Source organism: Oncorhynchus gorbuscha, unplaced genomic scaffold (assembly GCF_021184085.1).
Source record: "Oncorhynchus gorbuscha isolate QuinsamMale2020 ecotype Even-year unplaced genomic scaffold, OgorEven_v1.0 Un_scaffold_149:::fragment_2:::debris, whole genome shotgun sequence".
Lineage (NCBI taxonomy): Eukaryota > Metazoa > Chordata > Actinopteri > Salmoniformes > Salmonidae > Oncorhynchus > Oncorhynchus gorbuscha.
This window is the reverse complement of record NW_025744746.1, coordinates 1-72,089: the sequence shown is the minus strand read 5'-3', so window position 1 is coordinate 72,089 and position 72,089 is coordinate 1. Positions and strand designations below refer to the sequence as shown.

The 72,089-nt window shown below is 44.2% G+C and overlaps 1 protein-coding gene across 2 annotated transcripts; it reads right to left on the bottom strand.

Annotated features, from left to right (window-relative positions):
• Positions 1 to 54,245: 54,245 nt before the first annotated feature.
• LOC124017087 (serine/threonine-protein kinase 33-like) lies at positions 54,246 to 68,160 on the bottom strand. Of its 2 annotated transcripts, none has more exons than XM_046332477.1 (13): positions 68,093 to 68,160; positions 65,376 to 65,520; positions 64,740 to 64,853; positions 64,515 to 64,619; positions 64,229 to 64,367; positions 61,533 to 61,615; positions 60,597 to 60,684; positions 60,432 to 60,507; positions 59,549 to 59,661; positions 59,293 to 59,378; positions 58,719 to 59,102; positions 58,231 to 58,332; positions 54,246 to 55,348 (listed from the first exon to the last, which is right to left on the bottom strand). In XM_046332477.1, exons 2-13 carry the CDS (start codon positions 65,496 to 65,498, stop codon positions 55,121 to 55,123), a joined length of 1,641 nt encoding a protein of 546 aa, XP_046188433.1. In that variant the 5' UTR covers positions 65,499 to 65,520; positions 68,093 to 68,160; the 3' UTR covers positions 54,246 to 55,120. The 2 variants fall into 2 exon arrangements, with proteins under 2 accessions (XP_046188433.1, XP_046188432.1); XM_046332476.1 differs by having other exon boundaries at positions 54,246 to 55,338.
• Positions 68,161 to 72,089: the final 3,929 nt, after the last annotated feature.

The window sequence follows — 72,089 nt, the reverse complement described above, 5'->3', positions numbered from 1 at the left end:
AGAAACAGACAGAGCATGGATAAGAAGGGTAACAGTGACAGTCGGATAGCGAATGAGAGGAATATATATGTGAAAGGTGTTATGTATTTGTCATAATGTTTCCAAGTGTAGAGAGCAGGAGGTGGAGTGAGAAAGGATGAGAAGTAAAAAGAGGCACGAGATCAAAGGTCCATCTGAAACCCTCACAATGATGTCAAACCCCTGTGCTTAGATTACACTTGACCACCTCTGTTCACAGTTGGCCACCTCTATTCTATATTACCGGATTGAATCCTGAATACGGCTGACTCACATTAGTTAAATGAATTTCTCCATGTGCCATTTAGGATGGGCATTATGAGACACCAGGCTTCCCCAATCATGTCACTCACATCTGACGGTGATGCATCCCCGAGGTGGTTTTGACACAAGATGTCGGACGGAGGCACACTCAACCTCTACCTTTTCCCCATCCATTAGGCTCTGCACGCCATAGTTGAGAGGGAGCGCCAATCGCCTAGCATCAGCTCAGAGAGCGCTGTAGCAGCAGCTCAGGGTTCTCCTCCCCCGCAGATGCACCTTTGGCCGATGAAGGCCTCCTCCTTCCCTTTGTTCTGTGCATCTGTTCAGCATCAGGTGACAAGGCTTATCAACCTCACTATGGGTCTTATTAAGACAGCCAGGCAGAGTAGAGCAGAGCGCTCACAGTCTCTACCCAGTCTATCTCTGCAGAGACCAGGCCTCCCAGCTCTAACTCCTGTAGATCATACTGCGTGGGCTGAGAACCAGCCCTATTCTCCATCTCTATCTCTTAGGAAAGAGTTTTTTATGTTGCATTGTGAGCAAGTGTACTTGAGGGTGGCTTTGGTGTTTGAATTCAAGAGGCGTTTAATGTTTTGGATGCTTTGTTTGCTGCTCCATTTGTTTCTCTGCTGTAAAAGTGTTCAGAATATTCAAATCCTACTCATTCAAATACCCTCAGGGAAGGAAAGTTTAGAGGTGTCTGTTTTCCACAGGGACTCCTGACTAGAGTCTGAGAATTACCTTTGATCTCTGACCTAAGCTGTTGTTTCCTGTATTGCTATGCTGCAGAGTCCTTCTCCCTTCTCAATACTCACTAATGTATGCCACTGATAACACTGAAGTAATACTAACATGGAATCAATTCTTTATAGACATTATTAAGTCTTGTTTCAAAATCAGTTTTAATTTCACATGGCCTCATACAGTATTACATGCTAAATGAAAACCTATTCTGCTATTAATATTGCTTGTTATTTTTACTCCAATGATCATCCATCGGGACATTTGTTGAATTGCACCAGGTTGTAACGTATGTAAAGCAAAGAAAATGATGTTCAGTTTTCCCAGTCAGTGTGGTGATGAGTGGGAGTGGAGCCTCAGGTCTCTGTGGTGCTCTGTATATCTGCAGGGTGATCTGAACCTCTCCCACTCTGCACCGCCATCTCTTCCACCGCCTCCTGGTGGACGGCATCTAACTCTGTGATGTGTGTGTCCCAGCCCACCTGTTCAGGCCTCATTACTGTCAGACCAGTGTTAATAAATATCCAGGTGCAGTGGGCTCCTCAGCGCCTGCCGTTCATCACCATAGATCTCAGTCTGCAGGGTCCTGTGTACCGCAGGGCTGCAGCCGCCCAGACGGGAACCATGATTACACTGTAAGCACTGTAGTTATTCACCCTCCACCCAAACTCTGGCACAGCTTAGACATCTACATACAAGCGTACGCACGCACGCCCCCCCCACACACACACACACACATAGGCACACACGCACAAAACACACACAAACTCATGCTGACAAATCAACACTTGCAGATATTCGCTCTCTGTCATTCACACTTTGTTTTGTGCACACATACAACACAAGCACCCTGACTGTGACTGTGAGTTAGCAGAGGAGTTGGAAGTTCCCATTTGCCCTGCACTCAAAACCATTACTGTAAAAACAGCCTTTACAGCGCTCTCCTGCGTTGGCTGCCTGGAGGCATATTACGATTTGAATAAAGAGTACACTCACAAGTAACAGATTTGGGGGAAATGATCAATGGGCAGCACTGTGAATGTGTCAATAAACTGTTACTATAATATTTGTTTATGGAAAATTCCAAATAAATGACTAACAAACATGTATGTTGTTCTCCAAACTGTTAGGATAGGATAGGTGGGCTTATTTTCATGTCTGATAAGGGGATAGGTGGGCTTATTTTCATGTCTGATAAGGGGATAGGTGGGCTTATCTTCATGTCTGATAAGGGGATAGGTGGGCTTATTTTGATGTTTGATAAGGGGATAGGTGGGCTTATTTTCATGTCTGATAAGGGGATAGGTGGGCTTATTTTGATGTTTGATAAGGGGATAGGTGGGCTTATTTTCATGTCTGATAAGGGGATAGGTGGGCTTATTTTCATGTCTGATAAGGGGATAGGTGGGCTTATTTTCATGTTTGATAAGGGGATAGGTGGGCTTATTTTGATGTTTGATAAGGGGATAGGTGGGCTTATTTTCATGTCTGATAAGGGGATAGGTGGGCTTATTTTCATGTCTGATAAGGGGATAGGTGGGCTTATCTTCATGTCTGATAAGGGGATAGGTGGGCTTATTTTGATGTTTGATAAGGGGATAGGTGGGCTTATTTTGATGTTTGATAAGGGGATAGGTGGGCTTATTTTCATGTCTGATAAGGGGATAGGTGGGCTTATTTTCATGTCTGATAAGGGGATAGGTGGGCTTATTTTGATGTTTGATAAGGGGATAGGTGGGCTTATTTTCATGTCTGATAAGGGGATAGGTGGGCTTATTTTCATGTCTGATAAGGGGATAGGTGGGCTTATTTTCATGTTTGATAAGGGGATAGGTGGGCTTATTTTGATGTTTGATAAGGGGATAGGTGGGCTTATTTTCATGTCTGATAAGGGGATAGGTGGGCTTATTTTCATGTCTGATAAGGGGATAGGTGGGCTTATCTTCATGTCTGATAAGGGGATAGGTGGGCTTATTTTCATGTTTGATAAGGGGATAGGTGGGCTTATTTTGATGTTTGATAAGGGGATAGGTGGGCTTATTTTCATGTCTGATAAGGGGATAGGTGGGCTTATTTTCATGTCTGATAAGGGGATAGGTGGGCTTATTTTCATGTCTGATAAGGGGATAGGTGGGCTTATTTTCATGTCTGATAAGGGGATAGGTGGGCTTATTTTCATGTCTGATAAGGGGATTGGTGGGCTTATTTTCATGTTTGATAAGGGGATAGGTGGGTTTATTTTGATATTTGATAAGGGGATAGGTGGGCTTATTTTCATGTCTGATAAGGGGATAGGTGGGCTTATTTTGATGTTTGATAAGGGGATAGGTGGGCTTATTTTGATGTTTGATAAGGGGATAAGTGGGCTTATTTTGATGTTTGATAAGGGGATAGGTGGGTTTATTTTGATGTTTGATAAGGGGATAGGTGGGCTTATTTTGATGTTTGATAGGGGGATAGGTGGGCTTATTTTGATGTTTGATAAGGGGATAGGTGGGCTTATTTTGATGTTTGATAAGGGGATAGGTGGGCTTATTTTGATGTTTGTCACAAAAACAATGATGATGTTGTTGTTGGGTCAGTGTGAATGGGGTGGTTGGTCTGCGTCCTAAATTGTAACCTGTTACCTATACAGTGCACTACCTTTGACCAGGGCCATAGGGCTTTGGTCAAAAGTAGTGTACTATGAATGAAATAGGGTGCCATTTGGGATGCAGCGTGGGTCAGCTGGACATTAGTGGATCTCCCCAGCAGTAACAGCAGCAATGGTGGTGTGGCGGCCAGGGGAATGACAAGGAGGACACAGCCACTTGACTCTGGAGAAGCAATCAGACTCTAAGGGGTTTAATGCACTGCCTTGGGTCTGAGCCACAGCAATTGGGTTTGATAGCCGTGTCATTATGAGAGGAGGGCGTCTGGAGGTCTTCAGCAGCCAGGGATTAGAGGGAGAAGGGACGGAGAGGGGGAAAGAGAGGGGGTCTCTGTGTCTCACTGTACTGGACCCTGCCCTAACTTACCTCCTCACCCCTCTCCTTACCCCCTCATCCATACTCATCACACCCACGCAATCTCACTGATTTCACTTCACACAAGTGCCACTGGCTGGAGTGGAATCCTGGATCCTGGAAGACAATAGGTCTCTTCTCTCTGGCTGTATGTGTGGACAGCTCAGTGTTTCTGAGCTTGTTAACCACTCAACATTTTTAATTTGCGGCAGTGGAGGAAATTATTGTTTATCTCCTCCAGATTGGGTAATTAAGAGGATGTCAGTGATAAGATTATCTCTCTCTCTCTCTCTCTCTCTCTCTCTCTCTCTCTCTCTCTCTCTCTCTCTCTCTCTCTCTCTCTCTCTCTCTCTCTCTCTCTCTCTTCCAGGAGAAAAACAACAGAATCAGTAGAAACCAAACTAATGTTTATCTCTGTAGTAGATTGAGTGCATTATATTGTCATTTTATTTTCATATCTCCTACGGCCGCGTAACATATGCGATCGTTTACTCTCTTGCATAGAATTATCAGACTGGGCTTTGCAATAAACAATGACAGCAATGACAAACATATGACAAAATACAACATGTCTGATAATAGGTAGGAGACACATTAGTTGAGCAAGGCTTGATGTTGTTGATGGCTGTAGATGAATAAATTCGTAACAACAAATGTGTATTAGCAGGGAGCTAACACGACCATTACATTTAGAGCATGCAAGCTAACTCACTCCTAGAGCAATAACATACATACAGGAGCACATCGCAGCAAGTACCGTACAGCAACTAACAGGTACCGTACACATACAATACCAGTCAAAAGTTTGGTCACACTTACTCATTCCAGGGTTTTTCTTTATGTTTACTATTTTCTACATTGTAGAATAATAGTTAAGACATCAAAACTATGAAATAACACATATGGAGTCATGTAGTCACAAAAAAAGTGTTAAACAAATCAAAATATATTTTATATTTGAGATTCTTCAAAGTAACCACCCTTTGCCCTGATGACAGCTTTGCACACTCTTGGCATTCTCTCAACCAGCTTCACCTGGAATGCTTTTCCAATAGTCTCAAAGGAGTTCCCACATATGCTGAGCACTTGTTGGCTGCTTTTCCTTCACCATGCGGTCCAACTCATCGCAAACCATCTCAATTGGGTTGAGGTTGGGTGATTGTGGAGGCCAGGTAATCTGATGCAGCACTCCGTCACTCTCCTTCTTGGTCAAATAGCCCTTACACAGTCTGGAGGTGTGTTGGGTCATCGTCCTGTTGAAAAATGATAGTCCCACTAGGCGCAAACCAGATGGGATGGTGTATTGCTGCAGAATGCTGTGGTAGCCATGCTGGTTAATTGTGCCTTGAATTAAAAATAAATCACTGACAATGTCACCAGCAAAGCACCATCACACCACCTCCTCCATGCTTCACGGTGGGAACCACACATACGGAGATCATCCGTTCACCAACTCTGCATCTCACGAAGACATGGCGGTTGGAACCAAAAATCATACATTTGGACTCATCGGACCAAAGGACAGATTTCCACCAGTCTAATGTTCATTGCTTGTGTTTATTGGCCCAAGAAAGTTTATTATTCTTACTGTTGCCCTTTAGTAGTAGTTTCTTTATAGCAAGTCGACCATGAAGGCCTAACTATTACACTCAACTGAACGACTTGATTAGTGTAGTGTTAGCTAGCTACATAGCTGTCTTTGCTGTCTTCGTATCTTCGTATCCAAGATAATTGTGTTGTTTAGGTTTAGAGTGTGTAGTCTTAGAGTGATTATCTTAATTTACCGAGGTTAGCTAGCCAGCTATTTGTCGTCCTTAACGTAGGAGACTCTGCTAGCTAGCCAACGCTAGCCAACGTCTTCTGAATAGAACTCAACAACCCGGTCGCATTCACAGGTAGTATCACATTTTCACTTCATTTCATTACAGTACAACGGTTTGATTTGTTTGATCGTAGCTAGCTACATAGCTAGCTACATAGCCGTCTTTGTATCAAAGATAATTGTGTAGTCTAGAGCGATTTTCTAGGTTCGCTAGCCAGCTATTGTCGTTCTTTTAACGCAACGTAACGTAAACAACACTGCTAGCTAGCCAGCTAGCCCCCGAATAGCAACACTGCAGAAACTATTACACTCAACGGAACGACTTGATTAGTGTAGTGTCAACAACGCACCCACTGCCAGCTAGCCTACTTCAGCAGTACTGTATCATTTTAATCATTTTAGTCAATAAGATTCTTGCTACGTAGCTTAACTTTCTGAACATTCGAGACGTGTAGTCCACTTGTCATTCCAATCTCCTTTGCATTAGCGTAGCCTCTTCTGTAGCCTGTCAACTATGTGTCTGTTTATCCCTGTTCTCTCCTCTCTGCACAGACCATACAAACGCTCCACACCGCGTGGCCGCGGCCACCCTACTCTGGTGGTCCCAGCGCGCACGACCCACGTGGAGTTCCAGGTCTCCGGTAGCCTCTGGAACTGCCAATCTGCGGTCAACAGGGCAGAGTTCATCTCAGCCTATGCCTCCCTCCAGTCCCTCGACTTCTTGGCACTGACGGAAACATGGATCACCACAGACAACACTGCTACTCCTACTGCTCTCTCTTCGTCCGCCCACGTGTTCTCGCACACCCCGAGAGCTTCTGGTCAGCGGGGTGGTGGCACCGGGATCCTCATCTCTCCCAAGTGGTCATTCTCTCTTTCTCCCCTTACCCATCTGTCTATCGCCTCCTTTGAATTCCATGCTGTCACAGTTACCAGCCCTTTCAAGCTTAACATCCTTATCATTTATCGCCCTCCAGGTTCCCTCGGAGAGTTCATCAATGAGCTTGATGCCTTGATAAGCTCCTTTCCTGAGGACGGCTCACCTCTCACAGTTCTGGGCGACTTTAACCTCCCCACGTCTACCTTTGACTCTTTCCTCTCTGCCTCCTTCTTTCCACTCCTCTCCTCTTTTGACCTCACCCTCTCACCTTCCCCCTACTCACAAGGCAGGCAATACGCTCGACCTCATCTTTACTAGATGCTGTTCTTCCACTAACCTCATTGCAACTCCCCTCCAAGTCTCCGACCACTACCTTGTATCCTTTTCCCTCTCGCTCTCATCCAACACCTCCCACACTGCCCCTACTCGGATGGTATCGCGCCGTCCCAACCTTCGCTCTCTCTCCCCCGCTACTCTCTCCTCTTCCATCCTATCATCTCTTCCCTCCGCTCAAACCTTCTCCAACCTACCTCCTGATTCTGCCTCCTCAACCCTCCTCTCCTCCCTCTCTGCATCCTTTGACTCTCTATGTCCCCTATCCTCCAGGCCGGCTCGGTCCTCCCCTCCAGCTCACAGAACAGGGCTCCTGCGGACCTGGCATCCTTTCACTCCCTCCTCTCTACATTTTCCTCCTCTGTCTCTGCTGCTAAAGCCACTTTCTACCACGCTAAATTCCAAGCATCTGCCTCTAACCCTAGGAAGCTCTTTGCCACCTTCTCCTCCCTCCTGAATCCTCCTCCCCCTCCCCCCCCCTCCTCCCTCTCTGCAGATGACTTCGTCAACCATTTTGAAAAGAAGGTCGACGACATCCGATCCTCGTTTGCTAAGTCAAACGACACTGCTGGTTCTGCTCACACTGCCCTACCCTGTGCTCTGACCTCTTTCTCCCCTCTCTCTCCAGATGAAATCTCGCATCTTGTGACGGCCGGCCGCCCAACAACCTGCCCGCTTGACCCTATCCCCTCCTCTCTTCTCCAGACCATTTCCGGAGACCTTCTCCCTTACCTCACCTCGCTCATCAACTCATCCCTGACCGCTGGCTACGTCCCTTCCGTCTTCAAGAGAGCGAGAGTTGCACCCCTTCTGAAAAAACCTACACTCGATCCCTCCGATGTCAACAATTACAGACCAGTATCCCTTCTTTCTTTTCTCTCCAAAACTCTTGAACGTGCCGTCCTTGGCCAGCTCTCCCGCTATCTCTCTCTGAATGACCTTCTTGATCCAAATCAGTCAGGTTTCAAGACTAGTCATTCAACTGAGACTGCTCTCCTCTGTATCACGGAGGCGCTCCGCACTGCTAAAGCTAACTCTCTCTCCTCTGCTCTCATCCTTCTAGATCTATCTGCTGCCTTCGATACTGTGAACCATCAGATCCTCCTCTCCACCCTCTCCGAGTTGGGCATCTCCGGCGCGGCCCACGCTTGGATTGCGTCCTACCTGACAGGTCGCTCCTACCAGGTGGCGTGGCGAGAATCTGTCTCCTCACCACGCGCTCTCACCACTGGTGTCCCCAGGGCTCTGTTCTTGGCCCTCTCCTATTCTCGCTATACACCAAGTCACTTGGCTCTGTCATAACCTCACATGGTCTCTCCTATCATTGCTATGCAGACGACACACAATTAATCTTCTCCTTTCCCCCTTCTGATGACCAGGTGGCGAATCGCATCTCTGCATGTCTGGCAGACATATCAGTGTGGATGACGGATCACCACCTCAAGCTGAACCTCGGCAAGACGGAGCTGCTCTTCCTCCCGGGAAGGACTGCCCGTTCCATGATCTCGCCATCACGGTTGACAACTCCATTGTGTCCTCCTCCCAGAGCGCCAAGAACCTTGGCGTGATCCTGGACAACACCCTGTCGTTCTCAACCAACATCAAGGCGGTGGCCCGTTCCTGTAGGTTCATGCTCTACAACATCCGCAGAGTACGACCCTGCCTCACACAGGAAGCGGCGCAGGTCCTAATCCAGGCACTTGTCATCTCCCGTCTGGATTACTGCAACTCGCTGTTGGCTGGGCTCCCTGCCTGTGCCATTAAACCCTTCAACTCATCCAGAACGCCTCAGCCCGTCTGGTGTTCAACCTTCCCAAGTTCTCTCACGTCACCCCGCTCCTCCGTTCTCTCCACTGGCTTCCAGTTGAAGCTCGCATCCGCTACAAGACCATGGTGCTTGCCTACGGAGCTGTGAGGGGAACGGCACCTCAGTACCTCCAGGCTCTGATCAGGCCCTACACCCAAACAAGGGCACTGCGTTCATCCACCTCTGTCCTGCTCGCCTCCCTACCACTGAGGAAGTACAGCTCCCGCTCAGCCCAGTCAAAACTGTTCGCTGCTCTGGCCCCCCAATGGTGGAACAAACTCCCTCATGACGCCAGGACAGCGGAGTCAATCACCACCTTCCGGAGACACCTGAAACCCCACCTCTTTAAGGAATACCTAGGATAGGATAAGTAATCCCTCCCCCCCTTAAGATTTAGATGCACTATTGTAAAGTGACTGTTCCACTGGATGTCATAAGGTGAATGCACCAATTTGTAAGTCGCTCTGGATAAGAGCGTCTGCTAAATGACTTAAATGTAAATGTAAATGTAATTCAAGCAGTCTCCTCTGAACAGTTGATGTTGAGATGTGTCTGTTTCTTGAACTCTGTGAAGCATTTATTTGGGCTGCAATCTGAGGTGCAGATAACTAATGAGTTATTGCAGCAGAGGTAACTGTGGGTCTTCCTTTCCTGTGGCGGTCCTCATGAGAGCCAGCTTCATCATAGCGCTTAATGGTTTTTGTGACAGCACTTGAAGAAAGTCTCTAAATTTTCCGTATTGACTGACCATGTCTTAAAGTAATGATGCTGTCATTTCTCTTTGCTTATTTGAGCTGTTTTTGCTATAATATAGACTTGGTCTTTTACCAAATAGGGCTATCTTCTGTATACCACCCCTGCCTTGTCACAACACAACTGATTGGCCCAAATGCATTAAGAATTAAATAAATTCCCCAAATGAACTTTTAACAAGGCACACCTGTTAATTGAAATGCATTCCAGGTGACTACCTCATAAAGCTGGTTGAGAGAATGCCAAGAATGTGCAAAGCTGTCATCAAGGCAAACGGTGGCTACTTTGAAGAATCTCAAATATAAAATATATTTTGATTTGTTTAAACTTTTTTGGTTACTACATGATGTGTTATTTCATAGTTTATTCTACAATGTAGAAAATAGTCAAAAATAAAGAAAACCTCTTGAATGAGTAGGTATGTCCAAACTGTTTGCTGGTACTGTATATACATCAGAAGATGTACATAGTGAACTCGTACACATTGTAAATATGTAAATAGAATACGGTATTTCAGAAAGTGACCTGCCACTTGCGTAGAATTATCAGACTTGGAAGAATTGACGTACGCGATCTCCACCTATCTGCAAGCGTACCCAATGAATAACACCTTATTGGCATCTTAATTTAATCGGAATACAGAAACATTGAATGCATATTTCTGCAGTGGCACGTGGAAACATAACCAACCCATTTACAGCTGCACCATAGTAGTTTGGGTAAGGGCGTAACCACTAGCTCACCGATGGTTTCCTGTTCAGTGGGTGCTTCTCTATTGAGTGAGATCCCTGTGAACTGCTGATGAGTGTGTGTGTGAGAAGACAAACTGGCGAGGTTGTGATGGCAGATGCCGGGGTAAGAGTTGTCATCAGCGTTCCTTATGGAAGAGAGCCAGGTCCGTCTCTGATTGGGCTGGCTGCGGCTCCACCATTTGCCACAGCTCAGCTTTGATTAGCGCATCCATGAAAATGTATGCCCCGCGCTCAAAGAAAACCGGGGGAGTAGCTACCTGTCAGAAAATTCACAAACAAGGCTACTTAGTGCACAGAGAACTGTATATTTTAAAGTCTAATGCTCCCAGTCATTTCATTGTAGGGGATTGCCAAATCCCTCATGACTCCACCCTCCTGCTTGCCCCCCTTCCCCCGGGCCCTTGCTGTGGGTCCCCAGATACACACAGGAGTTACACAGCCAGCCCCCAGAACAGGGATGTGAAGAAAGGGCACTCTCTAAAACGCACAACAAAGGCTCCCACCAGATGCTGTGAATACCAGAAAACCCTGCAACACAAACACACAATATATAAATTAATCAGGGTGCAGGTAAATAAATAAATAATGTATATGAGGAGCTAATTAAATGTGTTTATTCCTGTTATCATATGCTGCCCTCATTTCCCCCACTTGAAGCCATGAATCATTAAGTGGCTGCTAAATTGGTCTCTGGGGCCGTCACGATGGCAGGGGGCGGTCAGATCCTGTCTGGCAGAAGGCAGGTGTGCAGCGGACGGACGGCCGTTCTCCTCGGACGGCGGCGCGTGACGGAGGGGAAGGGAAGGGAGCGGGCCTCACGCTGGGAGGTGAGCGGCCAGAGGAGAAGCTGGAGCACAGCGGCTGACAGGCCTTCCCGTCACACAGCCCGCTCTGCTTTGATTAATGAGGGCATTTGAAAGACAATTAGTGGGAGCAGATTTGCCTTCAACCTCCTTATCAATCAGGCCCCTTTAATTCAACGCGTAGCAGCCTCTGCGACGAAAAGGGTGTCTCAGCATTGTGTATCCAGCGAGGGATGGGGGAACAGTTGGTTGGGAGGATGAAGGCTCCACAAACAGAAAACTTTTTAACACACATGACTTCATGTTACTGTATGGTGGCTATTGAGCCCTTGCAGTTATGTATCTAGCAATTTGAGAGCTTTCGACTACAAGGTTCCTAAAAATATGATTCTGAGACAATTTACTTTAAAGTTCCAAACCCACATTGGTTTGAATGGTGTCAGCAATTTTTTGTATTGTATTCTTTTGAACTTAACATGAATTGTGGGTATTTAATGTACTATACAGGTAGAGAACATTGAACAGAACAAGGCTATGACAATGACTATATTTTGACAAAAATGCGGATAGAACCTTATAGTCCCAAGCTCTCGTATTGCGTTATTATAGTTAACCAGCACAGATATAATGTGTCTGTGCACCACTTGCTTCACAGAGGAGTGACCAGTTCATAATTGGGGAGTCATGTTGGTCAACTCTCTCAGACCACTCTGCACATCAGCAAAACGTGGAGTGTGTGTGAGCCTACAGTAAGCTGTCCTCATACTTGCCTACTTGCAAGTTTTAAAACTGCTATATACAGGTCTGAAACGTAACTTTGGTGCGCACCTGTTATCAACATCATGATGACCAACGTCATTAGAGTCCTGTTTCTAATGTGAAATTATACAGTGAGGTTTATTTCAACTTCCTCTTTCCTGCTTTTATCACATATGGTGAAATTGTATTCATGTATGCAATGTCAGTACTGTCTTTTAAAACGGATTCTATTTAATAGCTGGGACAAAATAAGGGCTTTTGTCTACCCTGTGTGGATAGATTTGATAAAGCACCAGTCAATTGACATTTAATAATGTTTTAAGCTGCCTAATTATGAAGTAATGATCCTAAATTGTGGACATAACTCAAATCCTGTGGTGTTATATAGGAGGATTGGTATTCAGGCTAAGTCCCAGAGAGACACAGTTAAGAAAGTCTCCAGGTAGAAACTATGAAGGTCTTCCATTCACATTGAAGTGACTTCTTAACAAACTGAAAGTTAGAAAGGTCGATATCGATATAGTGGAGATATTTTGCCTAGTTCCTGACAGCCCTGAAGACTGCTCCACAAATATACATATGAAGAGTCAGCCTATCTCTCTCTACAGCAGCCCTCACGCACAATTACACTCGTCAATCATTTCAACCACTGGATAAATGATGCAGAGCCGCTGATGTGCTTAAGGGTGTGAAACTTTGTGTTTTCAAAGAGTTGGAAACAAGCAAGTACAGACGCGTCTCTATTGATCCTGTTCCCTGGAAATAAAATGAGTGTGATATACGAGAAGAAACAAACACAACGAGGAAGACAGCAGCCGGGGAGGAAATCGATAGATTCCCTAACTCTGAGGTCAGTCTACTCTCCTGGGTTAGGATGTCTGGAGAGGCAGGCGATGGGTATAGAGGAGGACACGGTCAAGCTCTTGCTCATTTCCCAACATACAGTATCTTAAGCTGGAACGAGGGCCTGTGAACGCAGCTCATATGCGTTTAACCTAGACAGTGTGAGGAGCTGGTGGAACGGGCTCTAGAAGAGCATACACATTAGTGACTCATCTTAGAAATGTCAGATAGTTTCCAGCTAAGGGCTTATTTTTTTCTCAATAGGAGGGATGCAGTACTTAGTAGAAGCAGCGGTCTCAAACGTACACTTTTTAAATGCATTGGTTTAACTGGCGTGCTCCCTGTTATATTACGTGTTTTTGTCCTTGGAAAACATGCACATTAGGGTGAGTGTATTTTCATGTCTGATGCACATGTTGTAAAAGGATATACTGTACGTAAGGACTATAGTAAAAATAGACTTCATACTGCATGTTACAGTCAAGTATGGAATATATTGGACTTCCACTGCACCACTCACTGTGAGTGCTCTGATACAGAGCCTAATGGATAGGTTAAGAATTGTGAGAAATATATATATATATATAGTAGGCCTACGTCTATATTTCATTATAAAGAAATGTAATGTAAGTGAAGAGCCTGACCATGAGTGTGGTGATCAGGTTGTCTCTGAGGGCTGACACATCTACCTCCATCTCATTAGAGATGGTGCATTAGGCCCCACCGCGCTACAGTAGGTTATGTCCAGCTGTGGTCTCTCACTGGTTCTCCCTGCCTGACTCTCCCCCTGGTGCTAGTTAAGCTAGCAGAGAGGAATGCTCCTGACTGCCTGCCTGCCGCACTCTATTTCCCATTAGCTGTTTTATTTCACAGGGAATTTGCTTCCTGCATGCTGTAATTGGTATGTAGGCACCTCCTGACGTGGGGCATTAGGATTTTTAACACAATCTTTTACGTAGGTGAAAGATGCATAAATTACCCTTTCAGTGGCCCGTTATTTGATTGTAATTCTCCATTATTTACCACAACATTGTTGTGAAACACTTGGTTTCAGCAGAGTTAAACATTGTAACTAATGTTATTAGCTGGGTTGTGGGCCTAATGTCTCCCACCAACTTCTCTCATAACACACTGAGATAATAACCTCATCTGAGGCCTGTAAAGACATGTGCATCACTATTTCCTCCAACTGACTTCTGCCCCAGTACAAAACATGGGACACAGATCCATAGTAGCAGCATGGTTGGCATGGTAGCTTTCATTGGTGGTTCTTGTATTTTCTTTATTATACGACTAGACGGTTACAATGTAAGTATAATCACCATATCGTTTCAACCGTCAACACTGTATTGGCCCAGCAAATGCCTTACTGTGAGAGGAACTTTGATCCTTGGTCTGTGACTCCATCAGAAATGTTTTCCCAGAGGCCTGAATCCATGACAGCCGTTTGGAGTTTGGTGATTTGTTTTTCTTTGTTCCTGGTAACCAAGAGACCGGGCCTGTATGTATAGGTATTTAGTTTTAATAATAAATGTATAAAAATAAATATAATATAAAATACATTTAATAAATAATATTTGTTCGTGTTGAAAGGAAAAAGATAGAAGATAATTGTACCTCTCAGTAACGAGGGCAGGGTGATTAAGTCTGTTTCTGCTTCTTCTTTCATGGTTTTGCTGGTGTCCAGTTACTGCAAATTAGTGGTCAATTGTGTGTTTAGAATTCTAGACACGCGGTATTGAATGACAAAATTGCAATAAGACTTTCTCCAGCGAAGGCCAAGTCCGGGGGCCATAATGATATTCATTTTCAAACAGGAGAACATTCTAATGGGCAATTAAGACGATCAATCCTGCCAAGCTACACGGGAAGAACGAAGTCGTGGTGCCAGCGATTCCGTGTCCTCCACCCTCTGCCTCCTTCCTCCCCTGGCCTGGGCTTTGTCTTACATGTGTGTGCATAAGAAGCAGGCAACAGAAGGGGGGAAAGGCTCCAAAAGCACAATATAATTGAACTTTCCACATTATTTCTCACTAATATGTGCTGCCACTTGGTCTCATTAGTGGAATGATGTGCTCTCCAGTTCTGGAATGAACTCTTTGCCCGAGTAATTAAGGCTCCTAAAGTTTCCAGTCCTTTGTTTAAAGAATTCGTCCTTGTGCTCTCCATGCCCCATCAGCTGCCTAATTAGCAGGCCCTTTGTGTGATTAAAAATTCTCACAGATTCCATTGGATATTTTCCTCTGTTTGTGGACAGCTGGGAACGGGCGCAAGCTCCCTCCTCACAGGACCTCTTGTGCATTGGGCAGACCTCTGTCAGGGCCCAGGAGTGAGAGCTGTCATTTCCGTAATGGGGATGGAAATTGGTCAAAACTTAGCCCGGCCCCCGCAGGAATGGAAATGCCTTGAAATATAAATGAGGATGAATATTCATATTTCTTTCTACTCTCACTAAAAGTGCTGAGTATTAATATACACGTCTGTCAGTTTAAGCAGCTCCCAGAACTTGGTGAGCTAGTGTCTACCCATTAATGCGGCCCCTGGCTTCATTTGCTATTATCCTCAGGTTCTTTTTCTCCCTAATGTTGGGGTCACCCTCTCCACTGAGGATTGTGCACTGGAAGCTTTCCTTTTGTAACGTTTCTCCCACTTAGTGAGGGAGAGAGAGGGCTGTGAAAGAGCCAGAGAGGCATTTAATGAAGCCCACTCGGAAGTAAGGAAAGCAGGGGTCAAACTCAAATGAAAGGAACAAGGCAGGCAATGTGTGCAGTTGGAGGAGCAAGAATCCAGAGGGAGAAGGAGGCTGTTAGGAGGAAGGGCCCCTGGAAGCTATGGTCTACATTGGTTTGGCTGCCTGGATAGGAGGCCAGCAGCCCCTACTGCAGCTGTTACATCGCCTCCACTCTGACATCATTTGTCTTTTTTCACAAAGTGATGAGAGAGCACAAATATTAATGCTCTTGTTCCTATAATACATATCTATTTCAATGATAAAAGTCCATAAGTGTTAGTACAGAATGTCTATTAAGGTCCTGTTTAAAACCGATACTGCTAAAACAAACTTTCTTCCCCCCTGAGAGGAGAGGATAGCCTTCAAAGCTGGATGTGCTGTGCTGGAGGCACAGAGAAAATTAAAGCAACGATAAGGAGTTGGCCTGTATGAGGAGAAACTGTTGAACCCAGCAATTCTGGAGAAGTTTAAATACAAAGTGGAGCGATGGATAGATTTCTGGAAACATCATTATAAACAGAAAGGGGCATAATGAGCTGCCTGGCTGATTCTAGTTCTATTTAAAGATCTAGCATCTCCAGAGAACACATCAACCATGATAGAACATCTCACACAACCATTTACACCTGAAAGGACACGTGTAGCCTTGAAAATAAAGATCCATTGAAATTCGCATGAACAAAAGGAAAGGCAAATGATTTCTTGCCCCGTCTCAATATGATTTTCAAAAGCAATCTGATGTGCTCATGATAAGTGCCCTGCAGTGAAGGTTAAAGAGATTAGGTTGATTATCAAATCATACATCAGAGCAGGTGGTATAGTCTTAATGGCCGGGTTTGTGGAACGTGTTTGTTGATGTAGAGGCTGCGTTCTCTTTGATTGACTCTAAACTTCTCATTCTCATTCTCTTTCTCCTGGCTGCCTTCTGATATCCAGTGTAGAATATAGAATACTACAGTACAGTACTTACTATAGAATTCTGAAGTAAACTGTAGTATACATGTCACGAATATTACCGAAGGTGACTCCGCTTCTTGTTCGGGTGGCGCTCGGCGGTCGTCGTCGCCGGTCTACTAGCTATCGCCGATCCGTTGTTCTGTGTTCGTTTAGTTCTGTCTAATTGGTAGCACCTGTTTCTTGTTTGGTTGTTAGGATAGGGTTATATATAGTCTGTTCAGCCCGCTTCTGTTTCGTGCGGGCTTGTTCGCCTGTTTTCTTGTTTGAGTGTATTTTTGTTGGCATTTGGGTTTCACGCTGTCCGTTTATATTTCTGTTCATTTGTGTTTTCACTTTTGTTCATGTTATGTTTCCGGGACATTAAAGCGTGTTGTTTTTCTCACATCTTTTGCTCTCTGCGCCTGACTCCACACCTCTTCACTCATTTACTCTTAACAATACAGTGGAATACTACACACTGTAGTATACCACAATCATGTGTAGTACTTACTATAGAATATTGTAGTATACTGTAGAATACTATGGTAAATACTACAGTATACAACAGACCACAAAAACGCTACAGTAAATACTACAGTAATGTTTGCAAAAACACTACTGTAATTACTATAGTAATGTCCTCAAAAATACTACATAAATTACTAAAGTATATACTAAAGTACAGATTTGCATATACACTGCCCATTCCCCTCCCCCATATCCCACCCATAAGTGAGAAACGTACATGCCAAGTATAGACCATGTGGGATGTGTTCCTTACATGTTATGAAAAGAGCAGAAGTTCTGAACTGTCTGTTCAGGTCTCTGACCTACCTACATACAGGTTATGGAAAATTTGCTTTTGAGTATTATGGCCAGTAGGTTTTCTCAAGGACAAAGCCCCAACTGCTATGTCCAAGCAAAGATAATAAAACAAAAACACTATAGTAAATACTACAGTAATGTCTGCAAAAACACTACAGTATACTACAGTCCACAAAAACACTACAGTATACTACAGTCCACAAAAACACTACAGTAAATCAAATCACATTTTATTGGTCACATACACATGATTAGCAGATGTTATTGCGAGTGTAGTGAAATGCTTATGCTTCTAGATCCGACAGTGCAGCAGTATCTAACAGGTAATATCTAACAAAACCTAATATCTAACTTAATTTAGTAATTTAATTAGTAATCTAATTTAGTAAAGGAATGGGATAAGAATATATAAATATAAAATATATGGATGAGCAGTGACAGAGCGGATAAGATGCAATAGATAGTGAAGGATACAGTGTACAGTATACCCATATGGGATAAGTCATGCGAGATATGTAAACATTCTTAAAGTGGCGTTATTAAAGTGACTCGTGTTCCATTTATTAAAGTGACCAGTGATATCAAGTCTGTAGGTAGGCAGCTGCCTCTCTGTGCTAGTGATGACTGTTTAACACTCTGATGGCCTTGAGATAGAAGCTGTTTTTCAATCTTTCTGTCCCAGTTTTGATGCACCTCTACTGACCTCACCTTCTGGATGGAAGCGGGGTAAACAGACAGTGGCTCGGGTGGTTATTGTCCTTGATGATCTTTATTGCCTTCCTGTGACATTGGGTGTTGAAGGTGTCCTGCAGGGCATGTAGTTTGCCCCCGGTTATACGTTGTGCAGACCACACCACCCTCTGGAGTGCACTGTGGTTGTGGGCGGAGCAGTTGCCGTACCAGGCAGTGATACAGCCCGACAGGATGCTCTCGATTGTAAAAGATAGTTTTCGGTGACAAGCCACATTTTTTCAGCCTCATTTTAGTTTGTCGGTGATATGTACACAGAGGAACTTAAAACTTTTCACTTTCTCCACTGCTGTCCAGTCAATTTTTCCTGAAGTCCACGATCATCTCTTTTGTTTTTCTGACATTGAGTGAGAGGTTATTTTCCTGACACCACACTCCGAGGGCCCTCACGTCCTGCCTGTAGGCTGTCTCGTCGTCGTTGTTGGTAGTCAAGCTATCACTTGGTAGTCAAGCTATCAAATGCAAATTTGATGATTAAGTTGGAGGGGGTGCATGCATGGCCATGCAATCATGGGTGAGGAGGGGGCTGAGAACGCACCCTTGTGGGGCCCAGGTGTTGAGGATCAGTGGAGTGGAGATGTTGTTTCCTACCTTCACCACCTGGGGGTGGCCGTCAGGAAGTCCAGGACCCAGTTGCACAGGGCGGAGTCAAGACCCAGGGACTCAAGCTTAATGATGAGTTTGGAGGATACTATGGTATTGAATGCTGAGCTGTAGTCAATGAACAGCATTCTTTTTTTTTTTTGTGTGAAATTTACCCCAATTTTCTCCCCAATTTCGGGGTATCCAATTGTTTTAGGAGCTACTATCTTGTCTCATCGCTACAACTCCCGTACGGGCTCGGGAGGGACGAAGGTTGAAAGTCATGCGTCCTCTAATACACAACCCACCAAGTCGCACTGCTTCTCAACACAGCGTGCATCCAACCCGGAAGCCAGCCACACCAATGTGTCGGAGGAAACACAGTGCACCTGGCAACCTTGGTTAGCGCGCACTGCGCCCGGCCCACCACAGGAGTCACTGGTGCGTGATGAGACAAGGACATCCCTACCGGCCAACCCCTCCCTAACAGTCTCTGATGGCACAGCTGGCGCTGCAGTACAGCGCCCTTAACCACTGCGCCACCCGGGAGGCCCTAATGAACAGCATTCTTACATAGCTATTCCTCTTGTATAGATGGGATAGGGCAGTGTGCAGTGTGATGGCGATTGCATCGTCTGTGGACCTACTGGGGCAGTAAGTACATTTAAGTGGGTCTAGGGTGACAGGTAGGGTGGAGGTGATATGATCCTTGACTAGTCTCTCAAAGCACTTCATGATGACAGAAGTGAGTGCTACGGGGCGATAGTCATTTAGTTCAGTTACCTTGGGAACAGGAACAATGGTTGCCTTCGTGAAGCATGTGGGGACAGCGGACTGGGATAGGGATCGATTGACTATGTAATGACTATAGTTAGTATATACTACCATTTTTTTCTTACTACAGTATTTAGACTCTAGTAAACTGTAAATACTACAGTATACTACAGGCATGTCTACAAAACTACAGTGAATACTACAGTAAAATTCGCAAACACATTACAGTGAATACTATAGTATTTAACCATAGAATACTATAGTATTTTTTCATGTGGGTGTGTAGGCTACCCTGTCATCTCCTCAACCATGTTAACTCAGATGGTGCCACAGTTCATTGTGGATTTGTAAAAGTGACCTGAAGAGTTCAAAGTTCACTCTGCTTGGATGGAGAGTTACATTTCCTTCCACTTTCTTTTGGTAATTTGTTTGTTTGTTTTTAATTAAAATCTAATGTCGACTTCTCAGCCCTGGCAGCTCTGATGCTCTGCCCAGTGTCTGGGGAATATTTAGTAAGCTGCAGTGCTATAAGTTGTTTCATTAAGTGTGAAAACGGCCGATAACTCAATAGCCACCAGCCAAACATCCTCACGGTGCCGGCTGCCTGCTTCCTTAATCTGTTTTTCATTCCATCTGGCATTGCTGTAGCAGTACAAGGGGCTCCACACAACGGAAAAGACATTCATCACCATCGGGCCCCTAACAAACTTGGGGAGAGGGAGAGGGCCATCCTGCTAAGCTGGGGAGAAGAGGGCCTCAGCCAGGCTTAGCATCCCAGTCAAGACACCTTACTGTTTCCGTATGGATGGGCTGCTGGTGCTGGAGTGACAGAGGAATAGTAGCCTAACTGTCTGCACCATCTCCACAGTAAGTGTGGGTGAAGTGATATGATATGAATGACCTCCTTGGGTCCCCCGAGGCAGCCGAGGCAGTGACCTTAGTCCCCCTGCATGCCTGCCAGTCACCTGCTAATGCATTCTGAGAGCCTATCCTTTGACATGCTGGTAATATACCCACACTGGAGCTCTGCTTTCAGTTAATGGTGCATGTGTGGACAGGTGACCGGGGTCTTTGGGGAGGGCAGGCACCAGTGCTGGTCTGAGAGCTGTTAGAGCCCACAGGCTTCAGTGTCTCAGACAGACAACAGCTGTGGATTAGTAACATCTTGTATACAGGGTGGAAGTGAATACACTGCCCCTGATGTCTGGGTGGGATGAAAGTTATGGGGATAATAAGACCCTTCTCAGATACTCTTGGTCTGGTCAACTGGTTGTGTCATGTACTGTATAATGGCTTGCCACAAAGCAGCAAGTTTATTTAGCATGAACCTATCAAATCAAATCCATTTTTATTTGTCACATACACATGGTTAGCAGATGTTATGCGAGTGTAGCTAAATGCTTGTGCTTCTAGTTCCGACAATGCAGTAATAGCCAATGAGTAATCTAACCTAACAATTCTAAAACTACTACCTTATACACTCAAGTGTAAAGGGATAAAGAATATGTACATAAAGATATATGAATGAGTGATGGTACAAAACGGCATAGGCAAGATGCAGTAGATGGTATCGAGTACAGTATATACATATGAGATGAGTAATGTGGGGTAGTTTAAAGTGGCTAGTGATACATGTATTACATAAAGATGCAGTAGATGATATAGAGTACAGTATATACATATACATATGAGATGAGTAATGTAGGGTATGTAAACATTATATTAAGTAGCATTGTTTAAAATGGTTAGTGATATATTTTTTAATCAATTTCCAATATTAAAGTGGCTGGAGTTGAGTCAGTATGTTGGCAGCAGCCACTCAATGTTAGTGGTGGCTGTTTAACAGTCTGATGGCCTTGAGATAGAAGCTGTTTTTCAGTCTCTCGGTCCGTGCTTTGATGCACCTGTACTGACCTCGCCTTCTGGATGATAGCGGGGTGAACAGGCAGTGGCTCGGGTGGTTGTTGTCCTTGATGATCTTTATGGCCTTCCTGTGACATCGGGTGGTGTAGATGTCCTGGAGGGCAGGTAGTTTGCCCCCGGTGATGCGTTGTGCAGACCTTGTGCAGACCCTCTGGAGAGCCTTACGGTTGTGGGTGGAGCAGTTGCCATACCAGGCGGTGATACAGCCAGCCAGGATGCTCTCGATTGTGCATCTGTAGAAGTTTGTGAGTGCTTTTGGTGACAAGCCAAATGTTTTCAACCCCTTGTGGTTGAAGAGGCGCTGCTGCGCCTTCTTCATGACGCTGTCTGTGTGGGTGGACCAATTCAGTTTGTCTGTGATGTGTACGCAGAGGAACTTAAAACTTACTACCCTCTCCACTACTGTTCCGTCGATGTGGATAGGGAGGTGTTCCCTCTGCTGTTTTCTGAAGTCCACAATCATCTCCTTTGTTTTGTTGACGTTGAGTGTGAGGTTATTTTCCTGACACCACACTCCGAGGGCCCTCACCTCCTCCCTGTAGGCCGTCTCGTCGTTGTTGGTAATCAAGCCTACCACTGTAGTGTTGTCCGCAACACTACAGGAGAGGGCTCAGAACGCACCTAGCTATAAACTTGCCACGATTATTGTCATCCCACTGCTTTTGTACTGGGCTGGTTAATATGGGCCTTGCAGAGGAAGTGGTGCACTGAGTTTTACAGAGGAGACAAGAAAAGAAACCCTTAAAGTAAAAAATCCACTAAGGAGACATGAAATAACCCTCCATTCTTCTACCTGACAGATCTGACAGGCCAAGTGTCTCCCGCTCCCTTTTTTTCCTCCTGAATAGATTATCACAGGCCCTAATTTGCTAGCTGAGGTCTGTGGCGTACTGTAGCAGAGAGAGTTCCCTCCCCCGCTTCTTCAGGGACGACTTCTGAAGCTGTTAATAAGGAGACAAGTATGTCATCACGTATTGAACTACATCAAAACCACTAATCCTGGTAGATTGGAGCATTCCACTGATTTAGATTGTCATTACGTGTTTCATAAACGTACCACTTGGATGTTTAATGCTCCAGAAATGTGGAGTGGTGGGGGTGGAACTGAAGGTATAAATGGTCTGTTTCATTAGCATCCCTCTCTTTATGCAGACTTTAACTGGGCCGGCTCACAGCGGAGATGTAGTCTATCAATGACTCTGTTCCACCTGAGATGAAAGCCCATTTTCACCCGGCGATAATGGCTGCAATGCCCGGCAACGATTCCAAGTCGCTCAAATTTCCCTGTTCGCTGTCATTTGACTGGGGTTTAAGGAGCGTAGGAACACTGCAGACATTGTAGCCATCACACCTAATTGACCAGAGGAGCTGTAGTTAGTGTGAAACATCAGCATGACAACTGAGGAGGCGAGGCGAGCATCTTCTTCCACATTAGCAGATGTATGTTACAGTCCAGACACAGGTCATCCTCCCCATGTGACACAAGACAGATTTTCCCATTTGAGAAAGACAGACCCAGTGCTCATTTATGAACATATAAACTAAATGGCACTAGTAGACTGATCCTCATAAATGTTAAGCTGGAAGGAATAGTTTTCTCTCGCTTTGCTTTGCAGATTTCTCTCTCTCTTGCTCTCTCTCTCTCGCCCTCTCGCACACTCTCTCACACTCTCTCTCTCTATTGCCCTCTCTCTCTCTCACCCTCTCTCTCTCTCCCTCTCTCTCTCTCCCTTTCTCGGTATCTCTCTTCTCCGTGTGTGCAGAGTTGATAAGTTGATTGCTGATAAGTGTTATTAATTTCAATAACTAAGCCAATTAAAAATTGAATTTTATCTAATTCCTGCTTTGATAGTTGGACATTATTTGCCAGAGTTTAAAACTGAAAGTTTTCAGTTAATAGTGTGATATATTTAATTTTCCCTTTTCTTTTTGCTGGAATGATGTGGTAACAGGATTTAGTCATTGTCCTACAATTGCACAATTCCATTTGGCTTTTCAATTAGCCTGTTTTGCCATTCAGAACAGTGCATAAGGTACAGCAGGAACCATTTCTCAGCAAAAATGTTTTATGTATAATTCAATGTAAGTAAAAGCCATAATCGTTTTTTGCAGCTAATAACACTTGTCTGAAAACGTGCCTGTAAGGATAATCGATTTAAAGGTAAACACACTATTATTACAACACGTTGTGGAGGAAGGAAACTTTGCCTGCAACTGGTAGCCAAGGGGAGTATAGACATAACTTCAAATAGGAAAATGGAGCTATACTGAAAGTCTCCTCTATTTTTCATGACCAAGGTCACTTATCAGTGACCGGAAAGTCACCAAGTTCTCTTCATCATTTCAATAAGGGACTCAAAGTCAGAAAAAAATAGCACGGACATTTCTTTGTAATACACCCCTGGGCTTTTTATTATGACTTCATTTCCCGTGGTAATATTGGAACGTCTCTATAATTGTAAAAGTGTAATAGACTCTAATAGAATTTCATTTTGAACCCTGAATGGTCTATGCCATCTCTGCTCAATTTGAGTAGAATAATGATTTTTAATGTCCACACATGGCTTCCTGTGACCTTATTCAATCTCGGGGCTGATCAGGAAATATATTGATTCAATTACAGGCCTGATGACAAGCGAACAGAGGAGAGGAGGGGAAAAAGGTCAGCACATATTTGAAAATGTAAATCTTAACAATGTCTTTTGGGTTTGCTGAAAAAAGCCATTATCAAATGCCATTTGGGTCCAGCGGCATCAAGCCCTCCGCCTGCCTTTCCTCCCAGAGCAATGGGAATCGTTAGAATGTGTAGGACATTGCTGCTAGTGGAGCTTTCCATTGTCTGGAACAGTGATGTGACTAATTCAACGTGTGCAGGGCCTCTATTTTGCCTTCATGATTGTTATGTTCACGCTGGTTGTAATGGTCACTGCTATTTCTTCAGCACAGCACTTGTTATAAACTGACCTAGTACAATAGGAAAACTGTGTCAATGTTTTTGACTTATGACTTTCACATGTCTTCCTATACATGTATTCAGCTATAGCATAAGGTGGACTCAGCCAGTGGAATTACCAGTGATGTGCTCTACCCAAACATTGAACAAAGCTCTGAAATTCATTCCTGAGCAAATTACATGCACACACCACACCGGGTACTAATTCTTTGTTTGGTCATTAAAACCTCATTAAAATTAAATTGTTCATTTGCATACAACTGTGTGTCGCATTATAAATTATTAATTGAAAATGAATAAATGAATGATATTAGAAAAATAAGTTATGTTACATATACATATACACCAGTGATGCTGTGATTGTCTTTCTTTTGACATTGAGGAGGAAGGTGAAGCTTTTTTTCAAGGGAAATAAACGGTGGTAGTATAAACAACAAACAACCTGCTGGGCAAAAGGATGGCGGTTAAAAAGGACAGGGGTGGACTATATGTGAATCTCAAAGACCAGATTTGAAGAGCTTTCTGATTAAGTTCTGTAAACCTGTAAGTGTAGCATGGACAGAATGGTCCTGCTGTTAAATCCCCAATGCATCAGACAAAAGTGGATAGAATTTTTCCTCCTCTGCTTTTCATTTCACTGCAAATTGATTAACTCTCTCTCCCCTGCTGTCATTGCTTGACTTTGGCAAATTATGAATAAATTGACTTTTCTCCTGCTGACAAATATTTTGGTTATCCAGCCCAAAAAAGGTCCTTTAGTGGGTCAATTTCCACAAGCCGCCACATTCGTTCTTCCACATCTGCATGTGTTTACAGCTGGACCATCCTGTTTTAATGCTGGAATATCCACCCCATCTTCAAGGGTTTCAACAACCTATATTTTACCCTTCATTATGTGTTCGATTTTTCTCTCGTTGCTAGAATTCCAGAATTTTCAGTTTCAGAAATTGGTAATTGCAGCAGCCCCCTTTTCAAATCACTTCATTAATGAAATGGGATTGGGAAAGGTTCTGAGCTAATGGATTATTCTGGGGCTGGGTGGTTCAGGCCTGTTTACCGGAGGTCACATTTCATTTGCTGCCTATGTCAGGCGACTAGCAGCAGGGCCTCTGAGGCAGTCTAATCAATGTCTCCGTGCCGTAGCCCTTGAATGAATCCATTAAAGTTATGCGGATGCATCCTGCCCAGGAAAGAAAAGGTCTCCTGATACCTCTGATAGAAATTAGCCATGTATTAGGAGAGAGGCTGTCTCATTCTGGAAGCAAGCCAAAGCAGAATTAATAGGCCATCAGAGCCTCTTGTGTGTTAAATCCCATTTGTTCGTCCATGCTTTATGAAAGCTTTTCCTCTGCTGCTTCTCCCCAGCCTGGTGTGGGACCCCCACATATCCACCACCAAACTTCACTCATTAAATAAAGTTCCAGTCGGGTGCAGACAGGGAGGGTTGGAGACTGGGGACAGGGCTGGGGTTTAGACTGGGGCTGCTGGTGGTGTTGCTGCTGCTGGGGGTGTTGCTGCTGCTGGGGAGGTGGATGATGATGAGGCTTCAAATGAGAGGGGCTGGAGCTGTGATTGTAGCTGGGGGTTTGGTTGGGATGTCTGAGTCTGTCTGTGGCCAAGGCTCCAGCTAAGAGGACTTTAGCAGGACACTGGGGGATCCTGGTCAAGTGGACCTCTTCAGCATCAAGATCATCTCTGCAATGTCCTCTAATCCTACAGATTTCTCTTCAATGTGTTTATGAGGAAGAAAGGCTCTGGCCGAATCTCTTTGAAAAGGATGTCTGGGGTGCCTGAACCAATCAGAACAAAATGTCCTACTCCTGCTATTTTTCAAGCACTTTTTTGGAGCAGGATCATTATTTCCTGTAAGTTTGAAAACACACAGGATGACATGATAATTATTGGACATATACTTTACTTAAAGAGTAAAGGCTTTTGGCAGCCTGACTCAGAGACAAATTCAGACTGGGTGTTTTCTTACCTTTTGTTTTGTAGCTCTGCATAATTCATTGGGATGCTTGCTGCCTTTAACAAACGTACTGTCTCTCTCTGTGAGGTTTTCATCACAGACTTTTTTTTCCCCCCCTTGAATGGATATTTTTTTCTTATTCCTAAAAGACCAATTAACTCAGCCTTCGTTTATGGTGGTGTAATCATTTATATCTGGTGTGAATCCCCTCTGACAGAGGTCTGCCTACAGAGAGGATGAACCCAGTGGAGAGGAGCTTCTCCCTGGGGCTCCAGCCAGTCCAGACATCTGCCCAGGGTTGAGCCTATAAACAATCAAGACACTGACTCACCTTGACAAAACCAATGATAACCTCTAAATGCACTATGTGCTAGCCTCAAATCAAGCAGCCAACCAAACTAACATGGAGACAGCACAAAGGGACGGCCTCAAACTGCCGAGGAATAGAAGGTCCACATTCTGAACACACTGGAGAGCCATTACAACTCAACCGTCCTCTCTACAAGGCAGACAAACAACAATTCCCAGAGTCCCTCAGTCCTCCACGGTGTTCATTTACATTAAGTTTATGGCTTAGGTGCGTGAGACTTCAAGAGGTCAGTCTGAGTGTGGTACACACACGTGCACGTACACACACACCTCACTGAATGCAACCCACACACACATACATACACGCTTGCTAATACACGCGACTCACACAGACACATACACACACGTAAATGAGATCTAAAATGGTTCTCATGTTTGCCCTCTTCCACCAGTGCCAGAGTCACGCATCATTGTCAGCAGCCGGCAAAACAAGATGAAATAAAATTCTAAGCCGTCCTGGCAGTCAAGGACACCATTCCCTCACCGTAATAGCCTGTATCGTCTGGCCACTCCATGTGTAGCTTTTCTTCATTGCTCTGGGCTTTTATTCCTGACAATAAGCTCTTTATCACTCCTCAACACAATTCATTTAAAACCACCGTCAAGAAGCAATCAAACCTTAAGTAAGAGGATTCAAAGTCAGTGTGTTATTGTTAAGCAAAGTAGCGTTACTTCATTTCCATAATGCTCACAAGCCAATATGCCAGGGAGGTAATAGTAAGTAACAGCATACAGGAAAATAATAAACACTTCATACTATTTAAGTTTTAGCCCAAATGTAAACCCTATACTCCATGACCTCTGTCTTGCATCTGTTTGAACTTTTTGGTTTGTCTCCCACCCCCTCTCCTCTTCTCTCTCTTTCTCTCTAAAGGATGACATTATGTTTGGCTTTCTTGTCTCTCTGCCCTGGACACCTATGATTTAGAAACTCTTGACATATCCATTACACCGCACAGATTGGCTATTCTCCTCTCCCGGTGTCTCACCACCCTATAGAAATGACATGGACCTTTCTGTTTTTTCTCTAATGTCCTCAATTCGCGGCTGGTGCTTTTAGCAAGAAGTGGATTCTAATTTCAAGAGTCTTCCCCTACTATTAACTAGAGTTTTCAAGAGCTACAGGGAAGACATCAATCTTGACAAGGTCTTTTTGAGCCACGGCTGAAAAGGCAATCCCATTGTGTATTTTTTCACCTGCTTTCTACAGTCTGACAAAAGATGGACATGAGTGCTTGTTTGTTGTTGGTAGCCTTGGTACCGTTACTACTCTCATTGGTCATATATATATAATCAGTGATAGTAGTGTTAGTGATAATAGTACTATTGCTATATAATAATTTTTGGTCCATCATTACTGTAATATCATAATCATCATCATTACCATCATACGAAGCAGGATGCTTGTATTCTTGTCTAGCCAGTTTCGTTCAACATTAGTTATAAATACTTTAACCGCACAGTCCATGTTGTTTCCCGACACTGCTGTTTACATGTGGATTGGTCTGCATCTCCATGTGTTGGCTGATTTATTGAGTGGTGATTTGTAGATTCCTGACTGCAGCCATGGATTGATCCAGTAGGGAGGGAAGTTCATCAGGAGGACCTCAACTCTGTGAATGGATTCTTCATGATGATGGGACCACAGGGTCATACTCTGGCAGGAGTTCAGGGTGTGGCCAAAATGGCACCCTATTCCCTATATAGTGCACTACTTTTGACCTGGGCCCATATGGTCAAGCCATAGGGCCCTGGCCAAAAGTAGTGCACTGAACAGAGAATAGGATGCCATTTTGGATGCACCCCAGGTGTGTGAAACACTCTGCGTCCAATCATGACCAATGATACCGGGCACATATTTCAAATGATCCCATTACTTTCAAATGATCCCATTTATTATGCGATTTTTGTATCTTTACTGTCAAATAGATAAGGAGGAAAGTACTATGGGCAAGAATTTGCTATTTGTCATGCAGATGATAGGCCTATGTATAAGTCGGTCCTGTACTAGGCTACTTTTGTGTCCAATGTACTTGCTAGATACAGTATTTAGATCAATTATGCCACAGAGAAAAGGACTGCATAGGAGGCATATTCACCTGTATAGGAAACACATTAACATATATCTGCATATCTGTCATAAAAGAACCCACAGTACATCAATAGTAAGACTAGCTGCATTATTATTGAGATAATTCCCTGTTGTAAAATGGTCTAATAAACATGGATGTGAAATGTCGTGTCCACTCTCTTCCCTACCTGTACTTGCTTCGAGTGCTTCCCATTCCTAACACTAACTTCATCACCAGGGGATTAATGCTAATGCTTTCAATGAGCACAGCCCAGAAATGAAAAGAATTAAGGGCAATTAGCATGCTAACAAATGGCTAATAACATGTCAATTGTTCCATTTTATGACATTACCTGTAATCTTTGTGTTGAGAACCTAATTTTCCATCCTAATGAATGGGGTGAAGTGTTAAATTATTCAACACTGCTCTGTAATTCTCTTTTAATATTCATAATTTCTATTTGTTAAACGCCGTGACTAAAATAAAGCAGTGCAGGATTAATATTTGCACCTTTTTATCATGACTCTGCCATACTGTCACCGGGGAGTTCTCTTTTTGTTCCCAGAGTCCTTAGCAAACGTGGGGCAGCACTCCTATGTGGGTAGAAGACAAAAGCGAGCATTACGCCACGGCCATGGCTAATGCTACGACTACACTGTACCGCTAAGGCCATGCTAACTGCTCCCTCGTCTTATTAACCCCATGTAATTAACAGTAGCACTTTACTATGGTACTTTACTTTCTGCAATGTGCACAGCTCTTTGTGGATGTGTGGATTTCCAGTAGGCTGCAGGCAGTAAGCCCTAGAATGTCATTTGCAAGCCATTGTCACAGGGACAAACAGTGAGATGGGCAATATGAAAAAGCCTGGTGCTGAGTGAGCTATGATTTATTGGATCTCTCTGATAGCTATTGGGTAGAGTGGGTTTTCTCTTCCCCTCACCGATGCTACCTGCCATCCCCATCCCTGCTCTCTACACTGCAGTAAGCTCTCATAATGAAAATAATAATAATGATAACAATAATAGCATCACTTCAATCTCACTTTCAGTGATTACATTGTTCCACCAGTTTCCGTTTCTGCTTAAATTATATTTAACTTCATCTACTGCGCACCGCAAACAGGATTACTGGTACTTATCTGAAATGAAAGTGCATTTTCAACGCGGTTTAATAACGAGAGTGGAAAATCCAGTCCATAGCAATAAAGCTGAAACTAATTCATTAGAATGGCTGTCTGCGTTGAGCGTTTCAATTGTGTTTCGCATGGCCATCCCTGCTCCCCTGTACTGAAACAAACAGTCAAAGAAACGGGGGAGAGGGCCATTTGTGTAATCTGCCACAACCTGAAATGAGAGCAGGCTACTGGAGAGATCACAGCAACAGAGAAGCAGCTGCATCCACACTCTTCTCTTCAAGCAGGGCCTCTTCAAAGGCCCACTAAATGGACAACTTAAAGGCAAACAAGACTATCAAACTCTGAAACTTTCCTTAAGTGTCTTGAGAGGAGTGGAGAGGAGTGGAGGGTTGGGGGTGGAATGGAGGGTGGAGAGGAGTGTTGGGTTGGGGGTGGAATGGAGGGTGGAGAGTAGTGGAGGGTTGGGGGTGGAATGGAGGGTGGAGAGGAGTGGAGGGTTGGGGGTGGAATGGAGGGTGTGAGGAGAGAAGAGAAGAGTGCTGTACGTCCTCATGCATCTAAAGTGGTCAGCAGTTTGAGCCCGGCCGTGTCTCCTGTTCCATTATGGAATAGTAACACAGGGGCCTGTTTGTTCGCCAAACACAATTAACAAGGTTTCTGCAGCACATCAATACTGCTATTTGCATAGCGTATTGATCTGGAGTCCTTATAATCACAAAATGCTAATTGCACCAATTAATTCTCAATCTGTTTGTGCCCTTGTCTGGCTGCCCGGAGCCCTGAAGGTCAGAGTGAAAATGAACTGTTCTTTGATTCTCCTCCAGGAAAAGCTTTTCTCCCAAGACAACACTGTTTTCTATCAGAAGTCCAGAGGCCTGACCGTCTTTTATCATTATTATCATTCTCGGTGAGTAGCGCCTAATGGGTTGGAAATCTTCTGATCTGATTTGTCCTTTTAAACAAGGTTTTTCTTGTCTCATTCATTAGTGAGGGCTGCCCCCCTCCCCCCCCACCCCCCTCCCCCCTCTCTCACAGTACCCTAAAAGCCACAGTATCCGCCTCATATTGACTAATAAGTAATTCTCCCACGTTTGATTCATACCCCCTACGCCATGTCTGTGCTGTGTCTGTCGCTCTCTGGCCTTGTTTCTACACCGCGTTACTACATGGTGGAACATGACCTCGTGCTCTGTTGTCTGTTTGAGATGATCAGAGTAATAAGTCAGGAGGATTCTATTCCCAGACCATTCCCCTTGTTAGTCTCTGTGGCATCTATGGGTGATAGTGAGTGTTTGTCTGTGTGCCCTCTTCTCCTTTCCAGTCCCATCACAACACAATGAGCTATACTGTGATGTTACGTTATTTACAGTAGTTATAGGTATAAATGTATAATTGTTTTAATGTGTGGAATATTTGTTATTGTCTTGAGTGGACATTTCAGCGCGAGATGCTGTCCATTCCTCAAGACCATGAGTGAAGACCAGTGTTACCAACACAATGTTAGGTCTGGTCTATGCCCATCCATGGACACTCTACCTATTAACCTAAAGCCTGACACCTGCATGACATCAGCATCATGGACATAACATTTATTGAAGATAAGTAGTTTTGAGAACATACTGGTTAATCTTCCTATTCATACCTTTCCATACATACCTTACTTACAATGAGAGGTTATCTGGAGGCTTTTCTGAGCATGAATGCTCACACACATCCCACTCTTGAATCCAAGAGGACGTAGCAGTGCAGAGGTGTTTGTCATTGTCCCATGTCAATTTTGTCATTTTTCTTTTTTGTTGTTGTATATATTTCAATACATTTCAATCTCTTTTTCCATTTTTTAAAATTAAATATACCTTCCGGCAACCCGCCTCAAAAAATGTGATACAGATCTGTTATTTTTAGACCTTATAGCTAGAACCTCCATCGGGAGCTAGCCATCAGATGCTAACCAGCTAATTAGCTACTAGCTATTTAGTCATTGTTAGCCACTGCTAGCGGCCTCCCGGACTCTTCACTAACACGACTAAAAGCCACTACATCGGCAGATTCCTGCTGTAAGCTCTGTCGGACATCGGTGAAGACACTTCTGCTAACCCCGGCCTGCTAACTTTATGAACGCTGTGTCTCCCGCTTGCTAGCATAGTAACGACTTCCCTGTTTCAGCTATTACTGTTCACTGGACCCTATGATCCTCTGGTTACATAGCTGATGCCTGCTGGACTGGTCATTAATCACGGTACTCCATTTTGTTAATATTGTTTATCTGTCGGCCCCAGCCTCGAATTGAGGCCCTGTGTGTAGTTAGCTGACCCTCTCTGCCCATTCATCGCCATTATACCTGTTGTTGTTGTCTTAGCTGATTAGCTGTTGCTGTCTTACCCGTCGTCTTAGCTAGCTCTCCCAATCAACACCTGTGATTGCTTTATGCCTCGCTTTATATCGCTCTCTAATGTCAATATGCCTTGTATACTGTTGTTTAGAGTAGTTATCATTGTTTTATTTTACTGCTGAGCCCCCAGCCCAACTCAACATGCCTCAGATACCTCTTTTGTCCCACCTCCCACACATGGGGTGCCTCCAGAGATGCAACATCTCTTATCGTCACTCAATGCCTAGGTTTACCTCCACTGTGCCCCTGTCTGTACATTGTGCCCTGAATCTATTCTACCACGCCCAGAAATCTGCTCCTTTTATTTTCTGTCCCCAAATGCACTAGACTACCAGTTTTGATAGCCTTTAGCCGTACCCTCATCCTGCTCCTCCTCTGTTCCTCGGGTGATGTAGAGGTTAACCTAGGCCATGTGTGTCCCCAGGCGCTCTCATTTGTTGACCTCTGTAACCGTAAAAGCCTTGGTTTCATGCATGTTAACATCAGAAGCCTCCTCCCTAAGTTTGTTTTACTCACTGCTTTAGCACACTCTGCCAATCCTGATGTCCTTGCCATGTCTGAATCATGGCTTAGTAAGGCCACCAAATATTCTGAGATTTCCATCCCCAACTACAACATTTTCTGTCAAGATAGAACTGCCAAAGTGGGAGGAGTTGCAATCTACTGCAGAGATAGCCTGCAAAGTTCTGTCATACTTTTCAGGTCTATGCCCAAACAGTTCGAGCTTCTAGTATTTTTTTTGTCTCTCCAGAAATAAGTCTCTCACTGTTGCCGCATGTCATAGACCCCCCTCAGCTCCCGGCTGTGCCCTGGACACCATATGTGAATTGATTTCCTCCCATCTATCTTCAAAGTTTGTTCTGTTAGCTGACCTAAACTGGGATATGCTTAACACCCAGGCCATCCTACAATCTAAGCTAGATGCCCTCAATCACACACAAATGATCAAGGAACCCACCAGGTACAACCCTAAATATGTAAACATGGGCACCCTCATAGATATCATCCTGACCAACTTGCCCTCCAAATACACCTCTGCTGTTTTCAATCAGGATATCAGCGATTACTGCCTCATTGCCTGCATCCGTTATGGGTCCGCGATCAAACGACCATCCCTCAACACTGTCAAACGCTCCCTAAAATAGGCCTTTCTAATCTGCATGGCCTGGGTATCCTGGAAGGATATTGACCTCATCCCGTCAGTAGAGGATGCCTGGTTGTTCTTTAAAAGTATTTTCCTCACCTTAAATAAGCATGCCCCTTTTAAAAAATGTAGAAAAAAGAACAGATATAGCCCTTGGTTCACTCCAGACCTGACGGCCCTCAACCAGCACAAAAACATCCCTTGGCAGACTGCAATAGCATCGAATAGTCCCCGCGATATGCAACTTTTCAGGGAAGTCAGGAAAGCAAAGGCTAGCTTTTTCAAACAGAAATTTGCATCCTGTAGATCTAACTCCAAAACGTTCTGGGACACTGTAAAGTCCATGGAGAATAAGAGCACCTCTCCCAGCTGCCCACTACCCTGAGGCTAGGAAACACTGTCACTACCGATACATTTCAAAAATTATTTCTCTACGGATGGCCATGCTTTCTTCCCGGCCAACAGCTCCGCACCACCCGCAGCTACTTTCCCAAGCCTCCCAGCTTCTCCTTCACCCAAATCCAGATAGAAGATGTTCTGAAAGAGCTGCAAAACCTGGACACGTAAAAAATCAGCTGGGCTAGACAATCTGGACCCTCTCTTTCTAAAATTATCCGCTGCCATTGTTGCAACACCTATTACTAGTCTGTTTAACCTCTCTTTCGTATTGTTCCGAGGTTTCTAAAGATTGGAAAGCTGCCGCGATCATCCCCCTCTTCAAAGGGGGTGACACTCTAGACCCAAACTGTTACAGACCTATATCCATCCTGCCCTGCCTTTCTAAAGTCTTCGAAAGCCAAGTTATCAAGCATATCATTGACCATTTATAATCCCACCGTACCTTTTCCGCTGTGCAATCCGGTATACGAGCTGGTCAGGGGTGAACCTCAGCAACACTCAAGGTACTAAACAATATCAAAACAGCCATCGATAAAAGACAGTACTGTGCAGCCGTCTTCATCGTCCTGGCCAAAGCTTTTGACTCTGTCAATCAACATACAGTGGGGCAAAAAAGTATTTAGTCAGCCACCAATTGTGCAAGTTCTCCCACGTAAAAAGATGAGAGAGGCCTGTAATTTTCATCATAGGTACACTTCAACTATGACAAACATATGGGGAAAAAAATAGAAAATAATTTAAAGATTTTTTATGAATTTATTTGCAAATTATGGTGGAAAATAAGTATTTGGTCACCTACAAACAAGCAAGATTTCTGGCTCTCACAGACCTTTAACTTCTTCTTTAAGAGGCTCCTCTGACCTCCACTCGTTACCTGTGTTAATGGCACCTGTTTGAACTTGTTATCAGTATAAAAGAAACCTGTCCACAACCTCAAAACTCCACTATGACCAAGACCAAAGAGCTGTCAAAGGACACCAGAAACAAAATTGTAGACCTGCACCAGGCTGGGAAGACTGAATCTGCAATAGGTAAGCAGCTTGGTATGAAGAAATCAACTGTGGGAGCAATTATTAGGAAATGGAAGACATACAAGACCACTGATAATCTCCCTCGATCTGGGGCTCCACGCAAGATCTCACCTCGTGGGGTCAAAATGATCACAAGAACGGTGAGCAAAAATCCCAGAACCACACGGGGGGACCTAATGAATGACCTGCAGAGAGCTGGGACCAAAGTAACAAAGCCTACCATCAGTAACACACTACGCTGCCACGGACTCAAATCCTGCAGATCCTGTCCCCCTGCTTAAGCCAGTACATGTCCAGGCCCGTCTGAAGTTTGCTAGAGAGCATTTGGATGATCCAAAAGAAGATTGGGAGAATGTCATATGGTCAGATGAAACCAAAATAGATATTTTTGGTAAAAACTCAACTCTTCGTGTTTGGAGGACAAAGAATGCTAAGTTGCATCCAAAGAACACCATACCTACTGTGAAGCATGGGGGTGGAAACATCATGCTTTGGGGCTGTTTTTCTGCAAAGGGACGAGGACGACTGATCCATGTAAAGGAAAGAATGAATGGGGCCATGTATCGTGAGATTTTGAGTGGAAACCTCCTTCCATCAGCAAGGGCATTGAAGATGAAACGTGGCTGGGTCTTTCAGCATGACAATGATCCCAAACACACCGCCCGGGCAACGAAGGAGTGGCTTCGTAAGAAGCATTTCAAGGTCCTGGAGTGGCCTAGCCAATCTCCAGATCTCAACCCCATAGAAAATCTTTGGAGGGAGTTGAAAGTCCGTGTTGCCCAGCAACAGCCCCAAAACATCACTGCTTTAGAGGAGATCTGCATGGAGGAATGGGCCAAAATACCAGCAACAGTGTGTGAAAACCTTGTGAACACTTACAGAAAACGTTTGACCTCTGTCATTGCCAACAAAGGGTATATAAGAGATAAACTTTTGCTATTGACCAAATACTTATTTTCCACCATAATTTGCAAATAAATTCATTAAAAAAATCCTACAATGTGATTTTCTGGATTTTTTTCTCATTTTGTCTGTCATAGCTGAAGTGTACCTATGATGAAAATTACAGGCCTCTCTCATCTTTTTAAGTGGGAGAACTTGCACAATTGGAGGCTGACTAAATACTTTTTTGCCCCACTGTATATAGATTTTTCTATAGTGTTATTGACTGTACTTTTGTTTATCCTATGTGTATCTCTGTGTTATTGTTTTTTGTCGCACTGCTTTGCTTTACCTTGGCCAGGTCGCAGTTGTAAATGAGAACTTGTTTTCAACTGGCCTACCTGGTTAAATAAAGGTGAAATAAAAAATTAATAAAAAACTCTGAGTCCCCGTCTCGCTGTCATCCCTGCCTGCTCACACACAGCCCACTCTGAGACCCCGTCTCTCTGTCGTACCTGTCTGGTCACACACAGCCCACTCTGAGTCCCCGTCTCTCTGTCATCCCACCCTGCTCACACACAGCCCACTCTGAGTCCCCGTCTCTCTGTCATCCCTGCCTGGTCACACACAGCCCACTCTGAGTCCCCGTCTCTCTGTCACCCTGCCTGGTCACACACAGCCCACTCTGAGTCCCCGTCTCTCTGTCATCCCTGCCTGCTCACACACAGCCCACTCTGAGACCCCGTCTCTCTGTCGTACCTGTCTGGTCACACACAGCCCACTCTGAGTCCCCGTCTCTCTGTCATCCCACCCTGCTCACACACAGCCCACTCTGAGTCCCCGTCTCTCTGTCATCCCTGCCTGGTCACACACAGCCCACTCTGAGTCCCTGTCTCTCTGTCATCCCTGCCTGGTCACACAAATCCCACTCTGAGTCCCTTTCTCTCTATCATCCCTGCCTGGTCACAGCCAAGTGACAATTGAGCCAGCCCTGTGTGAAAGATTAATTTCAATCCACTACACCTGTGCCGCCCCACCAAATGAAAGGACTGATTGCCTCCAATTGCGTATTTAAAGTGCTTAATTCCTCCATTAGAAAACCTATTTACATGAATTAGGGACAATTAGCATTTTCAGACCCCCCATTAACATTTGAAAGTGTCGGCTACCAGACATAAGAAAGCCTGGGATCTGATTTGTGCTGACCCCCCACATCGGGCGCCTAGACGGGCTTTTTCATCTGTGCCGACTGCGCTGGAGGAAGGTACTGAGAGCTGGCCCTGTGTCTCTCTGAGTCGCCTCAATTATGTCTAATCAACAAAGAGCATTCAATGAAAGACAGCAGAGTGGAGGACAGGACAGGACCCAGGTTGAGCTATTCATTAGTACCCACTTTCACACCAAGGGAAATGTGCATTCCATTACAGTGAAGGAAGGAAGGGAGGTAGGCCTCTAAAGTCACACTGTACTGCACTGCTGAACAGTGGAGAGAAATGAACAACATAGGCCTCCAAACAGCCTGAGCAGTGGCATGGAGAAATATGGTAGAGGAGGGTATGAGAGGAGTAAGATGCATAGAGTGAGAAGGAGAGAGGAAAAGCAAGAGGAGAGAGGGTAGGAAAGAGGAGAGAGGGTAGGAAAGGAATGGTGGCAGGGAGCCTAGTGGTTAAGAGTGTTGGGTCAGTAACCAAAAGTTTGCTGGTTTAAATCCCAGAGCCAACTAGGTAAAAAAAATCTGTGGATGCGCCCTTGAGCAAGGCACTTAACCCTAATTGGTCCTGTTGATCTGGATAAGGATAAGGATCAACAGGACCTAATTGGTCCTGTTGATCTGGATAAGTTGATCTGGATAAGAGCACCTGCGAAATGACTCAAATGTAACTGAATGGAGAGAGAGTCAGGGTGTGTAGTCTGGACCATGTTGCTCAGGCTTACCATAATGACACTTCTCACGGTAATGGCTTTACCTGCTGGCTTTGTCATTTCTACCAGTTTCAAAGTGAGGCCAACGCCCTTGTACACTGTTTTAACCTAGCCCCTAGGTTTTCATTGTTTTTCTTTCTCACTGGGCACAAATTACAGTGTCTGACCCCAGTTGCTCACACATCCAGCCCCATGGTGGAGAATGGGCCCTAACAAAGGCTGCCATGGATTTCATGGGGAAGAGCAAGTTAGGATGATATTTTCACTCTAACTTGAAATCACATGAAAGTCAGGGAGGGAGATATCAGACAGGTTTGGAGCAGACATATCTATTTTTCTTACGCAAGATGGTGAGTTTGTGTGCATCATCGCACAAATTGGCCCAGTTTTGTACAGCATGCTCACCAAAAGGAAAACCTTTGATGCAGGTATATTCTGCTCATCTTATAAGGGCCTTTCATGATGAAAGTGGCCTTAAATCTCTCTTTTGAGAGGAGCGATTTTAGGCGAATGATCAAACTGGGATCTTATGGTTGTGCACAGAGACAGTGCCAACACTCAGCTGCACAGGGTGGAGAAGAAGAAAGCCAAACCGCTTCTAAGCATCACAGCGTTTTCTCCTAAAACCCATAAAGTGTAAAGCAAACAAGCATTTTTTAACTATAGTTGCATAGAAGATTTAGCTCACATTTACCTCACATCAAGATAAAAAAAAACTTGGAACTTGGAAAAACCTGGAATTTGAACTGTAAAATACACAAACACATGTGTACTACAAGTTAGCGGAGACATTTGAGCTGTTTCACTGTTCGCTCAGTTAGAGCTGAAGAGAGGAGGAGGGTGTCACTTCCTTCAGTTCAAAGCACTCTAAGAACAACTCATGCGATAGGGCTATTATCTGTAATGAGTTAAAGTGACTGCTGGTATTCAAATGATCATGTCGGTTGCTAAACTTACAAATGTAAATGTCTGAAAGTAGATCTGTTAGAATGTTTGATCTTTCGCCTCTAATTGCATTTCAAACTGGAGAGGGAACATGTCAAAACCTTCCCCATACTTCACAGTTGCATAATGTTTTTCATCTCCACAATTAGTCCTGTGTTCTATTTTAGGGCTTGACATCATACTGTATTTGCGGGTGGAGTGATGATGGGGTTACCAGTCAGTCTTTCAATGGCTGGCTGGCGTAGGCCTGAGTGCCCATCCCTGCTAAGACACACCACTGGGGAGAGAGAGAGGAAACCACATGGTGAAGAGAGTGATGAGCTGCCAGCTGATCTGGTGGGCTTGAGAAGCACCATACAGTACATATGGAAGTGAGTGGAACAGACCAGTGACGGGGTGGATCCATGTCTGTCCTTAGGTCAGCTGGCCTAATAGAGGACAGATGGTAAAAGCCGATGACATTCACTGGTCTGACTGACACCATTAATGCAGACCAGAGGCAGTGGGGTTCAATAAGTGGTGGGAGTGTCTATCCATCTCTCATCTCTTCATGTCTCTCACTTTCCCTCTGTCCATCTCTCCCTTTCTTTCGCTTTCTCCTTCTCTCCGTCCAATACTCTTGGTTCATGTCAGCAGTGACATAACCGGACTGAATTAGAGGTTTCCTGTTTGTGCTCATCCTCATATGGATATTCTCTCTGTCTCTTTGTGCCCTCGACCCCCAACATGCCTACAAATGACTGTCTGAGTGCTGTGCTCACACACACTGAACCAGGCCTCATCTGTCACCCTAGGGGCTCTGAGGGGCTCTCGGGAATGTGGGGCTTTGTCAGAATTGAAGGATTTCATTTCCCATTTTTTCTTTGACATACATTTCTTGACCATGAGCAGATTCAAGCATAACACTGTTTGAGTGTAGTTCATAGGAAGTACAGGCTACCCGAATGCTGATTTATGGTGTAAATATTTGAATGATTTAATTCATGGCATTGGAGTTTCAGTGCAGTGTCACCTATATTTCAGTTGTTCTTTTATATTTTATCTTTTATACCTTTTATATTTTGTGCTGTATTATTCTGTTTGAATTATCTTTGGCAACAGGGGTAATATCTTATCAATAATTCCTCAAAGAAAAAACACATCTCTGTCCAGAAAAGTCTCTCTGTAATCATTGTGGTTATTGATTTTGTCTTGTGCCATTCCAGAGGAGCGCCAACAGATAGTGAAGCAGAGACAGAGTAGCCACTGCTGCTCAGGTTTAAAAAACTGCAATCCAGCCAATATCCCAGGGTTCAGCAAAGGACACAATCAAATGCCAACGTCTCCTCGGATTTCACAGCGATATTGTGCTCCTCTCCTGACAATCCCCTTCCAATATGTTTCACTACAAAATGTGGCACTGCCAAAGGTTCCAATATTGTAATGCTTCTTCAGGGTGCTTTTTTGTCTTTCATACTCATGGAGGTGTAGAGAAGTTCCATCAGGGTTCAGAATGGTCCTTGTTGTGCTGTTAGAATGTTACCCTTACATCCTGGGTGATTACTGTCTCTGACAATGCGAGGACAAGAGTATCTTTCTCTCTACCTGCAGGGCTGAAATACCCTGTAGTTTAAAAGGCGAGTTCACACTATTTTATGGTAGACTGTCACCCAGCTATTGTATGCTATGGGACATTTCTGCAAGAGTGATTCACTCTCTTCTCATGTTGATCGACCTATCAGTCATAGTAATGCATAAGCCGTCTGAGTTTGTGTGCAATGTGGCGCTGTGTTATATGATAAATGAATGTAAAGATGCAAGACTAAACTCACACACACACACACACACACGCTCGCACTCGCACACGCACTCGCACTCGCACTCGCACTCGCACTCGCACACGCACTCGCACACACACTCACACTCACACACACACACACACACACACACACACACACACACACACACACACACACACACACACACACACACACACACACACACACACACACACAGTGCAGTCTGTTTGAATGTGCCTACACCACAAAGACAAGCTCTATTATAATAGCTGTGCTATTGATTGTGCATAACTCACTTTGTCTGATTATGATTACAGTTGAATGTTGACTTTCCCCGTACAATGAATTCATTGTAATAATGCCAGTCTTGTTGGCTTGTATGATCTATGATTCATCAATACTATTGATTCTCCCAAAGTTCATCCATCCATAAGTGACTGGCATATCAATGTTTTACATAAAAAGATTGAGTAGAGGCAATCTGCATGTCAGCAAAATGTCTCTTTAATTGAGCCTGGTCAACATTATTGTCCCTTAAGGAAGTTGTGACTGTTTTCTAAACAGGACAGGGACACATGGCAGCAGTCACATGGGACATGGTTAACATTACGAAGGACAAGCGCATTGACAGAAAATAGCTCTAATGCTAGAAGTGCCACTCTGTTTCCAATCCAATGTACACGTGATGTGATGCATTGTCGTGCACAGCAGGTAACAGTGTGCTCTGCACGGCGATACTTGTTCTATTCTATTCTCCCGAAGAACAGCTTACGAACATAAAGTAATGACAGGAGAAAATGTGTTTGATGGTTTCTGAACAATAGAGGGTATACAATAATACCATTCCACACCAGCACTTCAGCACTGCTAGGGCTAATTGGAAAGAGGCATGAGAATCTGTGAATAAAAAGTCACAATGTTCCGTCTGATTTGGTGTGTGCGTGCGCTTGTATCAGTGTGGGTGTGTATCTGGACATTGCTCGGGTGGTGGATAGTGCTGTTGTGACAGTGGGCTGCCCTCAGAGGTCTGTGGATATCCAGTGTAAATCCACCCCAGGGGAGCTGTGAAAAAGCTAATAATACGTTATTGCAGTAGAGATCCTTCCTGTCGCCTCTCCATCACCACACCAGTGCCACCCTACACATGGACCACAGTGGGATAATGGCCAATAATGTGGAGCAGCAGAGAGTGAGAAGTCCAATCACACTGGCCGCTGAGTGGTGTGAGAGGGCCGGGGTCGAGAGAGAGAGGACAGGGGTAGAGAGAGGACAGGGGTAGAGAGAGGACTGGGATGGAGAGAGAGAGAGGGCTAGGGTAGAGAGAGATAGAGTGCTGGGGTAGAGAGAGAGAGAGAGAGAGAGAGAGAGAGAGAGAGAGAGAGAGAGAGGGCTGGGGTAGATAGAGACAGAGAGAGGGCTTGGGTAGAGAGAGAAAGAGGGCTGAGGAAGAGAGAGGACCGGGGTAGAGAGAGGACTGGGGTGGAGAGAGAGAGGGCTAGGGTAGAGAGATAGAGTGCTGGGGTAGAGAGAGAGAGAGAGAGAGGGCTGGGGCAGAGAGAGAGAGAGAGAGAGGGCTGGGGCAGAGAGAGAGAGAGAGGGAGGGCTGGGGCAGAGAGAGAGAGGGAGGGCTGGGGCAGAGAGAGAGAGAGAGGGAGGGCTGGGGCAGAGAGAGGGAGGGCTGGGGCAGAGAGGGAGGGCTGGGGCAGAGAGAGGGAGGGCTGGGGTAGAGAGAGAGAGAGAGAGAGAGAGAGAGAGGGAGGGGGGGCAGAGAGACGGAGGGCTGGGGTAGAGAGAGAGGACTGGGGTATCCAGAGAGGACTGGGGTAGAGAGAGAGGGGACTGAAGTAGAGAGAGTGGGGTTTGGGGAATAAAGAGAGGGCTGGGGTAGAGAGATGGATGGGGTATAAAGAGAGGCTTGTGGTAGAGGGAGAGATAAGGAATAGAGAGAAAGAGGAATGCTGTAGAGAGAGAGAGGGATGGGGTATAAAGAGAGGGCTGGGGTAGAGGGAGAGATAGGGAATAGAGAGAAAAAGGAATGCTGTAGAGAGAGAGAGGGATGGGGTATAAAGAGAGGGCTGGGGTAGAGGGAGAGATAGGGAATAGAGAGAAAGAGGAATGCTGTAGAGAGAGAGAGGGATGGGGTATAAAGAAAGGGCTGGGGTAGAGGGAGAGATAGGGAATAGAGAGAAAGAGGAATGCTGTAGAGAGAGAGAGGGATGGGGTATAAAGAGAGGGCTGGGGTAGAGGGAGAGATAGGGAATAGAGAGAAAGAGGAATGCTGTAGAGAGAGAGGGATGGGGTATAAAGAAAGGGCTGGGGTAGAGGGAGAGATAGGGAATAGAGAGAAAGAGGAATGCTGTAGAGAGAGAGAGGGATGGGGTATATAGAGAGAGGACTGGGGTAGAGAGTGGGGGATGGGGTATAAAGAGAGGGCTGGGGTAGACAGAGAGATATGGAATAGAGAGAGGAATCAAATAAAATCAAATGTATTTGTAAAGCCCTTTTTACATCAGCTGAAATCTAAAAGTGCTGTACAGAAACCCAGCCTAAACCCCCAAACAGCAAGCAATGCAGGTGTAGAAGCACGGTGGCTAGGAAAAATTCCCTAGGAAGGCCAAAACCTAGGAAGAAACCTAGAGAGGACCCAGGCTATGAGGGGTGGCCAGTCCTCTTCTGGCTGTGCCGGGTGGAGATTATAACAGAACATGGCCAAGATGTTCAAATGTTCATAAATGACCAGCATGGTCAAATAATAATAATCACAGTAGTTGTCGAGGGTGCAACAGGTCAGCACCTCAGGAGTAAATGTCAGTTGGCTTTTCATAGCCGATCATTGAGAGTATCTCTACCGCTCCTGCTGTCTGTAGAGAGTTGAAAACAGCAGGTCTGGGACAGATAGCAAGTCCAGTGAACAGGAAAGGGTTCCATAGCCGCAGGCAGAACAGTTGAAACTGGAGCAGCAGCATGGCCAGGTGGACTGGGGACAGCAAGGAGTCATCATTGTCAGGACCCGGTTACGAACCCGGGTCTCCGGAGTGAGAAACAGTCACTTAACCAACTGAGCCACGAATAGTCGGCAGAACCCAGAAGATGAGGCAGACACAGCATTACTTGAGACGGTGTATTTAATGAAGTAAAAAGTGAAGTCCTTCAGGAAAACGTGTAACTCCACAACCTCAAAAGGAATTCCACAAGAACAAAGGTAATCCTCCAAGACAAAAAGGTAAATCCACAAGGTGGTAGTTATTGCATAAAAAGCCTCAAAAGATACTCAAAAATAAATAAACAAGAACAAAAAACAGAATTCCACAAGAGAGTCCACCGGGATCAACATGAGTTCACAGAATACTAGGGCTGGGTGCTAACATACAAACACAGAGCAAAGAACTGAGGAAAACTAAGGGTTTAAATACAATCAGGGGAAACGAGGCACAGGTGAAAATAATAATGGGGATCTAGGGAAAACAAAAGGTCAAAAAGCACAATGGGGGCATCTAGTGACCAAAAACCGGAACAACCCTGGCCAAATCCTGACAATCATGCCAGGTAGTCTTGAGGCATGGCCCTAGGGTTCAGGTGCTCTCGAGAGGAACACTGGCAGCAACGGAGGGAAATCATAGACACGGTCCAGACGGCCCCCTCCTCCTCAAAAGAGAGAGAGAGAGAGAGAGAGAGAGAGAAGAGAGAGAGAGAGAGAGAGAGAGAGAGAGAGAGAGAGAGAGAGAGAGAGAGAGAGAGCCTCCAGCTGTTTGCTTAGAAATTCTAGGGACAATTAGGAGGCCTGCGTCTTGACCGTAGCGTACGTGTAGGTATGTACGGCAGGACCAAATCGGAAAGATAGGTAGGTGCAAGCCCATGTAGTGCTTTGTAGGTTAGCAGTAAAACCTTGAAATCAGCCCTTGCCTTAACAGGAAGCAAGTGTAGGGAGGCTAGCACTGGAGTAATATGATCAAATTGTTTGGTTCTAGTCAGTATTCTAGCAGCCGTATTTAGCACTAACTGAAGAATATTTAGTGCTTTATCCGGGTAGCCGGAAAGTAGAGCATTGCAGTAGTCTAACCTAGAAGTAACAAAAGCATGGATTCATATTTCTGCATCATTTTTGGAAAGAACATTTCTGATTTTTGCAATGTTACATAGATGTAAAAAAGCTGTCCTTGAAACAGTCTTGATATGTTAGTCAAAAGAGAGATCAGGGTCCAGAGTAACGCAGAGGTCCTTCACAGTTTCATTTGAGACGACTGTACAACCATCAAGATGAATTGTCAGATTCAACAGAAGATCTCTTTGTTTCTTGGGACCTAGAACAAGCATCTCTGTTTTGTCCGAGTTTAAAAGTAGAACGTTTGCAGCCATCCACTTCCTTGTCTGAAGCACAGGCTTCCAACGAGGGCAATTTTGGGGCTTCACCATGTTTCACGAAATGTACAGCTGTGTGTCATCCGCATAGCAGTGAAAGTTGCCATTAGGTTTTCAAATGACATCCCCAGGAGGTAAAATATATAGTGAAAACAATAGTGGTCCTAAAACGGAACCTTGAGGAACACCGACATTTTTATTTTCAATTTTTTTACCCCCTTTTTCTCCCCAATTTCGGGGTATCCAATTGTTAGTAGCTACTATCTTGTCATTGTGTCAAGAGATATAGTACTAAAATATAGTACTCCCTTGATCCTACGTCCTAGAAGAGTTGGCAGACTCAGGACAACTGAGCTTTGGAGGAATACGCAGATATAAAGAGGAGTCCATAATTAGCTTTCTAATGATTATAATCTTTTCCTCAAATAAGTTTATGAATTTATTACTGCTGAAGTGAAAGGCATCCTCTCTTGAGGAATGCTGCTTTTTAGTTAGCTTTGCGACAGTATAAAAAAATAATTTTGGATTGTACTTATTTTCCTCAATTAAGTTGGAAAAATAGGATGATAGAGCAGCAGGGAGGGCTCTTCGATACTGCACGGTACTGTCTTTCCAAGCTAGTCGGAAGATTTCCAGTTTGGTGTGGCGCCATTTCCGTTCCAATTTTCTGGAAGCTTGCTTCAGAGCTCGGGTATTTTCTGAATACCAGGGAGCTTGTTTCTTATGACAAATGTTTTTAGTTTTTAGGGGTGCGACTGCATCTAGGGTAACATTAAGTAGCCCTATTTTGAGATGTGAGGTATCACAATCTCTTTCAATAATGGCAGGAATGGAGGAGGTCTTTATTCTAGTGAGATTGCTAAGGCGAACACCGCCATGTTTAGTTTTGCCCAACCTAGGTCGAGGCACAGACACGGTCTCAATGGGGATAGCTGAGCTGACTACAATGACTGTGCAAGTGGCAGACTCCAATAAGCTGGCAGGCTGGCTAACAGCCTGCTGCCTGGCCTGCACCCTATTTCATTGTGGAGCTAGAGGAGTTAGAGCCCTGTCTATGTTCGTAGATAAGATGAGAGCACCCCTCCAGCTAGGATGGAGTCCATCACTCCTCAGCAGGCCAGGCTTGGTCCTGTTTGTGGGTGAGTCCCAGAAGGAGTGCCAATTATCTACAAATTCTATCTTTTGGGAGGGGCAAAAAAACAGTTTTCAATCAGCGATTGAGTTGTGAGACTCTGCTGTAGAGCTCATCACTCCCCCTAACTGGGAGGGGGACATAGACAATTACTCGATGCCGACACATCTTTCTAGCTGATTTACACGTTGAAGCTATGTTGCACTTGGTGACCTCTGACTGTTTCATCCTACTATCGTTGGTGCCGACGTGGATAACAATATCTCTATACTCTACACTTGCCAGTTTTAGCTTTAGCCAGCACCATCTTCAGGTTAGCCTTAACGTCGGTAGCCCTGCTCCCTGGTAAACCGTGTATGATCGCTGGATGATTAGTTTTAAGTCTAATACTGCGGGTAATGAAGTCGCCATTGACTAGGGTTTTCAATTTGTCAGAGCTAATAGTGGGAGGCTTCGGCATCTCAGACCCTGTAACGGGAGGAGTGGAGACCAGAGAAGGCTCGGCCTCTGACTCCAACTAGCTGCTTAATGGAGAGAACAGGTTGAACGTTTCTGTCGGCTGAATGAGCGACACCGGTGTAGCATTCCTACAGCATTTCCCTCCAGAAGCCGTGAGAAAGTTGTCTGGCTGCGGGGACCGTGCGAGGGGATTTATACTACTATCTGTACTCAATGGTGGCACAGACGCCGTTTCATCCTTTCCTACACTGAAATGACCCTTGCCTAATGATTGCTGTCTGAAGCTGGGCTTGTAGCACAGCTATCCTCGCCGTAAGGCGATCGTTCTCCTGTATATTATGAGTACAGCGACTGCAATTAGAAGGCATCATGTAAATGTTACTACTTAGCTTCGGCTGGTGAACGTCCTGTCGAACCATGTCCAGATAAAGTGTCCGGAGTTAAAAAGTTGAATGAAAAGAAGTTGAGTGAGGGAAAAACAAAAAATATAAACGGGAATTAAATGTAAAAACCATAAAGTTGTCAGGTAGCAAAGTAAGGTTAGCAACAAAATGCAAAAAAAAGTTGAGTGAGGGAAAAACTAAAACTATAAAAGGTCATTAAATGTAAAAACCGTAAAGTTGTCAGGTAGCAAAGTAAGGTTAGCAACAAAATGCTAAAAACAAGTTAAGTGAGGGAAAAACTAAAAATATAAACCGTAATTAAATGTAAAAAACGTAAAGTTGTCAGGTAGCAAAGTAAGGTTAGCAACAAAACGCACAGCAGCACGTAAACAAGTCTGCAAGTTGTGACCAGAAGTAGAGAGAGAGAGGGATGGGGTAAATAGAGAGAGGACTGGGGTAGACAATGAGGTATGGGGTATAAAGAGATGACTGGGGTAGAGAGAGAGGGATGGGGTATAAAGAGACGGCTGGGGTAGAGAGAGGGGACTGTGGTAGAGAGAGAGGACTGGGGTATAGAGAGAGGACTGGGGTATAAAGAGATGACTGGGGTAGAGAGAGGGGACTGTGGTAGAGAGAGAGGACTGGGGTATAGAGAGTGGACTGGGGTAGAGAGAGAGGGATGGGGTAGAGAGAGAGAGGGCTGGGGTAGAGAGAGAGAGGGCTGGGGTAGAGAGAGAGAGGGCTGGGGTAGAGAGAGAGGACTGGGGTATAGAGAGAGGACTGGGGTATAAAGAGAGGACTGGGCTAGAGATATTGATGGGGTAGAGAGAGGGGGCTGGGGTATAGAGACAGGACTGGGCTAGAGAGAGAGGACTGGGCTAGAGAGAGGGATGGGGTAGAGAGAGAGGGATGGGCTAGAGAGAGAAGGATGGGGTAGAGAGAGAGGACTGGGGTAGAGAGAGAGGACTGGGGTATAAAGAGAGGACTGGGGTAGAGAGAGGGGACTGGGGTATAAAGAGGGGACTGGGGTATAAAGAGAGGACTGGGGTATAAAAAGAGGACTGGGGTACAGAGAGGACTGGGGTAGAGAGAGAGGACTGGGGTATAAAGAGAGGACTGGGGTATAAAAAGAGGACTGGGGTACAGAGAGGACTGGGGTAGAAAGAGAGGACTGGGGTAGAGAGAGATAGGACTTGGGTATTAAGAGAGGACTGGGGTATAAAGAGAGGACTGGGGTAGAGAGAGGACTGGGGTAGAAAGAGAGGACTGGGGTAGAGAGAGAGGACTGGGGTATAAAGAGGGGACTGGGCTAGAGAGAGGGATGGGGTAGAGAGAGAGGACTGGGCTAGAGAGAGAGGACTGGGGTATAAAGAGGGGACTGGGCTAGAGAGAGGGATGGGGTAGAGAGAGAGGACTGGGCTAGAGAGAGAGGACTGGGGTATAAAGAGGGGACTGGACTAGAGAGAGGGATGGGGTAGAGAGTGAGGACTGGCGTGTAAAGATATGTTTGGGGTGGAGAGAGAGGACTGGGGTAAAAAGAGAGGACTGGGCTAGAGAGAGGGATGGGGTAGAGAGAGAGGACTGGGCTAGAGAGGGAGGACTGGCATGTAAAGAGAGGTTTGGGGTAGAGAGAGAGGGATGAGGTAGAGAGAGAGGACTGGGGTAGAGAGAGAGAACTGGTGTATAAAGAGAGGACTGGGATATAAAGAGAGGACTGGGCTAGAGAGAGGGATGGGGTAGAGAGAGGGATGGGGTAGAGAGAGAGGGATGGGGTAGAGAGAGAGGACTGTGGTATAAAGAGACGACTGGGATAGAGTGATGGATGGGGTAGAGAGAGAGTGCTGGGGTATAAAGAGAGGACTGGTGTAGAGAGAGAGGACTGGTGTAGAGAGAGAGGGCTGGGGTAGAGAGAGAGTGCTGGGGTATAAAGAGAGGACTGGTGTAGAGAGAGAGGACTGGTGTAGAGAGAGAGGGCTGGGGTAGAGAGAGAGTGCTGGGGTATAAAGAGAGGACTGGTGTAGAGAGAGAGGACTGGGGTGTAAAGAGAGGTTTGGGGTAGAGAGAGAGGCCTGGGGTAGAGTGAGAGAGATGACTGGGGTAGAGAGGGCTGGGGTAGAGAGAGAGATGGGGTATAGCGAGAGAGAGGAATGAAGTAGAGAGAGAGGGGCTGGGGTATATAAAGAGAGGACTGGGGTAGAGCACAGCAGGCCATATTTCCTGTGGCCGAGCCCTTCAGTCATCCCAGAGGAAATGAATCGGCTCAGGGAAGGACCAGGAGGATCTTACTGTATGGTGCACCTGCACCACTAGCTACATAACTACACTCGATAAATATCAGCTCGTCGAAGAATCATACATTTTCACCCACTTTTTAGCACATTTTTTTGTGGGGGAATATAAATATTTGTTTAACCCAAATGCCTTTAGTAGTCATTCAGTGCTCTTAATTGCTATGGTAATTACACATACTTTTGGAATTGAGGGTCAATTTGGACAGAGCAAAGGTTTTTTAGTTCAAATGAGTCACAAGCCCTTCATAGTGTGTGTATGTTACATGAAAGGCATTGCCTAATTATTTCATCATGCCTTTTTATTCATATTTAATGCAGATGAATTTCACCCCCCAAAAACAGTCATTAGTGAGAGTTGGCTAGAGATACTATAAACGGGTAGATTTGTTGTTAGGGTGTTTATACCTCACAAAGAGAATGTACAATGATGATATCTGGAAGTGACTTCAGGCTTACTCTAAGTAGAATTCCTTTATACACTCTTATTTACACTCTATTCTTCTTCTGCCTGTTTTGTTTACAACAAAGTTTCCTAAAAACAGCCCTCAGAACATAAATAATAAGTCCATTTTCAAACCTAAACATATTAAATATTCTTCCTTTGATCGACCAAATGTTTTACTTTTATTTCCAGCATGGTTTACAGTGACACATTTCCCTCTAGACCAGTTGGAAAACATTACAAACAAGTACAACATAAAACATGCAATAACAAAATACTACAATGGCTCCAAACTGTAGCATTGGGGACAAGGCTGTGGCTGGGGCTCGGGCCCCCTGGTGCCCAGTAGAATGTTCATCCTCACAGTTGACACTAGGGCCATGAGGTCAGAGGTGGCTACTTAAAAGAAAGATACATGTTCAACATTGCACACATAATCCATACCCTGTACGTTACCGGGTTTGCAAATAATATCAGTGTTTTTTACAGAATAGACCTCTGAAAAATGATGTGACGGAAGCCATCAATAAAGAAGTCCCATTAGCTGCATCCTACAGTACAGTGACCGAAATCTACCAATTCTTCAACTTTTGAGAAAATACTGTCAGGTACTTGACAAATATAGAAGACACATGACATTAACAAGAATGACCACGTGTGAATCTCCAAGTGAGATGTTGGATAGGAGACTGTTCTGATTGTTGTTCTTGTTGTACTGAGGGGCACAAGGGGCATCTTATTTTCTGTCCGATAATTGAATTTCTTCCCCTCTGCTGTGCCAAGTTGTGTTTTGGTGCGTAACCAGGAGCCTAGTGGTTTTCTGAGCCTCGCGGGAACAATTCCTATTATTTACTTGACTGTGACCCCGTATCAAGACCCCGAAAGTCTCTCATTCTCCAGGAATCCACTCCTAAAGCGAACATCTAATGGTGCCTTGTGTTTTTACTGGACTGTAATGAATGTTCCAATTACACTGAAGGTGATGGAGGCGATTTTCCTATGATATGACTGATTGCATCTGGCACACTCCATTTCACTATCTCCCTGCTATCTCCCTGCTTTCCAGGCACTCCTGCGGTCAGCCGGGGCTACAGGGAGGAAACTGAAGACCCACTTTAGTAATACACCCTCTCAATGCATTGCCAAACCACGATGCCGCCGAGGTGACTACAGAATTACGTGCTCCGCCGCTCATTACACACGGTGCACATTACGCCAGAGAAATGCTCCTTGTTTGGGTCCTTTGTCTCACCTCCGCTCTGCCACCTCTAGGGGGAATGGTAATTCATTGAAATCATTTCCATGTGTAAGGCTGTGCAGGTCCCTCTTCGCCGTGTGTCAATGGGTCGATAGGTATTTGGAGCGTACAGTGGAGGTGATAAGACCTGCAGTCACACTGTGTTAAATGATTGCCAAAGCACCGTAGAAAAGGCAACTCAAGGGCAGAGGAGTTTGAGGAGAGGCAGAGGCTCTGTCCTTCGCCGATGACATTCCCACCGCGGTGGCGATGGTCAGTACCCTCAGAAATTGAAATATTTTGGATCATTCAAGGCTGGGCACATTTTTCATTTTCTGACTTTTTTTCCAATGATTAAAAGGTTGTCTGTGAGAATGGAACAGTCTCCTTGGAGATGGTATCATCCTGGTTGACTGAATGTAGGGAGGGTATTTTACCCAGCCTGCTCTTTGCAGAAATGGAAAGAACTTTTGAAATGAAGGGTTTATCCTGATCAGAGGCTGGCTGCCAGAGAGAGCTGTGACTTTAAGAGGGGCCCATACATGCTGTTGATTAGTTTTACTGAGTGGATAGGCAGAGACCAATAAATTAAATATGAATAAATTAAAAATGTACTCTAGCAGAAAATTGTTTGGAAAACAACCACCTCCCCATTAAAATATGTATAGTAATGCCTTTTATGTGCTGTAACTTGGGATTAGATATCACTGTAAATTAATTCGCCAACCAACCGTTGTCGAGAATTTTTCACTTTTAACAAGGACTTATAAAAAAGGCATTTACTCTAGTGTGTTCACTAATTCATTTGATATTCAAATGAGAGTATGTATTATAATTGTAAATATCCCAAATAAGAGTAGTTTAAAAAAGGAATAGTGTCAACAAAGATTGATGAGGCTTGCTTTGAAATTGCCATCTGTCTCAAATGTTTCCTTGAGGTGTGGTTTTTACGCCTTTCTTCTTTAGAAATCCAACCCACTGCTGTGACATCATGGTTTCCCCTCCTCCTTTGTCATTTTGAATATGTTTGTTTTGGTAAAATGGTTGCATTGTAACACAGCAAGGGAGGACTCACACACACAGATGCAAACATTGAAGGGGATCAGGGACCTCAGCATGTGTGATGAGCTCCTACAGATAACGTCTCTGAAATGTTTCCATGACATTGTAGCTGCGTTACCTCATTAGCACAATGTCATGGCAGCAGAGGTGTGGTGTGAGGGAGGATGTTGTGTTGGGGAGTGGATGGGGGGCTCAGCTGCAGGTATCGGGTCTCTGCTGATGAGCTGATTAATTAAAGGGAGCTCTATTAAGGTTATTGAGATGCAGCCCCCACTACCCCCTCTACCCTCATCTCTGCCTGGCAGTGAATAAAAGGGGTTCTAGCGGGGGGGGGTGCATCCTCTCCTCCTTTGACATTAGCGGTCCTGCACCCCCCAAGAGTCTCACCACAGGTGCCATCTCCTCACCCCACCCTTCCACAGCGACACACTCTCTCCAGGCTGCAAAAGGGGCTGCAGGTTTTAATCCCTCCACTCGGGAGGCTGCTCGCACCCTCCCCCTGCTCCCATCTGTCAGGAGCACCACTGGAGACGGGGGCAGGGGGCGCATCCCTGGTTCCATCCCGCCGAATTTCTAATTTCCTTTGCCTCCATGCCTTGTCGCAAACTCACGCCCCTAACCTAGCCCCCATACCGCCCTGCTTGTTCTGTGCACTCTCCTTCTCCCTCTCTGTACTTCTGCAAAATCTGATTGAAGTTTGGTGCATCAAGAAAAAAAACTGGCGGGCATCTGTTTGCTTTTTTAATACATAAATGGACAATACTGCGAATGTCAAAGCATATGACCTAGCTGCATATGAAGACATTCAATCTCTTTAAATGTCTTCTTCCCTGAGGTCTGTAGATGCACACACTTACTGCAGGTCACATTCCACTTGCACAATTCAATTTGGAGATTTTTTCCCCTCTATAATGAATTAAAAGTCTGGCACAAGAAAATGAGGACCATATGCTGAAATCCCATCTCTGCCTCTGACAACGCATTAGCCATACAGGAGGTTGTCTAAACAGACCTTATGCAAATTCAGTTCACAGGTCTAAAGGGAGGAGGGGTTTACAAACTGAATGAATCATTGTTATCTTCAATTCTTTTTTTCTCAGATCAGTGGATTATGCTGGGCGAAAACGTCCCTCTCAACATGCCATTTCCCTTAAATGAATCATCGAGACATCACAGCAAACATGCAGTTATTCATCACTGACAACTTACATACACCATCATAATTATTTAATGGCTCAATCAATCACACACGTATACGGCTGCATTCACACATGAAACCAGATAGCAGGCCATTCTAGCCAGCATCCACCTGTCAATTCTAGAAATTAACTCTGGAATCCACTACGGCTCCATCTGGTGCTTACATAAGTAGTATCAAGTCAATTGCAAATGTAATCCCACAATATTACAGTTTGGTGTTTTCCCATTTCCTTTTGCCCTTCAATTGTATTGATAATATACACTGAGTATACAAAACATTAAGGACACCTGCTCTTTCCAAGACACACTGACCAGATGAAAGCTATGATCCCTTGATGTCACTTGTTAAATCCACTTCAGGTATAGGTTACATTATCTTTAAGCCTTGAGACAAGGATTGTGTATGTGTGCCATTCAGAGGGTGAATGGGCAAGATAAAATATTTAAATGCCTTTGAATGGGTTATGGTAGTAGGTGCCAGGCGCACCGGTTTGTGTCAAGAACTGCAACACTGCTGGGTTTTTCACCCTCAACAGTTTCCTGTGTGTATAAAGAATGGTCCACCACCCAAAGAACATCCAGCCAACTTAACAACTGTGGGAAGCATTGGAGTCAACATGGACCAGCATACCTGTGGAACGCTTTCGACACCTTATGGAGTCCATGCCCCTCGAACCCAATATTAGGAAGGTGTTCTTAATGTTTGGTATACTCAGTGAATAATATCAAATATATTTAATTTGTCATTCACTCTATGCTACCATAAAGCATTTTTTATTTATTTTGAAAGTTGTGTATCAAAACTAGCCTCCATCCACCAGGCCAGGAAAGGCAAGCATGCCTACCTGGACAAAGCACGGGCAGCCTTTGATAAAAGGGAGCTATTTACACAGTTTAAAGGCCGTGAACCAATCACCCAAAAGGAAAAATGTGCCATGTGCTTCACATCAAAAGAGCTAATCCAACCACCACACACACACAGAGAGAAAGCCTCTGCTCAATCCGTGCTCCACTGTCTGCACACATTCACTTCAAGATGCAAATGGGTGGATTTGAAATACAGCCTCTGTGGGTTCTGCTTGACTACTTTAATGTTGTATCTATGCTGGGGATTATTCTCTCTACAGCAGAAAGACCTGTGCTTGAATGGCAGAGCCCTCAAAGTAGCTCCTGCTGCTTTCAATGGCCTCGCAAACGAGATTAGAGCCATGGTTGCCCTCAGTCCCAATCCCCTGCGTTTTGATGGTGCGTAACCAGCCTGTGTGCCACTGGCGGTCTGTATTGACACCAAGAGGGTCAACTGCATTTTTATTTTATTTTAGAAAAAGTGAGAGATCAAAACAGAATAACGGAAAAGTTATCACAAAATCACAAAAAAAATACATCACATTTCTGATTATGTTTATTGAACACAAAATAATGGAGTTTCTGTACATTAGTTTCTTCTCATGATGCTTGGCAATCATCCTTAAATCATCCTAAGAACAGCTCAATGAAAAGAATAAACAGCAGACAAGCTTGCGCCCCTGTTCACCACTGACTACTAATGAATGTTGGACTAGTTTTATGTTAATGACATTTGTGGGGAAAAACAAAGCACTTTGAAGATCTTACATATCAAATATGCCCGTTAGGATACTGAATGAAATAGTGTTTTCTATGTACTGTAAAAGTATACTAGCAGCTACACAACCCAGTGAACCACTAATAAATCATGAATTAAACCCAACGGATTAAATAAGAGAGATGAACACTCCCTTTGAGTTTCCCCATCTACTTGTTAATGAGTGTATTTTGAAACAACTTAGACTGTCAGTGAGTTTGATATGGAAAATGCAGACAAAGTATGTAACTAAGCATAACAGAAACAACAGGTAGCCTTAGATAGGTCAATGGGGACACAACAGGGATAGTTTGAACAACAGGAATCAGGTGCTTTACTGTGAAATCATTGCTAGGTCAATTATTTGCTCTCCTGATTCCACAGCATGCTGGTTTACCCTCTGAATGCATTCAAGCTGATGCTACTGACAAACCTATCTTCAGCATCTGTCTACTGGCCATTCTAAAACAACATCACAGTGGGTGTGTGAGAGTCTATTCATTCAGTCCAGGGCTGGTGTGTGTCACACAGTGGATAGATGAATACCAACAAGTCATGTGTCTAGCAGGCCTGCCACCCCCAAGGGTACACCTCTGACTGGGGTCCTCTCCTTTGGCACGCCGCGCCCGTGGGGATGGGGACTCTGCTGCTGGTGCCTAGGAGCTCTTCTTATGCCTGCTGCAGAGAGGTGGTCGTGGGGAGCGGCTCCCAGGCCTAGAGCCAGAGGGGGTGTGGGGGGGTTTGTGGGCCTCTGCCTTCCCTGGACCGGCCGCTGGTTTGGGAGCTGGCCCCACTGGGGAAGAGGTTGGGTGGGTCTCGCTCTTGTCCTGTGGGCTGAGACGATTTTCACTCGACTGCCTGGAGAGTTTGCCACCTGTATGGGACTGCAAAGATAAGATACTCACATTCATCTCACACAAGGCCAACACAACAGGTTCACCTCTACAGAACAACATCTACTGGATCTGTCACTAGCTCGGCTCACCTTCTAGGTAAATCTGTCACCATCTAGTGGTGAGTGAATATCAACAGCACCAACATGATGGCCAAAAAGCATTAAAATACCCACACTAGTAGAAATCTACTTTTTTGAGCTGAAAGACAATTTCCAGAGCTTACTCATGGTGTTGCACAACGATTGAAGTCAATAATTCATTGTTTTAAGTCAAAGTATAATATATTTGGGCTTGATGTGACAAGCCCAAATTGCCCACTTCGTGCAAATTCGTGCCAATAACATGTCTTTTCCTATGAAATGACATGCACATTCTTCTCAGCCAATATTTCGTTTCAGGGCTGGGTTTTAGTTGAATGGTACCACCCACCAGCATGGCATTGTTTATTAATCATAAACACCTGCAAAGTTTGCGAGTTCCGACTGAGCTGAGAAATATAATAGATAATTTATGGAAGACGCCAAAACTGGAGATAACAATAGATGACAAAGTCAAAGTAACTTGTTTCCCCTATCCATCTGTGGCAAACTATCCCTACATCAGGGATGGGCAACTGGCGGCCTGCGGTTTGAAGGCCCTTGGAACGGTAGAATACTACACAAGGTACAATTTTGCAATTTGGTTGTGCATCAGCAGATTATTTTTCTTGTTATGTCAGTCAGTAACCACGTTTCCATCCACAGTTTTTATGCGAGTTCATATTATATAGAAATAAATCATTAGGCGCCTCCTGAGTGGCACAGCGGTCCAAGGCACTGCATTGCAATGTTGTGGCATCACTACTGGGGTTCTACTTGTCTCATCGCGCTCTAGCGTCTCCTTTGGTGGGCCGGGCACCTGCAGGCTGACTTCAGTCACATTGGTACAGCTAGTTTCCGGGTCAAGCAAGCAGGTGTTAAGAAGCGTGGTTTGACGGGTCATGTTTTGGAGGACGCATGACTCGACCTTCGCTTCCCGACCCCGTTGGAGAGTTCCAACAATGAGACAAGATCAAATTTGGAGAGAAAAAAATAAAGCTGTGATGAAAACAGGAGGATTCAGTGCAATTTTATAAATGCTGACAGATAATTTGTTCGTTCGACCTGATGGGATCTTTTTGTTTTGGTAAAATTGATTATTCAAGAAATGGCAGCCCATATGCACAAATATTGATATAACCATCATATCGAAGTCAATTTGGATTCACCCAATGATATGGTGTGTGTAGTCCTCCCATTACGACTCGGGGAAACCTTGCAGTTTATTAGGCTATATGATGATCAATGCTTGATTGCCATTTGAAAAATATAAATATTCTCGCTCTTATCCATAATAATCTCATCATGTAGACTAGACACTATTATGTTATATACTAGATAGTATTTTAGTTGTCTCTTGGTGTCTTTACGATATATAAGTCATATTTTATTGGTATTTATTTGAATTGAATGTAATATCTTGTATTGTTCTTCTCTATTACTGTTCTGTACTTTGTCATGCATTTCATTTTTATGTGGACCCCAGGAAGAGTAGCTGCTGAATGTGCAGTAGCTAATGGGGATCCTAATAAATGAAATCTAGACAACTCGCACAGCCTCCCCACACTGTACCTGTGAGCTGTTGGCTTGAGCGCAGGTGCCAAGCCCAGAGTAGGCACATTTGATATTTAACGCCACAGTTCGTAACAAAAGTATTGGTAGAGTTGGAAATCAGATGGAAACACGTCAAACTTTCGATTTTTATTCGGTACATAAAAACTTTTATGGAAATGTATATTTTGTGAGCACTATGTCATCATTTATCTGAAACAAGTCCATTTGATGGAAACATACCACCGCTGGTAAAATGTGCACATTATCTTTATACGGATTCTAGAATACTCACATGAAAATCTGCCTCCAATTGGATGGAAACCTAGCTAGTGATAGTCAGTCAATTAGCCCATGTCAATTAGCCCATGCTAAGTTTGCTTAGCATCCAGCAGTCTCACTTAGATATCATATTAAAAACTGCAAACATTTCTTTCCACCCTACGGCAAAATTTGTACAATAGCAGGAAATTATCTGGAAAAGAGCTAATCTTTCTCTCCGCCCCATGGCAAAATCAGTAGAATTGCATGAAATGAATTATAAAATTTAAACATCTTCTCTCTGCTCCATGGCAAAATGTGCTTAATTTAAGCAAACTTGCTTTATGGATGCGAGTACGCAAACCCGTGAGCAACTGCGGCCCCTCATGATGAGTTCAGATTTTTTGTGGTCCACACCCTCAAAGTTGCCCATCCCTGCCCTACATGCTTATGACAAATCCAGCTCCAGAACCAGCCATAGCCTAGCTGGCTAATATTTTAAACAACAGATAACATTAGCTAGCTAGATAAAGTTAGCATGCTAGCTAGCTACACTGACAGCCATCAGCACCCTGCTTGTCGTTTTTCTCCACTCCACGTGGAAATGTTCCCACCCCCAATTCATCAATATGTATTAGCAGCCTGTGTTATTCTTCGGAGGTGGAACCTAAACAACAATTTCCACTACAAGACAGGAATTACGTCGAAATAGGGGTGGCATTGCCCGCTTGTGAGGGCCTTTAAATCTAAAAGCATTTTTCTTTAACAAATCAACCCATTTTGAATCAGATCTTATACCTTCCAGGCTGTGTGACAAATTCAAACCATTTTTGCATAATGAAAAGTTGTAATTATCTTTATTGCATCAATATCAGAATAAAAAACGATTGTCGAAACTGTCAAAAAACAAATATCTAATGGTAGCCCATTTCCCAGTGTTGTGAGAAGAGGACTTTGCAGACAGACTGCTAAACGACTGACCTGTGAAGTGGGGGGACTGAGTGAGTTGCAGACCTTCATAGCAGAGCTGTTGGTTTTCAGTCCATTGGACGATGAGGAAGCAACCTTCTTCTTCTTCTGTCTCTACAGTGGATTACAGAGATGTCGGGGGAGGGGGGTGTTCAACAACCCTAAATATTGTAGAGCGCCTGAACCGCTGGGTGATAACTCCCATGCTTTAAGTATAGCTACGCAACAGAGAGCTAGTCTTTAGTCAAAAACAAGATCATTACCACGTAAGCTAATTGAGGTGGAAGTGGAAGGGAAATGAACGATCGTATACCAGTGTGTAACTGAAACAGCTCACTTTGCCAAGAAGGCTAATTTTTAACCAGAGCTTGAGTCATGGTGGGTTTAGTGAAATATGTTATTTTGAACCTAACACCTATGAAGTGGCAGGTCATGATGAGTCTCATGGCGTGACTGAGTTGTGTGTACAGTATATGAGGTAACTTTGCATACTACAGTACCTGTTTGGTGGGGGTGGTGGGTTTGCTGCTGCTACTGTCGGTGTCTCCCTCATAGCTGAGCTCAGCAATGTTCCTGCATGCTGAGGCCACCCTGGGCTCCGGCCTTACCTGGTCCTCCAGCCTGGCCCCATCCTCCATCCCTGCCCTGTTCTCAGGCCTAACCCTAGGTTCCAGTGTTACTGTATGCTCTGATCCTGCCCCGCCCTCCAGCGTTGCCCTGGGCTCCAGGGTCAGGCTGTCCTGGGAGCAGCTGAGAGAGAGCTCGTTCAGCACATCACTGACCACCTCGCTCTCCTCCTCTCTCTCCTCCTCCTCCGGGTCATCCCGGAACAGACGCATCATCTCCAGCACGTTGGTGGGTGTGGCCAAAGTGTTGGTGTCACCCTGTAAGACACAGTACCACTACCTAATTTTAGATACCCTCTAAAGGGTTAATATCACCACATTGCAATAAACCCCATAAACCAGGCTGTGAGATACCAATTCCCAATCCCATCATGCAGCAATACCAGAGAGTCCTTCCTGTACTCATTAGTGTTAATGTGAAATGTAGCTGGGTGGATCAGCCCCTTACCGTGATCCAGGGGTTATCCAGCAGCTCATTGGCTGTGATGCGATGGGCGGGATCAACTTTCAGGAGGCAACTCAACACTTTTTTGGCTGGTGAGATAAAAATGTGACAGTCAGTACGCTATGTTAAAGTCATGTAATAATAACCATTGTAAGAAGGACCAATCAGCTCAACCTGGATGTGGTCAAGTACCATGTGTCCTTAGAGATGTTACAAATAGAAGTCAAAGAGGTTGAAAAGCAGTACTACTGTATGTCACCTGCATCACTGATAGAGTCCCAGATGGGTCCGACAAAGTGGAGTTCTCCCTTCTTGATCATCTCAAAGAGTCTTTCCTCAGAGGTGGCGATGAATGGAGGTTCCCCACACAGCCTACGGGGAGGCAGTCCTGTCAGTCACAAAGGCTACGGGGGAGGCAGTCCTGTCAGTCACAAAGGCTACGGGGAGGCAGTCCTGTCAGTCACAAAGGCTACGGGGAGGCAGTCCTGTCAGTCACAAATGCTACGGGGAGGCAGTCCTGTCAGTCACAAAGGCTACGGGGAGGCAGTCCTGTCAGTCACAAAGGCTACGGGGAGGCAGTCCTGTCAGTCACAAAGGCTACGGGGAGGCAGTCCTGTCAGTCACAAAGGCTACGGGGAGGCAGTCCTGTCAGTCACAAAGGCTACGGGAAAGCAGTCCTGTCAGTCACAAAGGCTACGGGGAGGCAGTCCTGTCAGTCACACAGCCTACGGGGAGACAGTCCTGTCAGTCACACAGCCTACGGGGAGACAGTCCTGTCAGTCACACAGCCTACGGGGAGACAGTCCTGTCAGTCACACAGCCTACGGGGAGACAGTCCTGTCAGTCACACAGCCTACGGGGAGACAGTCCTGTCAGTCACACAGCCTACGGGGAGACAGTCCTGTCAGTCACACAGCCTACAGGGAGGCAGTCCTGTCAGTTACACAGGCTACGAGGAGACAGTCCTGTCAGTCACACAGCCCCGTCAGTGACACAGGCCTCAAAAACTATACTACTAGTTGATTGGTCACTGGGCGAACTGCACATAGTATAGGAAAAGCTGCTACAGTGAGAGGGAGAGACACAGACAGACCAGAAAGACAGGCAGTGATAAAGGAGGGATGGGTGGGCGCATTGCTTACAGCATGTACATGATGACCCCAATACTCCACACATCACACTGCTGACTGTACTCATGAGCATTGATCACCTCAGGAGCTGAAACAGAGAGGAGAGGACCGGTTTTAACAGGACTACTCTAATATGATGTGATCTTTGTGTGTAGGAGCTGAGCGTGTCAGTCTTACCCATGTAGATAGGAGTCCCACAGGTGGCTTTCAGCATGTTCTCACTGCCAACACCCCCCTTCTTCACTGACAACCCAAAGTCTGTCACCTGGGAGGAGAGAGGGCCGACAGCAGACACTGATACACACGCAGGCCTACAGCATGCATCCATCTCATATCAAATCCTTTCTTGTTGGTGTTATTTATCAGACAAAACAAGGTTTACTTGAAGAGCAGCAATAACTGGGTCTCTCTATGTTAGATGAATAACAAATACGAGCTGTACATGCTGTATGGTCTCATGTAGTATATAATGGCAGGCAGGAGAAATACTGTAAACTAACTATCAAAATAACGAAAGTTGCACACTCAATCTATAAACTCCCAGTATTGGGTATTTACCAACGTTTGGCATCACTTTGCCTTCTTCAGGGTAATGTCATGAATACTTGAACCAGGTTATGTAGACAAACAGTGCAATTAGTGCAACCAATGACAATAGTGAAGGGTGTATCATAATGATTAAGTTAATGAGAATTACAGCAGGAGAAAATATCCAGGAGAGATGACCTCCTCCTGACAGATAAAAGCCTTTTATACCGTGCCAGAACAACTCTGGCTTTCAGCAGTGTGTGTGTGTGATTTATGCTGCCGCCCTGCCTTGTTTGAGCCCGCGCTCCAGGTATCTGCTTCAGCCTGTGCTCCGTCAATGCACACAGCATGCTGGGCCCAGGCGGTAATTTGTCTTAAAAGATGCTCTTGATTCACCCTTCTGTACGGCGTGATATAAAGGGGAACCAAAAGGGGGTCTGTCATAATGAGGTAGCATTTAAAACCATTTAGGGGGAGAGTGGAGAAAAAACAAAAACACATGAGGAGCCTGTCCTTAAGTCCCTGCAGAGACTGGCTGGATGAGAAACGGCAGTGAAAGTCTTCCAGTTTGTGTCACGGTCTCACCTTGATATTGATCATGTCATTATCAACACCATGGTAACTCTTCACTAGAATGTTCTCCAGTTTCAGGTCTCGGTGAACTATGTCTGAAATACAAAAATGAAACCACCTTTACTATGTGAAGAACCAACCATAATGGCTTTCAAAAGGCCTTTAGCAGAGAGGACAAGTATGATGGTTAAAAGCAGTTAAATCTACAATGAGTAATTGTCCCCCACGATGAAATCGGGGGAAGGGACTGTGGATCTGTCTCAGTCCGTCTGTACACCATCTCAGACAGTACTGAACAATTTTGACGAAACTTTGGTGAATGATGTGTCTTACCGTAGAGATCCGGCATTTACAAAATGACACTGATTGGCTCAAGGCGGGAGCTATAGTAATTAACTGAAATGTGTGAGTCATACCAGAGAGGAAGAGGCGAAGAGAGAGGGATAAGTGGACCCAAAATCTGTCTTCTCCAACAGGTAGCGTTTAAAAATATATATATGAAAAATTGCTCACAAAGTACGGAGTTTTTGTATGGAGGTCAATTTTTTTAATTTCACCTTTATTTAACCAGGTATGCCAGTGGAGAACAAGTTCTCATTTACAACTGCGATCTGGCCAAGATGAAGCAAAGCAGTGCGACACAAACAACACAGAGTTACACATGGAATAAACAAACATAGAGTCAATAACGCAATAGAAAAATCTATATACAGTGTGTGCAAATGTAGTAAGATTAGGGAGGTAAAGGCAATAAATAGGCCATAGTGGCGAAATAATTACAATTTAGCAATTAAACACTGGAGTGATAGATGTGCAGAAGATGAATGTGCAAGTGGAGATACTGGGGTGCAAATGAGCAAAAATAAATAAATAACAATATGGGGATGAGGTAGTTGGGTGGGCTATTTATAGATGGGCTGTGTACAGGTGCAGTGATCGATAAGCTGCTCTTACAGCTGATGCTTAAAGTTAGTGAGGGAGATATACATTTTTTTCAATTCGTGTCAAATTTGGTGACAAAAAATTGAATGGCTTTTTTGCTGTATGTGGCATATTTGATCTAATAGAAGTTTTACGAGTGTACATGGATGTCATCGAGCATTCCACTGGGAATGAGTTTGATTCACTGAGAAAGAGAGGGGTTCTGCCCCAGCTGAAGTCCCAGAGATTGTGACAAAAACAGCTACTTTATCCTCCGGAAAACCATGAGCGTCTTGCTAAATTCAAGCAATCCCTATGACAAATCTCTAGATATCAACCTCCTTTTAAAAATGGTGAGCCACAAAGTATCAGTGGTCATTAAAGGAGATGTGCAGAACGGAGCAGAGGATTCGGAGACGTTTAAGAGAGTTATAAAGGTTAGATTAGATGCTGCTGCTAGATTGACTTGATGGGATGGGAAATAAAGTGTCTCTGCACACATATTAGTTCTTGAGAAGTTCTCTCCCCTGGAGTCTTAAAGTTCAGCTCGGTTAAAGGGATTTTGTGAGAGGGGCGGAGCATGCTGACCTCTAATATATTGTTTCCTCTGCTCTAATGTCCATGTAGATTGAGCTCAGGAAGATATGGACTGAATAAAGACTCTGGGGTGTACAACAGTGGATGAACCTCTATATTTATATAGTAACAACAGCATGGTGAAGAACTAATAGTACAATGAACAAATGGTTCACAAAATTCATAGTAATATTCCATGGGACCAAATCGTTCTGTGCAAAATAAATGTATCATATCAATGTCTTTACTAAACAATTTGTCATATTTCCTTTTCAAAAAGTAATGAATGTGCATGCTGCTTATATATGGTTAAAAGGACAATTCCTCCACTTTTTTACCTCATATTCATCATCTCCAGCACCAAACCAGTGTCTACATATCTGAAAACAGCGTGTTTATATTTCTTTCTACAAAACGTAGTGGTGCACCGTTTTGATTATGTACACACTGCTATTGAGCTGGACACAAATGAAAATGTGGTTGAAAAGTGGTGGAATTGCCCTTTAAGGCCACTACCTGTGACAGTCACTGCTAACCTTTAGCATCACATCCCCACTGGTATCATTAGTCGCCATAGAAGTGCGGTACAACAGCGCAGAGGGACTCTTAGTGTGAAAACACACCTATTAATCTGTATTCCTCCCCAGCTCGTTGTAAATGAGTCATTAGCCCCATGTAATGGCGTCTCATTGCCAAGCAACGTCCTAAATTACCTCTAACTAGAGATTTCACCATCAGCAGGGGGAAAAACAGCATCTTCAAATAAACCCCTCAGACTCAATTAAAAGGGCTACCATTTTTGCCTGGCAGTTGTTCATTATTATCTCATTATTAGAATAAGCCAGGTTCTATAATGACTGGGAGCCATAACGTGGTATCATCTCCCTGATTATCACATGTCAATGAGGCCAAAGCAATTTGACTAATTTGAGTACGATGAGACCGTGATATCACCAATTTGAACATTGTCCCTGCACACAATTAACTCATACAACACATTGTCTGTACTGTTTGCATTAATGTTGGAATGATTTAATCAGAGCACCTAGATTAGTTAGTTATGTTTCATAAAGGTCAAAGAAGGCATAGTCTGATATTCTGCCTCTTACCCTTCGTTTATTGTTTCTTGAAATAAAGTTTCACCGTGTAAAATGTTCAAATGTAGAGCCTTGTAACGATGTGAAACCTATAACTTTAGTCAGTCATATTACCCTTCTTATGCAGGTAGACGATGGCCTCAGCCAGGCTGTTGATGATGTGCCTGGTCTCCTCCTCTGTGAAGCGTGTGCTCTTCTGAAGGAGCTCCTTCAGCTCCCCTCCCTCACACAGCTCAGTAACCAGATACATCCTCTGGACACAAAGCACAGCACACAGACTGATAATGGCCCCCACAAATAGATCTGACCGGCCTCGCTCTCATTCATGGTGCTTACGCAATCGTCTGCACGCACACTACTGAGATATTGACTCCATTACTTCTAAGAAAGCATCCCTTACCTTTTGTGTTTCAAAGACTTCCTCCAGATGTATTATGTGTGCATGGTTCACACGTTTCAGGATGCTCACTTCCCGTTCCAACAGTTTGACACCTGAACTTCCAGCCTGCATGGAGGGAAGAAGCTGAGTGAGTGCACTGAGGTGTGGGGCTGTTCTAGTAGCCATTAGACTGACTTTAGAGTGTCTCTTTTCACCACGGCCCATGGGAAAAACTAATGCACTCACCTTCTCTTTGTTCACCTTCTTAATAGCCCATTTCTTCCTTGTCTCATTGTGGGTGGCTTCACAGACGACACCAAAGCTACCTTGACCTAATTTCCTCCCAAATGAGTATATTTGCTATGGGGATAACAGAGGAACCATTAACAGAAAGGCAACTCACATCTGCTCTGTCAACTCAGTAAAACCATTCACAAGGAAATGTACCCTCAGCTTATGGGCTTGTTTGAGTATACGAGCTCGGATTTATTTCCCTGCTTCTATTGCAACATTATCTCAAGACCTGAATCCTAAAGTGGACCTTAATTTTCAAGCACTCAAATAAGGAAAGTTTGCCAGTCTCTGGAGTTGCAGAATATAGTATTTCTAATCCAGTTACAAATGATTAAGTTGCTGCCGCAGTTCATTCAATCTCAGGTCTAATTAACTTGATCATTATCTCTGCGCATGCAAGGCTGAGCACTGCCTGCTGCAGATTTGGCAAAGAGAGCATCCGAAGCCCCGAGAGAGGGGGTGGAATGCGGAGCAAACTGGTGCAGATGGAGGCAGTATAGAGGTCAGCTGGGGAGGGGTAGAGGGTGGTACTAGTGCCCCAGGGTGGTGGGGAAACGGGGAATAAACATGGATGTGGTCTCTACCTACCTGGAGGTCAGCCTCATCCTCCATACGGGTGTGGGGCACCTTCCTCTCTGCACTGCTCACACGGGCAGTGTTCCACTGAGAAGCCATTTTCATGCCAGCTCCACAAACATCTGCTGCTGTCATCTACAGATGAGGAGCTTTATAGCTGGGTGAAGCGCACACACACACACACACACACACACACACACACACACACACACACCAACTCAGGGAAGGAACGGAAGGCAGACTGAGATGACCCCTTCTGGGTGCATCCAGGCATACAGTCAAATCACACTACAGCTAACAATCATACAACAATGTACATTTTTACAGGATTATTTCAGCAGTGAAATATGATTGTTAAACTGTTGTTTAACATCATTTTTAGGACTGTGACAGTCATGGAATTTTGGGTGACGGTTATTGGTCAGCCAAATGACAGTGGTCACCGTTCTAATAGGGTTCACTTCGGCTCCTGACTGCATGTGTTTCCGTGCTGCAGGGAGGGGGGCATTGCCTTGGCAACCAAATACTTGTTTGCTACAACTCTTTGCTTGTTTCAGCAAGGAGCAACAAAGTTTCATCACATTGTTAAGAATCCACGTTACCGCAGAAACCGACTCAACCGCACGAATGCCCGGCAGCCCAGTCTTCAATCAGCTGTTTGTGCCACACAAAAAAGTATCAAATAAACGTAAACGGTTATTTTATTTTAAATGACAATCTTCATCCATAACTGTTGGTTATGCAGTAATTATGCCAGCCCTAATCACTATATAGGTCAGGGATGGGCAACTCCTGTCCTCTGGGGCCTGAGTCTGACGTGACGTCTGCTGGTTCTCTTTTGTCTAGCACTTAATTGCACACCGGAGCACACAGATACACCTGGGCAGTTTAACTCACATGACCTTAGGAGCCAGTCAGTTGGAGGGCACCTCAGTAGGAGGCCTGACACTGTCACTGTGGTGACAGCTCTGCTACTTAAGGTAACTCAGATTCTTTCTCCCCCACTGTTTAGACCAGAGCAAGCTGCCGCAGCACAGAACCCCAAACTGTTAAAGAGCACCTGGCAGCTTTTTTTTATTAAGAGGATTAAAGTTGGGAAATGCTTAGGTGAGACACTTGACATTGAGAAAAGTAAAGGGTTCATTCCATTTCCCCCTCATAGTACACAATAAGATGCCTATTCAGACTTTTCATTTCAAATGATAGCATTCTAATACATTCTAGAAGTGAGTTACTGTGGTGTACAATGGGCCTACTCTTTTATTCCATCCCAGGTAAAAGTAATATTATTATGAATCCCCTAATTAGTCACACTATGATACAACTGTAAAAATGTATTATTCCCAAAATTAACTTTTGATAATGGTAACAATTATCTTCTTTGTTAAATCACAGAACCATAGATATATTTCCCCCTGTCAAACGACAGTGTAAATTAGTGTTTAAGATAAACTACTTAGAAATGGAGACACCATCTCCAGCATTCAAATTGGCACCCTTTGCCTACCTTTGTCTCGTCACTATTGGTTTCTGACCAAACCGGTGTCTGAAGACAGGTTCATATTATTAACACTAAGCACAATTTACTTCGCTTGAAAAATGCTCTCCAAAGCCAAATTAAATGTAAAGCAATTATCAAGTGACTGGGAGCGTTGGAGTGGATCCGCCACACGGACACCAATTAATTATTAACTGGGAAGCAGTGTCTTTAACCTCTTCACTCTGAGGCATTATCTTATCCCTGACAGGGCTCTCATAACAGGCCTGTCTCTCCCATTACCACCCGTCTATTTGCTAGTCAAAACCATTGTGACAGCCTCTGGAAATCCAAATCACCTCAATCACAGCTCATTTGTGGGAGAGGGAGGCATGTGATGAGTGTATCACAGGGAAGGACCGGCGTCTTGCGCTGCAGGTGCCTTAGGGAGGGTGTGCCCACCTGACAGCCCGCCCAGTGGGGAGGAAATGAGATATCAGGGTCAGGTCAGGGAGACGTCTGACCTTAAAATGGGTCACTACAGATCCACAGGTCTTGGATTGCTTTAAGCCAGAGGGGTCTTACAGTACTATCACATTCTTGGTTTAACCAATCTCCCAATCATGTTTGAGTGATCTGCTAATAGTTTCATGAGAAGGATATTACTGTAATGGATTCTAAAAGAAACCTTACATGAGTGATATGTCAGCTTTCAGACTGATTGAACACAATGTACAGTACAGACTGGCTAAATAGAGAACATGCGTTAGATCTATCAGTAAGAGCTGCCATAACGGCTCAATAAAAGATAGGCCCAAATATAATTTCATTTGATTGTAAGCATTTCCAAAATATCATAATTACTGCGCTTGCTGTGGAATTGAGAATCTGAACAAACCATATACATGTATTACTCAGTACTAAAGCCTCTAATGGGGTAGTCAAGCCTGTGAATATTGCTTTAACCATAGGGCTTGACGGACATTAATTAAAATGTGAATTAGCATGACGAATCGTATAGACAGAAGAGGCATGACTGCACTCAAAACTAATCAACAGCTCACTAAAACACTATTGGCACTTATGAAGCCCCAAATTACATATTTAGAGGCTAAAAAGGATGGGTTAGACAAACTACATTTTTGTGTTAGCAGCTTTCTTCCTTCAATGAATCAACGCCAGCAAAAGTGCCATGTATTGCAAAGGCCTAGCATGATGTGAGTGACAACAAGGCAACGCAGACTGTACTTACCAACCTGGAGCAGCCTCAAAGTGTTCCATGTTTACTGCTTCTCACAGCCCATCAGACCTGAACACACAAACAAAGAGGCTTATGCTGTTATAATACACATTTAATCATCACTGATTTATTTTACAAGTCAAATAAGTTTCATGTTTCTAAGTTTATTTGCCACATACACAGTATACAACAGGTGTAAAACAGTACAGTGAAATTCTTACCTTGAGAGCTCTTTCCCAACAATGCAGTGATAATAATATTATAGATAATAAAATGTACAAATTTAAATCACACAAGAACTACGATGTGTTAAAGAAATACGAGAATGCAAGTATATACACTGGTCACTGCAAGTACCTTTTTCAATGTGCAGGCGTACTAGAATGGTTGAGGTGGGTTTATACATAAAAAGTGACTGGTAGTAGGAATATATAAATACTTATGGTAATATATATGTAAACAGGAGTAATACAGATGCAATTGCAAAGAGCACATATTACAAGTTCGCCTATTAGAAATGGGGTTTTGAATGAGGGAAACAAACTTCTTACATCATTTCCGATGTGATTGATATCCTGCGTTGTGTGTACCCTTTTACGTGCTTCTACACCTGCATTTCTTGCTGTTTGGGGTTTTAGGCTGGGTTTCTGTACAGCACTTTGAGATATCAGCTGATGTACGAAGGGCTATATAAATACATTTGATTTGACTAGTGTACTAGCCTAACAGACTGAATAGAGGTTGGTCTCCACAACCTTCTAAAACAGCATCATCATAGGCTTGGTTCACACACAGAGATACAGTAGAATATATTAACACGTAGGCTATCCTACCAGACAGGAACCATATGCTTCCTCATGCTCACCAGATCTCAGTAGAAAGTAATTATGGCAGATAGAATGTCATCAATCGATCCCTCTGCTTTTTCAATCCTCTCAAACATAACTGTCAGAACCCCATTAGAGTTTATTTACTGATCGTTTGTGGATGGAAATGCACATTGTTTCCCTTGACTGCAAGGGAGATGCAGTGTTTCAGCTTGGAATGCAAATTAAAATGTGACATTGGAATGATGCCTGGACACACAAAGATAATAGAGGTCTCCTCTATCTCGCTCTCCACCCCCTCCATCTCTTTCTTCGACGTGCACTGCCATCGCACTTTCATGGTCTGTGTGGCAACAGAAAGGTGTAGGCCTAAATAAAATCTATAGTTGTGATTCTTCCACAATTATCACACTGTAATAAACAAGAAATGCCAGGTTTGCAGTTAGGCTCCTAATCTTTTTCATTCAGATGAAAGGGGAGTAGTGCCTGAACTGTCTGCCCATTTGCTATATAATCATTAGCCTAAATGTTTTCTTCTATAGGTGTAAATATGCTAAATAATGATGTTTGTTGAAGGTGAAAGTAGAGCTCAAAAAGTAGGCAGACTATGAACAGGTGCTGCTTTGTAGCCACACCACAGCTAATTAAAACCTTGGACACACACACAGAATGTGTGTATGCAATTAAAATGTAGACAGCAATCTTCCTTCCTTCAGCCAAAATATTTCATTCTTCTCATCTGCAACTTAATTATTTATTGACAGCTGGCTTTGATGACAAATGATAAACTTCACAGTACTAATGAAGCATGGAATTACATTACCTGATGAGGGAAGGCTTTGCATGTCTAGAATGACAATACTGAGGCAGTCTAGTTCACTAAATTACGGGATGAATAACATTATATAGACAGATTTAACTGATTGATGAGCAAAATCACATCTTCTTTGTCAATGCGGCAGGGTAGCCTAGTGGTTAGAGCGTTGGACTAGTAACCGGAAGGTTGCAAGTTCAAACCCCCGAGCTGACAAGGTACAAATCTGTTGTTCTGCCCCTGAACAGGCAGTTAACCTGCTGTTCCTAGGCCGTCATTGAAAATAAGAATTTGTTCTCATCTGACTTGCCTAGTTAAATAAAAATAAATAATGCCATGAGACTGTCAAACTAAGGACATTTTAGGTTAATAAAAAAAGAAGTCTTGACTAGGCCACAAGCTCTCCTTGGTTACAATTGACTTCCTCTAAAAAACGATGCCTTTGTGCAGTACAGTATCTGTGCTGAGTGTCGAGTGTGTTTATTGTTGAGAACTGTGACTGGAGGAGCAATCAGTCTGAACTGAAAGAACCATGGACCTGCCTTTGCCAAGCTGAACATTCAGACATCCAATATCTGCTTAAAATCATATACATCATACTGAATTACCTGACAGCTTCAATTGATGGGCACTTGAAAGAAATGTACGGTGCCTTTAGTTCCTCCCCTCTGCAGCCATAAGTATGTAGCACCCCGTAAACAAGCCACTTAGTGGGCCCTCCATTAATTCCTTCTGTCTTCTCAGGTCATGTCTGATACAGTGCCTTCAGAAACTATTTACACCCTTTGACTTATTCCACATGTTGTTGTGTTACAGGCTGAATTCAAAATTGATTCAATAGATTTTCAATAGATTCTTTCACCCATCTACACACAACACCCCGTAATGAAAGTGAAAACATGTTTTTAGAAATTTTAGCTAATTTATTGAAAATTAAATATCTTATTTACCTAAAAACAGTATATACATCCCTGAGTCAAATCATGTTAGAATTACCTTTGGCAGCGATTAGAGCTGTGAGTCTGAGTAAGTCTGCTGTGAGTTTTTCTGGGTAAGTCTAAGAGCATTGCACACCTGGATTGTACTATATTTAAACATTATTATTTTCAACATTCTTCGAGCTCTGTCAAATTGGTTGTTGATCATTGCTAGACAGACATATTCAAGTCTTGCCATAGATTTTAAAGCAGATTTAAGTGAAAACTAAAATCAGGACACTCAGAAACATTCACTGTCTTCTTGGTAAACAACTCCGGTGTAGATTTGTCCTTTTGTTTTAGGTTATTGTCCTGCTGAAAGGTGAATTAATCTACCAGTGTCTAGTGGAAAGCAGACTGAACCAGGTTTTCCTCTAGGATTTTGCCTGTGCTTAGCTACATTCCGTTTATTTTGTATCCTGAAAAACTCATTCAGTCCTTAACGATTACAAGCATACCCATAACATGATACAGCCACCACTATGTTTGAAAATATGGAGAGTGGTATTGAGTAATGTATTGGATTGGATTTGCCTGAAACATAACACTTTGTATTCAGGGAAAAAAGTTAATTGCTTTTCCACATTTTAACAGTATTACTTCAGAGCCTTATTGCAAACAGGATGCATGTATTGGAATATTTATTTTGTGATATTGTAGGCTAGTGATACTGTAGGCCAGTGATATTGTCGACCATCAGCTGTTCCAGGAAAGAAAACAAATATTGATAGAAAATAATAAAAGCTAAATAAATAGTTTTGGCCACAGATGGTACAGAGAACACCAGTACCCGCGCAGACCTGAAAAACAACACAATGAGCGCTCTAAACAGCTGACTGATAAAAGATCTTATGCATTGGAATAAAGGCATAGGTCATTTATTAAATCATGGATGCATTGGAAAACAAATGGTGAAAATTAGGAGGCACCAAGGAAAATCTATGCGTAAAGGAACTCAAGGCCGAAATACAGCAGTACTGAGTGGACAGTGCCAAGCACAGAAATAGATTGGTTTAAACCATGACAGAGGTGGGGGTGTCTGTTTAATTTGGAAGCATTGATTTTATTATTTATCACTGTAAAACAGATTTACCACTACATTTTAAACAAATAGGAGAATGGTTGAATTTTCATTATTTAGAGACCAGCCCCAAATTTGATTTGCACATTGTCTGTAACTGTTTTAAAGTCACCATTGGCCTCAAGGTGAAATCTCTGAGCGGTTTCCTTCCTCTCCGGCAACGGAGTTAGGAAGGTTGCCTGTATCTTTGTAGTGACTGGGTGTATTGATACACCAGCCAAAGTGTAATTAATAACTTTACCATGCTCAAAGTGTAATTAATAACTTTACCATGCTTAAAGGGATATTCAAGGTCTGCTTTTTTAAATAA

Excerpts from the sequence above, each read along its gene's own strand:
- LOC124017087 (XM_046332476.1), bottom strand. The coding sequence starts at position 65,498 with ATGACAGCAGCAGATGTTTGTGGAGCTGGCATGAAAATGGCTTCTCAG. Across the intron at positions 61,616-64,228 it reads CGTCTACCTGCATAAGAAGG|ACATAGTTCACCGAGACCTG; the intron begins GTAATATGACTG and ends TTTGTATTTCAG. Across the intron at positions 60,685-61,532 it reads ATGACATGATCAATATCAAG|GTGACAGACTTTGGGTTGTC; the intron begins GTGAGACCGTGA and ends CTCTCCTCCCAG.